Source organism: Triturus cristatus, chromosome 1_2 (assembly GCF_964204655.1).
Source record: "Triturus cristatus chromosome 1_2, aTriCri1.1, whole genome shotgun sequence".
NCBI lineage: Eukaryota > Metazoa > Chordata > Amphibia > Caudata > Salamandridae > Triturus > Triturus cristatus.
The window spans coordinates 142,472,974-142,545,062 of record NC_140580.1 but is presented as its reverse complement, the minus strand read 5'-3'; positions in this window follow the sequence as shown (position 1 = coordinate 142,545,062).

Sequence of the window (72,089 nt, the reverse complement as noted above, 5' to 3'; positions counted from 1 at the left end):
GCTGCTTCGCATATTTCATAGCGCACGGTACCGGCTCAAACCCAAATGTTAGAACAAAAATGCGCACATTCATAAACAAGCGCATCAAAATATGGCATCAAAGTCAAACCACATATCTGGCCCAACGAATACTTTATATTTACCAGTCAATAGCCCTATAGTCAAATCATCCAGACCATTCGGCGAATCAGGGCACAGTATGCCGCATATCCCGGCAGACGTCGTCGTCAACACCCCAAAATTCTAGAATGTTTTTATTGGCGCCTGTTAGACAGGACTGGGTACAGATAACTGCGTGTTTTTTCTCTTCAATGGATGGCCCCTCTAACTTGATTTTGCTCACATGTAACTATTATCACAGTATACTTGTTATGCGCTTTATCACGGTAGATCTGAAAGTACATTACATATGGAAAATTAAACAGCACTCCTTCTGCTTTGGTCAAACACTTTTTCAATCAACTACTTGGTGTTCGGCGCTGACAGGCAGGGCACGCAATGAACAGCAACTAGAAGCGACAACGCCTGCGTTGTGCTTTCATTTTCATGAATTCTCTGCGTAGTGTGAGATGATGACATTTGTCACAATGCTTGTTCGTTTTATTGTCAATGTGACATAGCACTGAGAACACGAGGCAGTAGTTTGTTCCTATAAATTAAAACTGATATTTAAGACGAAAATACTGTATTTGGAAATAAATCAAGCTAATGTTTGGAGTAAAATGAGTTAAGTTTCAAATAATTTATATATATATATATATATATATATATATATATATATAAATATATATTCACTTAAAAAACCATAGGTTTCACACATGTTATAGTTAGGTGGATATTATTTCAGTCGTAAAAAACCAATGAAATTCCCCCGTTATAGTTAGTTCAGATAACTATAACTTGCGCGCCCGCAATCCTGTGCTCATGACGTCACATATTTCATCACTCATGACATGGTCAGTGGCATCACCCTTTACATCACTGATGAGATCATCCTTGTGATAGAGTGGCGGTCGCGCGAGTCATAGTTATCTGAAGTAACTATAACGGGGGAATTTCATTGTTTTTTTACGACTGAAATATCCACCTAACTATAACATGTGTGAAACCTATGGTTTTTTAAGTGAATTTGCAAGGTTTTTTAAATGCTAATTCCTAACTATAACGTGTGTGAAACCTATGGTTTTTTTCAGTGAATTTGTACGGTTTTTTAAATGCTAAGTTTTGTATGTATTATAATTTTTTTATATATTTATTTTTCAATAAACTACTTATTTAAATGTTTTTTTTTTAATGGTTTTTCACCGTGCGCGCACCTCCGCGATTTAAAAAAAATTAAATTAAATGGTTTTTTCTGCCTTCGGGGTCCTTCAGGGACCCCCTGACCAAGGCTAGGGGGTCAGGAACTCTCTACCCTGCCCCCTTTTCACGTTCGCCACCTTCCTTTTCCACTCTCGCACTGAAAACAAACAAAATGGCGGCCGACACTTCCTGATTTCGACCGATTCGAACGTTGACTGACATGTAACAACCAATCAGAATTACGCTCGCGCACGTTAGGGTGCGCGCACGGTGCGCGGCTATAGATATGTATGTGCTTTTAAATGCAATTTCTCAGGAACTACTGAACAGATTGACTCCATATATGCAAAAGGCACTTCCCTGACCTGAGGACTACCTCTCTGCCAAATTTCAAGTAATTCTGTTCAGCCGTTCGGGCTGTACCTTCGACTAAAGGTCCTATGGAAAAATGCATGGGGAAAACGCATTTTGGGACCCCCCTTTTTTCTCGGGCCCCGCTTGACGAATCACCCCGAGACTTTCAGGGTAGAAGCTGAGCGGAGCGTTCCATTTGTTTTGAAAATTTCGCGAAGATTCGTCAACCGGCACCAAAGTTATTCAAAATAGAATTTTGAGATTTCCTATGGAAACACGGTCCTAACTATAACTATCTACTGGCGACCGCCAGTAGATAATATATATGTATATATATATATTTTTTTTTTTTCGGGGACCATAAAAGCATATTTTAAGAGACTGAGGTTAGGGTACAAAACGAGGTGTTATTTGATTATTTTTAATATTATTTCCCCAAAAATAAAAAAAGAAGAAAAAATAGAAAAGATGTAGCATATAAGTTTAACAGAACAGTCGCTTCCTAACAGGAAGGTGTACTAGGAACATGCATAGAAATCCTTTTTGGTTTTAATGCACATCACAGGAGAATATGATTCTTTTTGTTGCAAAGAAAATGTACTACTGGTTTTGAACTAGTTACCTGAAGACCTAGTTTAAACACACAAGAATAACCAAATAAGGTAAAGGATGGAAAGAAAAAAACATTGGCATTGACACTAAAGTACACTTCTTCTAAGGGAATGAGCATGTGATGAGGCAAAATGCAGTCACACGCAGTTGAAGAGACACAACGCTTTAAGTGCGCTGTCACATTGCCCCATGCTGTGTATGTTACGGTTGGCTGACACAAAATGTGGATAGCAGATGACAAGTCCATTGGATTAAAAGAGGTTTATCCAAAACTCCCTATTAATGTTTATATGTATATATTTATTATTGAGAATGTTTTTGATTACATGTGGCTTTCGAGCCAGCTAAAGCTGCCCAGAGCTAAATGGTCTGACAAATGGAAGCTCAGAGACATAATTTATTTGGTAAAAATAAAAATCTAAAGTTTATTGTTCTAGACCGAAACTGAGAAACGGAGTATACTGAAATAAAGCATTCCCATTTTGGGGGTTGATAAATGTGTATGGAAGTTTATATTTTCGTAATAATTCATGTTGAATAACAGACTGTGCTATAGAATCCTTTGCATAAAAATCTACTTACAATGTCCACGTGTCCTTAGATATAGTAAACAGACTAAACGAGAAAGTGGAGGTTGAGAGTGGTGACCACTGCAACGCGTTGAGTAAATGAAGTGCCCCAACAAACCACGAATCACCTGAAAATTAGGGGTGATTCAATTCTTCCAGGCCTATTAATTAGGCTAATAGAGCAAAACCTTCTCTTTAGGAAGTACCGCCCACCTGTTAGTATGAAGAGTAGGGGCGGTCTTTTAATGACGTCATCAGTTGGAGGAGCGCTGTTAGACGTGCAATAAAGAACATACTCTTATATGTTGCAGTCCAGTAGAAAAGTATCAAACCTTTTGGGAAGATTGTTGTAAAACTGACACATTTGTAACAGAACTGACACCTCATTTAGAGCTTAGCGACAGCCTCACACGAGGGTGCCTAGGTAAGGGAAATTAGTGAAGGCCACCCCAACACACTAGGAGGCATTAAGGGTCACTGTGACCTGATGGCCCTGTGAAAGATGGGCCATCTGGGCAAATGTTTATGCTGGTGGAGGCTGCAGAGGCTGTGTTAGTGTGAACCCAGAGCTTCCCCCAACTCTAGATAAAGTGCTCTAAATAGAGGGCTCTGCCAAACTCTAACTGATTCCCGGGGCATGAAAAACCTGGTCTTCTTAGATATTTAACTTCAGGATGAACTTCTTCAATCAGTGCCCTCAAATAAATGCAACTTCATTTTCTAGGCTTTAACTTTAGCAAAGAAATAATTTTCTGTATTTGATAAAGAGGCCTTACACCATCATTTCACAGAAGTTTAGGAGTATGTTAGAAGGATTTTATGACATTTTTCTAATGTTCAATAGTAGGTTTATTGGAAATTCTATGAAGCTCTGAGTGTTCTTTATGCTTATCTTTTTTGTCATCTAGTGTTTATGTGGGTTGGTTACTGGTTGGGTGGCGTCAAAACATGGGAAAATTGAATAACATTGCAAAAATGCATCCTAATTTGTTGTATATCCTTTTGTGTTGTCAACAGGCACTTAATTTTTTTATATACTATGGTTGTAGTCAATTTTGTAATTGTTATTTATGCATTTTCTTATAACACAATTATAAATAAAACAAACAGAAAAAAGTATAGAGTATAGAGTCGCTCACTGCGATTTCTGGTGGGTATTTACAATCTAAAAAAATGCCATATTTCTTATAAGGTGGCTGGGTTATCTGGGTCACATTGTAAAAGCAATCCTCTCAACTACCCACCTCCAAGTCCTCTCAATGTTTGTGAATGGCACCATCTCACACCCTCTGGAGTTAATTTGGCACTGTGCATGTTACTCCCTTATCATCCGTTTGTTTACCTTGTCTCACTTCCAAACAATTCTGAGTACTGGGGAAATTGGAGGTGTTTTTTATAGGGTATGTTACAGAACATATGTATTTCACAAAAGAACTGACACATTAATACATTTTATTATAACAGTCACCTGACATTATGCATCAGTATCACACCTTTAAGAAGTTAACAATTTAGAAAAAGTTATCAATTTAGAAAAAAATTGTGAAAAGTAAGAATAAACGAATTAACAAAGTAAGCTCCGCTCCATTGAGTCATACAATACATACATACAATCAATAAATCAGTTGATCGAATAGATTTTTTTCTGTACTTCTCTTACTGTACCCTACTTTCCCATGCCATACACAGGTGAGTGGCAGAGTATGCAGGTAAATTTGTACATTCTATATTAGGAAGGTCATTTTTTTATTCGCTTTTTAATCGACACCTTGCCAAACATGAGGCCACTGTAAGTTGTCCTGACAATGCCAAGCACCTTGCTGCCTCTCATTCAGGTTCACAACTGATAAAGATCTGTGTAGTGGAAGTACCAGCCTAGGATATTCTTTCAACTTCACCCTTTTCCTGTATTTGTAAAGAAGGAACTAGCCCCAGAAATCTCTCAGCCGTGACCCAGACGGAATGCACTGCCTGCCTCGGCCTCTCAGTGGCTGTCTATGATCTTTTGCACCACAGCCTCTAAGGTCAGGTAGAGTGCTCTGTGGGCGGGGCTCTGCAGATGTCTTGCAGATCTACTCATTTGAGCCTCGTTCGCCCCCACCCTCCTCCCCACATCGGATCACTCATAGTTCTGGAGGATGAGCTTCCTCAACGGTGCCACTGACGACCATCTCCTGACGGATGTATGATGTAACAACGCGTACCATTACAACGCTGTATGTTACATCGCGGTTTTAACAACGCAAGTCGTTACATCGACTTGCGTTGGAGGGCGCTGGACATAGGAATAGTGTGAATTACTATTCCAACTCCAGTCTACGTACAGTAGGGAAGGTGTTGGAATAGTAATTCACACTATTCCTTAGCCTACAGTGCCCTCCAGTGCAAGTCGGTGTAACAACTTGCGTTGTTAAAACCACGATGTAACCATACCGCGTTGTAATGGTTGCGTGGTAAAGGATGTTTCCCTCTCCTGACTCACTGGGGTCGTGGTTGACTCTCCTGCCAGCCTGTCTGGTCCCTTCCTCAGCCAGTCTCTCTCCCTGTCCTACTGTGACTTTACACTTGCCTGACAGTTTTCACTCTTTCCCATCTCCTGTTTTCAACCACTCTCTCCCCTCACCTGAAGAGAAAATGATGTAGGACTTACAGTTTCTCCTCCTTGGGATTAAGTTGAGGAGCTCAACTAGGCCCAACTAACAACTAATTAGCTGTTTCTGAAGAGGGAACCCCACCCGTAGTTCAAGCCAGTTCATGAGGGCGGAAGTTCTACTGCTCCCCGTGCAAAGAGCGCTGGGGTCGTTTAAGTCTACCAACACAGAGCTGGTCTCATCTCAGGGTGGGCCTGTGGCCTCAGAACTCATCGGCTTTGTGGTCGACTTCTCGGAGCTGACCTGTACTCCCCTCGTCCCCCACCAGACAATTCTGATGCCCTGTGACCCACCTGGGCGACTACTAGCACCCCCATACTACGATGCCCTGGTCCTGCAGGACTGAACCTGAGTGCACTGCTACAAAGTAGAGCAATCCACCCACTAATTTACATTAAATGGTCTGATAATAGCTGTTGATGTAAGCTAAATCATGCCTTTATTGATATCTTTGCCTATTTTACGTCTATACTGAGCATAGCCAACAGCTCTCAATGCACTCCCCACTCTCATACGGAATCGCATGTGCCTCGTCAGTTTCATAGCGGCTTCCCTCTTATTATAATTAGATTTGTCGTGATCACACAGCCTAATTTTAATATGGCCACCTCTCAGGACGCTGTCTTGTTAATTACTTTATTGGCCTTCTCCATACAATGTTATTAGCCAGGGTTGAACATGCTAAAGGCAGTGTTCTACCAACATTTAAGCGTTGCTGATCAACAAGACATACATATAAAGTTTGCACTAAGAACAACATTCATATAAAGTTTGCACTATGAACAACACTCTTAGTATCGTCATTGGCATCCACTGTATGCCCCTCCCACCATATATACATTTCCCAATAACAATCACACAACACAGTTTGTTAGATTGGGTACAAATGCCGCAGGTTTATTACATACACCGTTATGTAATGGTGGGTTATCTTACGGGCGATCCAAGGGCAGGCAACCAACTGGACCGCCTGCCCACCTGATGAGCCAGGCAGCACTGGAGCGAACCCCGCCTCTGCTGCCCTACCAGTGATTCTCTTACAGAATCACGTGACTGTTGGCAACTTCTTACTCATGCCACTTCCAGGGCGGAGCGTCGCATAGCAAACCCCCCGGTTGTGCAGGCCCATAACCGCCCAAAGGACTAGCGGGGCGCCGACACGGTTTTCCAGGAACCTCCCATGAGGCTCCTAGGATTTGGCTCTGGCACCCACCATGGTGCCGTGCAGAGGTACCCTTCTGTACCCATTTGCTTCCAGATCGCCCTGTAACTCCGCCTGCAACGAAAAAGGAAAACATTACAATACTCTCTACCCCCCCCCCCACCTGCCACCACCATGCCGGGTAAGCGGAAGGGAGGGATGCGGCGAGTGTGGCAAAGAGGTTGACCTCATGGTGGGGGAGGGCTATATAGCCTCCCCTCAGGCCACGATGCCCCCGGAAGTGACGCCGATCGTGTCGCGCCCAGGGAGGAAGAGGGGGGACTCACCGGAGTCCCTTCCCCCAAGGGGGGGCGGGGAGGGGACTCTGGTGCCCAGACGACACTAGAGCGCCGACCGCTCTATTGGCCCCCTGCGGGTGCCGCGGTCAGCGGCATAGTATCGTCATTGGCATCCACTGTACGCCCCTCCCACCATATATACATTTCCCAATAATAAAGACACCACACAGTTTGTTAGATTGGGTACAAATGCCGCAGGTTTATTACATACACCGTTATGTAATGGTGGGTTATCTTACGGGTGATCCAAGGGCAGGCAACCAACTGGGCCGCCTGCCCGCCTGATGAGTCGGGCAGCACTGGAGCGAACCCCGCCTCTGCTGCCCTACCAGTGATTCTCTTACAGAATCACGTGACTGTTGGCAACTTCTTACTCATGCCACTTCCAGGGCGGAGCGTCGCATGCGTCGCATAGCAAACCCCCCGGTTGTGCAGGCCCACAACCGCCCAAAGGACTAGCGGGGCACCGACACGGTTTTCCAGGAACCTCCCATGAGGCTCCTAGGATTTGGCTCTGGCACCCACCATGGTGCCGCGCAGAAGTACCCTTCTGTACCCATTTGCTTCCAGATCGCCCTGTAACTCCACCACAGCTCTGGAGGCGGCCGCTGTCGCCGCCAGAGCCCCCCACCAAAACCGCTATAGTCTTACCCGCAACCTCTCCTGTCTAGAACCTCCTGCAAATCTAGATGGAAGAGAACCATCCCTACTGGTTATAGATGACCTCATCTATATCCCAAGAGCCCTTGACGTTAGCCTGGGTCAGCTAGTGTCTGATGAAACATGATGCCCTCTGGGCCTGAGAAGTTGTACAAAGAACTATTCACCCCTATGCGGGAAAGTTCCACTGCATCACATGCCTCGCCCCGAGCCAACTCTGAGCGGGAAGAATGCAGACACCAAGGCTCATATTGCCCCATCTATTTGCTAATCTCACCTAGCTGCCGTCCTTCTAGCACCGTGTGTGCCTGAACACCAGCGTGCCCCATCCATGGGACAGCAGCCCCCTTGCTGGGTGACCACTCCCCCACCCGCCTGCCTACTTTGGCTATTTTGGGCGAGGAAGATTATACTTAAACCTTTGAACAGTCCCTATGCTTGCTAAATCGTGGCGCACCGGAGTGTTCATAGCTAGAAGTGTGTCACAATGGTCAAGGGGCCCTCCTGCCCTCACCATGTATCCCTTATTCCTTATGGGAATTTTGCCCGTTCAGTTCCTACTGTGGTGGAACCCCCTAGGCTACAAGCTAGAGAATCTGTCTGATTTAAGCAGTACTCCCGTGACATTAGCTTGGATCAGCTAGAGTCTGATGAAACAAAAGGCCCTTGTGGCCTGTGAAGTATTCACCCCACGACAGTTACAGACGCCCTGGCTCACAATGCCCCACCTATTTCTGATCACACTAGCTGCCGCCCTTCTAGCACCGTGTGCATCTGAACACATGTGTCTCCCATCTCTGGGACAGCAGCTCACTTGTCAGGAGACCGCTCATACCCCCGCTTGCATACTTAGGCTATTAGGGCGAGAAGGATATACTTAACCTTGGCCCAGTCCCTTTACTTGCTAAATCAAGGCACACAGGAATGTCCATAACTATGCGTATGAGACAATGAGCAAGGCTGCCCTCCAGCACTTGCCCTGCATCCCTTATTCTTTATGGGAATTTTGCCCGCTCAGCTCCTTCTGGTGAAGCCCCCTAGGCATACCTACTTGGAGAATCTGTCTGATTCGATACAGGGCGCACTGTCTGTAGTATGGTGCCTAACATTTAATGTGGGAGATGCCACACACCGCCTAGGTCATGGGACCAGAAGGAGCACACCACTTTCACCCGGGCGTACCTCTAAATGGGACTGAGCAATACCAAAGGGGATGTTGGACGGAGCGTTTGAGCACATCAAACACTCACCCCCCGTCAACTGATCTGGGTTTAAACCATCATCCATCTTTAGCTCACTCCACCACCCCGGTTCAGACATGTCCATGTGCAAATCAGTTTGACCCTGTGCCTCATGGGAGCAGTCCAGCTTGAACTGCCAAGCCCTGTCTTCCCTGGACCAGAAACAAGCCTCCTCGGCCGGTTTCGGGTTCCTAACCCTCATCAGCCGGCTATCTTGAATCCAGTGGAAAAGTGAGCAAGGGACCCACGTCTGGGCATAACCTGCCTACTTATGGGCGAACAAAGCGATGCCAAAGGGGATGTTGGACAGAGTGTTGACATGGCAAGCACTCACCCCCAGTCAACTGATCTGGGTTTAATCCATCATCATACTTTAGCTCTCTCCGCCCCCCCATTTCAGACATGGCCAAATGCAAATCAGTTGAACCCTGTGCATCTTATTGCATCTGAATGGGACTGGCTCAACCCAGCTGTATGTCAGAGACACACATATCTTAACCTCTTTACTTTCTTTAGACGCTTGGCACCCTTCTGGTTGCAGCTCTGTGTATTTGTGAAGCGTGCATTACCCCGGGGCACGGAGTCACTGAATGGCCAGTGTATGTTACCCCCTCGCTGATCCTTATCTATCCCTCACTGCCCTTACTTGGATTGAAGGGTTGCTGGATGCTACCTAAGGACTGAAGACTTAATAGTCCAACCCAGTTCGACCCCAGAACTTGGAGACAACCCAAGTAGTGACCATGCCTTTCATGTTATATCTACCCCAGCGCTTGACTATCAATGTGCTAGGGACCACATTCCCAAAGGATGCCCCTTCTATTGTCCGGTTCTGGCCCGCAGAAGGATAACCCAGGGGGGCAGCCAAGTCTGTGGAACCAGAGGGGAAAATTATGTGCAATTACCTGCCCTTTCCTGAATATGGGTAATGCCCACTGGTCTCTAAACCCTGTTGCCATTTGGCTCTAACACAGTGTTTACCAAACATTTATGCACAGCCGCAAACTTTTTATATATCAACTACCACAACCCGCCTGCTGCCCTGGCTAACACGCGGGTGAATATGTCTAAACTGAAGCGACCTGAAACCTACACTTGGTTGCAGAGGAATGCCCACCCAGTGCACATGGTACCTGTTTCTAAATGGTGCCAGCAGGTGTTCCTCATAAAAGGCCATAGTTGCCAATTGCCCAATGCAGACTCATCATTTCACAGCGCCTCTTTGCATTGTAACTTCCAGAGTCAGTATAAAATTATACTTTCCCATCATTGTGCTGGTAACCTGTGGCAACGGCAGACAGAACCTGGGTATAAGATCAGTTTCCTAGAGTAAAACAATAATTATCCCACACCATTATCACAGGCAGTGAGTGTGCCCCACGAGACACCCCCCAGTTCTGTGCGACACCAACACTAACGCACCGTGTGCTAGTTTGTGCATATCATTCTAGGGTGACTAAGCCCTAATGTTCCCGCTTCCCTGGATGCTCCCCAGTATGAGGGTACAGACTGATGACCAAGTGCTGCGCTAGCCAATATCACCAGGGTTAGTGAAACCACTGCAAGGTGGCACGCCAAGCTAAGCCCACCCTGAATTCGCCTACCAATACGAGAGGACCAAGCACCAAGCATTCCTCGCTTCTTAAGCCATTACTATGATGGTAGGCCCGCCCAGCCGGTGAGCCACTCTATATGGGCAACAGTTGTCTCACACAAGGCCTGTGTTACCTCAGTCTCGGTCCTCCTGCAGCACAGTGCCCCACAGGCAACCTCCTGGTTGCGCGGTCAATGCAATCTGTCATGGCTGACAGGTGCGCTGGCATTTAGTGCTAAGCTTAGTGTGCAGCCAGCTGGTATTCTGCGGCTTCTGTCATTGCCTCCGGACAAATACTACAAAACCACCCTAACGTATCAGATACTAGACAACCTGTCCCTTCACTCTGCAACTCGATAATCATTAACAGAATGCCAAGTGACTTACAAAGAGGCATATCAAAACCATGGAAACACCTGGATTTGAACAATAACCATCAGGTTCAGAGTCAGATACCTTACCATTAGGCCACTGTCTGCTGGAACAGTTCCACGCAGTGCGAAGGCTCTTAGCTATACGAGGGAACCTCTCAAAACGGTGCTATCTTTATCTGCATTCACATCATCTGCAGTCATGTGACCTTGGCTTGGCTCGCTGGAGCAAAGCAGAGGTATTGAAACGAATACAAGAGTGCCTGTTAAATCACCTATTCAGCACAACTATCCTTATGTCCACTGCAAATGAAAGCATGGCCGTCCATTGAACTGCGCAACGCTCGCTACTCCAGGTGCAGCCCACCATACGCAAAGTTTAGCGGCCTGTGCGGAATCTAGGACTGAGAAGTCACAGCACCCTCACTGGCTAATGGCCTACTAAGGACCCAGCTTCCCTCTGCGTCTGGTTGCTGCCACTCAGTTCATAACCTGAACCCCCGGCCGGGAGGTATCCGAAAGTAACAAATAAATGAGGAAAAGAGACAGATCTTGAACCTGTGCTCAACTAGCTCCAACATTTCAGTGACACTAGTAATTCTTCACATGCCTGCTTGTTTAACATCCCATGGCACATAGGGACCACCAACTAGCGTGTCCCACCCAAGGCAGTGTAAAGAAAACCATTGGAAGCCATGCCGGACAAGTAGGCAACAAAACAAGAAACATGCTAAACAGCTCAAGTCCCCCACTGAGAGGAATATGGTGATACCCATCCGAATGAGCCATGGCGCGCTGGAATCAACCTGGTTGCATGCCCGCCTCTGCTCCCATGCACACTACTCAAAGCGTAGAAGGGTTCAGATGTATGTTGGGTACATCGGCAGCTCGTCTGGTCGGCGGCACTTCAGAGGCCACAGCCACCACACCCAAATCGACGAAGGAAACCCAAATAGCCCTCACAAATCCCTTCATGAACAATCCCTAGGAAGGTAGCTGAAAAGGAAAACTTTGCATGCAGACGGGGGAGCCGCACCAGTACCGGCCGGCAGAGGACACACAGGAGCATGGGTGTTAGACCTGGCACCATTGGCGTGAGTCTCCCTTCCATTTTTTCGCTGTATCTCCTCTGTTTTTGTAAAGATGACATATGAATTGGTACATCCATGATTGGCTTATTTGGTTTACCTGTTAGTCCCTAGTAGCGTGGCCTGTGTGTGCCCAGGGCTGGTAAACCGAATGCTGGTGGTGGGCCTGCAGCACTGGTTTGTGCCACCCACAGGAGCAGCTTGTAAAGTGTGTCTCAGACCTGCCACTGCAGTGTCTGCGTGCAGTCCAGAACTGCCATCGTGGCTGTGAAGTTCACCCACTTCCCAGCCCCTGAACCTTCCCTTGGCAACCTGTAAGCCCCCCTTATGATAGGGCGCATTGTATGTGTAAGGTAGGACATGCCCTGATGTATGTAGCATGTCCTAGCAGTGAATTACACCCCATTTCGTTTTTCACTACTGTAAGGCTACCTGTTCTCCATAGGCCAGAATGGGAGGTCTGGGCTATTACATTCTATAGTCCTAACTGACCCACAGAACATGGTAGAAAAACGAATCTAGTATGCCTGAGCTCAGAATATTAAAATACATCTTTTAGTGAAGGTTATTTTTATATTCTGTGTTTGAAACTACCACTTTTAGAGTATAGGTACTTTCTTGCCTAAGCCTTCCAGTTTGCTCTGCTATGATGTGTATTGGCTGTCTGGTTTTGGAGGGACAGGGCAGGCTGAGTCAGACCTGGGTTGAATAGAGCGACCTGCCTTGGTGTGAGGGGAGGGGTAGCTCCTGCACTTGAATAGGACTGTGCCTGGCAAGGTGAATGCTGGCTCCACCTCCCACTGTGCGTCTGAGGCAGACCCCCTCTTTCTGAAAGGAAGGATGCAGCCTGATCAACAAAGTGCTCCAGGGCTGGGCAGAACTGCTTCTGGCTGGGTTCAGAGACTTGGGACCCCTAAGAACAAAGACTTTGGGGGTATAAATATTTGTGCACAAACCCCTACAAATGGTATTGCTCCTGGATAACAAGAAGAACCTCTGTCCGTGTGGCTACAAGAATCTGCAGGAGAAGGACTGTCCTTGTGCCTGTGTCCTGTTCCTGGGACTGGCCTGCAGCTGTTACTACTGGACTTCAAGAAGAGGAAAAGAACTTTGATTGGACTTTTATTTCTTTTGCTACAGCAACTACCCAAGGGCTAGGAGAGAGCTAGCCTCCTGCTGGAGTCTCAGGCACATCAGACTCCACCATCAGCCTCCTGTTTCCTCCCAGCGAGGATTACTATCCGCAGGTGAGGCTCCTGTGTGTTCCAGGGCCTCTAGTTCTACTGCTGAGAAGAGAGCGCTAAAAATCGTCGCTAACCTCCGTTAGCGAGCCGCTGCAGCTGGTGAGCGTGAGGAAAATCGCCGCTCCGCTGTCGCCGAGTGCTCGCTAACCCCGAAGATCGTCGCAGCACCTATCTGCGGGCCTGAAAATGCCCGCTATCCGAAGATCGTCGCAGCACCTGTCTGCGGGCCTGAAAACGCCCGCTATCTGGAAATCATCGCAACAGGATCATCACAGCGCGGACGCCGAGCGTTCGCCATTTCCCCCGCATCGAATCCGGATCGTCGCTTCCTCGCGGCAAGATCGCACACGCAACAGGCCCGGTGCATCATCCTCCCTTCGCGGCAAGGATTTTATCGCATCACCGGATCAGCGTGAAGAAGTTTGTCGCTTTGTCCTGCCCGCAACCCAGCGCATCATCCTCCCTTGCGGTAAGGATTCAACGCATCGCTGGCTAGCGTGAGGAAATCTATCGCCACAACTCCTTAGCGACATTTTTGTTGCTTTGCTCCAGGAACCAGATACTTTGTGAGTAAAAGGGTCGCGTAGACCCCTGCCTTGAACCAAACATCATTTTGTGCATCCTGAACTATTTTTCCTTGCAGCATTTCTAAAGTAATTATATTTTTATAGTATTGTGGATTTTTACTGTTATTGGTCTTGTGATTAAGTCTATATAAAAATACCTATTTTTCATAACTACTTGAGTGGTGTCCATTTGTAGTGTTCCTCATTATATTACCGTGTATGGTCATAAATGCTTCACACACTGCCTCTGAGATAAGCCTAGCTGCTCGTGCTACGTTACCACAGGGTTGAGCAGGGGTTGTCAAAGGGTGTAGGCTGCTTACTCTGACTTAGGAAGAAGGGTCCCTACTTGGACAGTGGCCAGCCATTGCCAACTAGAGACCCCCATTTCTAACAATGGGCAACAAGCTCAATGTAGGGGATCGAGCAGCGCTTCCCGCTGTGACAATGAATCATCGCCGCGACCTGTAGAAACACTGCATCCTGAAATGGGAATTGCAGCCGGGATGCAGTATTCACTTGCTGAACACCGCCCCCCAAGACCATGAGGGCACCGCCATTCAAACCGCTTGCCCACTGCGCGTCCCATGGACCGTGGGAACCTCCCTGGGAGGACGGCCTTAGTGACCACCTCGGACTGCCCCGATCTCAGGGTGGAATGCCTACGTGTGACACCTCCGTAACTTCGGTGCACCTCTGAGTGACATTCAACGGCCAAATCAAGCAATAAAGACAAGGGAATCGCAACATCAGAAATTACCCGCAAGAACAACAAGAAGCTCCCAAAAAACTAGGAGCCGCAACAATAAAAGAGATCTACAAAGTTGAATCATGTGCCAAAGAGCAGCGCTGTGCCTTTGCTCCGAGGCACACTCTTCGCCCCCTTGTAAAACAATTATTGAAAGAAGCAGTCATGTAAAATTAAACTTGCATGAAAAAAGATCTCCCCCGATTGCCTATCAGCGCATAACCTGGAATGAAGCCCTAGGCCTGTCACAGCCACAACAAAAGGGGCCCCACACCTCCTTGGCTCACATCTGCCCGGATGAAACACCCAAGGAGCCTGGAATACCAAAACAGGGAGGCATCAAAAGTACACGCAAAACGATTCACATCTCCAAATGTTGAGGTCTGTCTCTGCAGGCCACCCTCAACAGCTGCTGTGTGTATCCACGGGCGACATAGAATTGCTAATCATCAGTTACGGCCCAATCAATCTTTCATCGGCACCGGGCACGGACCCACACTGTGACAAGAACATCGGTGCAGCACAAGAACCAAGCGCCCCACGTCCAGGCAGGACATGCATAAACCATATTCAACTCTAACTGCCCTTCTCCCGGTACTAATAACAAATATAGCATGGGGCCAGCTCCTAGTGCCTCACCCTTATCAGCCGACCGCCTCACAGAGATGATCGAAACAGAAGCAGTCCCAGGTCGGTGACATACGGGAGCAGCGCACACCTATGGCAGCGCCGCATCCATTCCTACCGCACGCTCGGTCAGCCATCACCGCGCCTCCCTGCCTGCACAAGTGGCTTCGTCCCTGAATAAGGGCTTGTCTATACCCCCCTCGCATGTGGGGGTAGCCGCCTCGCAGCGCTGCTGCAATACCGAAAATACACTCACACCGCCGTGAGTGCAAACCTCCAATTGATCAAACCTCCAATGTACTAGCATGCACGCTATTAATGTATGCGTGCTAATAAAACATTATGTTACATCTAGCATGTCAATCACCCCCAATATGAAATGCGCTATCAAACGTTATGCTACATCCCATGGACACGCGCCACCCGCTCGACCGTGCAAGGGGGCCAAATAAGCAGCTCAGCCCTTACGCCCCAATCTCGGCGAAAAAGAATTCACAGGTGGCAGGAAGTGTGCGAGTAAGGAGGTCGGACCCTGGTGCCGCCAGTTCCCACCAGGGTGAGAGAAGCCCCAAGGATGCAGTGATCAGAGCACCGCTTAAGTTGTTGATTCGACAGGGGCACAGACCGGCCCCCGGGGGAAGGCGGGTAACTACCGGAGAACCGGCAGCGTCGATTACGACTCCAACTACGCCCATGTCTAGTAGTCTGAGGAATGAACCCGACTCACCGGAGAATCGCAACGAATCGTAGTACACCGAAATAAACGGCCGCCCGCTACCTCCCGTATTTCTCTCTCTCCGCGCTGCGTAACCAAGGGAGCCTGACCTAGTACTGAGGGAGCTCCTGAATCCCCCCCCCCCCCTTCGGCATCACAACTCAGCAATGGCCGGGCAGAGCCTACGCAATAAGGCTTATGGGGGGTGGGGGTGGTGGTTTGCCGAAGTCTCACCCTCACTTGCAGCTCCCTCGGACAACCAGACGGCGTGAATCTCAGCGCGTGGAAAAGACGGCGGGAGACAACCAGTAGACGGCATGGCAAAGAGGTCGACCTCATGGTGGGGGAGGGCTATATAGCCACCCCTCAGGCCAAAGTACGCTAGCTGGCACATTCACTGTGCAACTGAACAATCGCTTAATTAGTCCTTTCAATATGGCGCCCATGTTGTGCCTCTTGACTACGTTTCGGTAGTAGCTTCATGAGACGGCTTTCGCAGGATTTTTAAACTAGCCCCTTCTACCTGTCAAGCTTCGACTTTCCATTCAGGGCACTTCACACTAGCATTGGCGCTGAGGAAGGCTCGTCTCCTCGTTCCACATAGGATTTAATACCCCATGCGACCCTCCTTTTAAGAGTTTAATTGTTGTGTACACTCATTTACTCACTGAATATGAAGGTATGGTGGTAACGATGTTTTATGCTACTTTCCCTCTGAATTAACAAACTTGTGGCTTTTTTCCAAATTAGTCGGGAGAAAGCGTCCATGTTAACTCTTCTAAAGAAACCTTTGTTGTACCCTTTAGATCCAAATAGCTACCGCCCCATATCATGTCTCCTCATGCCCGCCAAGGTAATCGAGAAAATACTGAATACTCAACTTGTCATCTCAGACAATAATCTGTTGGATGCTACTCAGTTTGGCTTCTGCTCTAGCCATAGCATGGGAATAGCATTAACCAAAGCAACAGAAGAAAGTAGGACATCCCTTCATCTTCGGGGCAAAACAGCCCTGATCTCACTAGATCTGTCAGTGGCATTTGATACTGTTAACCATGGTAGACTGCTGACTCGTCTAGCCTTTATCGATATCACTGGCACTGCATGGAACCTTCTTAGCTTGTTCCTTCACAGACTTGAAAAATCAGTTTTGTCTAAATAATTTTGTTTCTCACTCCTTTTTCTTCTCTTGTGGGGTCCCACAGGGGTCCTCACTCAGCCCTACGATGCTTAACATTTATGAAACCCCTCTGGCTGAGCTTCTCAATTTGCTCAGCTTTACCCTTATTTCATTCGCCGACAATGCTCAGATTGTCATTTCCCTTGCCAGTGACGTATCTGGCACAGGAACCAACTTTTGCAATTGTATGGAGGCCATCAGCCAATGGATGGCTGAGAACTGCCTTCAGCTTAACTCAGGAAAGACTGAGGTCCTGCTCTTCAGACCTCAGGCCTTATTCTGGACTCACGCCTGGTGGCCCCAAGACATCGGTTCCTTTCTTTGCCTGTTAACAAAAACCGTAACCTGGGTGTCCTGATCAACAAAAAGCGGTCTTTTACTGACCAAGTCAATGCGGGCACTTCCAAGGCCTTTCACACTCTTATGTTGATGAAGAAGATACTCCCTTGTATTCCTCCACAGCTCCAGAATCCGGTAGTCACCTCTCTTGTGCTATCCAGGCTTGACTATTGTAATGGTCTGTACCTAACTACCCATCAACATGTACATAAACTATGGACCCTGCAGAATGCAGCTGCCTGTCTTCTTCTTAAAATACCCAAACATCAATCGGTGTCTAAACCTATGAGCAAGCTGCACTGGTTGCCCATCAGGCAGAGAATTACATTTAAGGCTCTATGCATTGTTTATAAAGCTCTACACGACCAAGGGGCCATGTTCCTCAAAAATAGATTTAACTGGTATATTTGTTTTAGAGTTTTATATAGTGCGAACTCGACCCAAAGATATCAGGTATCAGAGCGCTTTACTTAATAAAAACCAACGTAACATAACATACAGATGGGCAAGATATATACACTATGTATAGCACAAACAGGGTTAGGCGCATAGTCAATTAGAGTAACTTACACACAATAATTTGCTTTATTTTAGCACACAACAGAGGATAGCGTGGATTCCTCCTTTTTCACCTAGATGCCCTGTACACCAGCGACCATTAACGGGTCTGGCTGAACCATCATCCAGTGTTTACACCTCACCTGAGAGCATCGTGGTATGCATAATTGTTGTTTGCTCCCACGTATTGGGCTCGTTTGAGGCAGCGTTGTCTCATGCAGGTGTGCAATAACTTAGTACAAGCTGCGGACTACATCCTGACAGAAGTAAGGTGCATAGAATGTATAATGCATGCTTTCTTTTGGCCCTTGCATGACTAGGAATTTTCCACTGGTGAACAGTCATGTGGTTTATAGGTGAGGCTATAAGATTGAAATCGTCACTATCACAGATTGTTAAGGCACATTTGGCTTCCATGGTGGAGTTTGAGTACATACCCTGTGCATTTTTCTGGCACATTGTTTTCCTCTGGGAGAAAAGGACAGTGTCCCTACAAGTTTTTGCATTTATTATATAATGTATAACAAATATTCTTCTTGCACAAAACCGATCAAAAGAGGCATTTTCCTCGTTCTATGTGTGTTGTAGAATGCAGCACAGATGGAAAGGGAGAAAAACTAGGAGAAATGTAAACATTACTCCTCGTTATGCCGTCTTTGGGAAGGCATTAGCTTTGACACTACCCTAGATCTACGCTATGTTGTAAATTTGTGGCAATGTCAAAAGCCATGGGTGTTGCATGGGAACACCCACAGCAACACCCTTGGAACACCCCTTCCATGCAGAGTAAGGCACTGCATTATTTACAAGCCCATGAAAAGCCACTCTGGGTGGCCTTGCGTGGTCTTGAAAATATGGGTCGGCACACTGTGACTCCGGAGAATCACAAAAGTGACACTCCAGCGGCATAAAAGTGCCTCCGGGGCATTGTAAATATACACATTTGTCTCTTAAACGCAGACCTGTATGCCAGCTCCAGAAACTCAGGGGCCTATTTACAAGAACAGACAAATCAGCATTGATGTGTTGGATTTATTGCACCTGCTGCAAATGTCCTAACAACGCCATGGATGCACTTTATTTACAATACAGTACTCCATTGCGCAAGGATTCACGGATGCATCAGAAATTCTGACACATATTTTGGCGCTAAAATGACGCATTGCTGGAGTTGGTCGTAAGACTGACGCAACTCCAGCAATGCGTTAGAACACAGAGGCGAGTCCCATGTTAAAAACCCTGCATCAATCCTTACGTCTGGTTTGAAAAGGCGTGGGAATTGGGATTTTGACACAGTCAAGTAGTAGAGTGACGTAGTGGAAAGTTGTAAATTTCACTATGTCAGTTCTATGCGACTTTCAATGTGGGAACGCCTACCCTGCATACATGATACCTGGCGCAGGTATAATGTGATGCAGGCCTCTACAAACTGATGCAATGGGCCCAATGTGTCAGTTTGCAAATATAGAGCAGTGTGGTACACTAATCACGCCAGTGCTGTGTCAAAAAAATGACATTGTGGCAGCGCTACTTCCTTGTAAATATGCCCCCCAGTTCTCTTGAATCCAAGCCGCTCCAGTGTTTGGTAATCTTGGTTTATTCCTTTTAAGTGACATGTTATCCTGGAGAGAGATATTTGCTGTCATTTTCTGAACAATTGTAATAATTACCCCCATTTCCTTCACTAAATAGTAATAATAAGTTTGGGCTGGGAGAGGGAAGAATGAGTGTGGGAGCCTTCTATTCTCATTCAAAATAGCCTGTCAACCAAAGACATGAGCGTGAGAATCTCTTTCGTCCTACGCAGGCATGTACAATTAAAACTTTCAAAACCTAGGCTATCTTATTTCTTCAGTTTATTCTTGCAATATGCAGAATGTCGACACTGATTGAATCCTCTGACTCACAAAACGGGGGCACAGAGGCTACCTGATTATGAATTACCTGCGCTTCCAGCCTTTCTCTTTAAAAGGTAATATTAATATAGGAGCTACCCATGTGTGTGAAGGATTTGGTGTGGGCCCTGCAGCTGCAGCTAAACCCCACATCGCACAGCTAAAGAGCAGCCACAGGTTGAGTGCCACCAGACTGTTGGGCACGGGGCTTGACCATGAGGCCGGGCACTGCGGCCAACCCCACTGCGCAAAGCTTTGCACATCTGGGTTAGGTGCTGGAGGAGGGTTTTGCACTGGGCATGAGAATGTGATCGTAAAACCTAGAAATTATCAGAAATAAAACAAAGGTTAAAAAGAGGATATATTTAGGTGTTGAAAGGAGACAAGAACTAGCATTTAAATAACCCTCTGAAATACACCATTTATAGTTTAGTCAAATAAGGCACATCACCATCAGGCAATCTTTATGAACACATGTATTACATCACTTATGAAATGTTAAATAACATCATTGATGTCATCACTCATTTGACTGAAAGAACAATTATGTTCACATTACTACTGAGTACCGCAGTCCCCCAGAGATGTGAGGTCATAAGCCGACTTCAAGACAGCTAGAGAAAAGCATAGAGAGTGATCTACTCCAGGTTTGAAGTATTTAGGAAGTGATCAGAGAGCCTCTCCTCCTGATCGCTATGAAAAGTAGATGCTGTCTCGTGCACAAAAGCCTCATTACCACAGTGTTCCTAACAATCCTGAAAAATAGAGGTCTAGAAGAATGAGACCCTAATTCTCCTAAACACCTGGCTGTTAATAATTGACACCCAAAAAAACCTCTTAAGAATTAGTAATTTTGAATCACCCAAGGACAAAGGTTTAGAAGGAGATCCTTGTAAACCTGAAATTGCCATGGAATGTCCGAATTTGGAACTAAAGTATTATGAGCCAGGCTAGATAATGGCAAAGCCTTTACAACTCTAAGAGCATAAGGCTCATAAATTGGACACCCTCCCTCAGTGTCCCTAAAAGCATTAAATGAGGACCACTGGAGGAGCAAGGTAGCCGCTGCCAAACCCAACATGAAATTCTCCTGAAGGTATTTCAGTACAAGTACCTCCTCGCAGAGTGTGTTCAGCTGAGGATAGTTGCTCCAAACCGATCTACTCAGTTAGATTAAGAGATTTGATCTTCTCGTGCATATGCAGAACTAAGGTTGTATATTTGGCACATTGGCATATGTTGGATCTCAAATAGCCCTTGTCTTCCCTCACCAACAATTCTAGATTGTCTCTAAACCTCATCTCAGTGAATGGACTTCCCCTTCTAGTCTGTGTGCACTGCTTCTCATCAGCTATACCTGTGATCTACCTCTCTTCGGTAAGCATTTTAAGGGCTTCACAACTGCCTTCTCAATCTGGCTCTCCGAGCTGCTTGGGCTAGAACCATCCTGGAAGCAAGGTTGGGGTCTCTAGACCTGCACTCTTTGAATGTGACTCCTTAGAGAAATCACTTTACAGATACTTCTGCAAACTCTTTTTATCTGCAATGATTGTGCTTGTTCTACAAACAGCTACCTCCGAAAGGGAACACAGTGGTGGGGTATGCCATAGGACCGCATGACCTTCTACACGCCCACCCGCCAGCTACGATCGACCAGCCACGCCCTCGCCACCGTACCACGCATCCGCAGAGCCACCGCCGGAGGAAGATCCTTCTCCTACCTGGCAGCCAAGACTTGGAACTCCCTCCCCATCCACCTTCGGCTAACCCAAGACCATCTCTCCTTCAGGAAGCAGCTCAAGACCTGGCTGTTCGAGCAGTAACGTACCCCTCCCCCCTAGCGCCTTGAGACCCTTCTGGGTGAGTAGCGCGCTATACAAATGTCGTGTTTGATTGATAGGTTCGCACATCAACGTAAAAGCCGCGGGGTATACTCATGCTGGTGCTCATATGATATGATCACTCTGCCACCAAGAGTGAACTGTCCGGCCTGGAACGACTGATCCAGAGCAGAAAACGTATAAATACTAATACGGAAGCACATATGAAGGAAACATTAAAGTATGATGAAGGTCAAAGTATGATGTAGGTCCACAGATAAATTCCAGTCTGTTGAACTGATTGAAACTTCTTTTATATTCAAATTTCTTCCAATGTTTAATTCTTTAAAATACAGATGATAAGGTTGTGTTCAAAATACAAAAGGCAGCCAACACGTGTTTCGTCACCTAGACTTTTTTAAGGCTGATATTCTGTAATATTTCAATAAAGCTGTATAAACTTCAATAAGACCTGGGACAATGTCAATGGAGGTACAGTAACCGGTCCACGCGGTGAATCTAATGAAGTCTTGAATGGCGTCCCTTTATATAGCTAATTAATCCAGTTGCCTTGTTAATGGTAACGGCTGGACGCAAATGGAGTCCCACAACCGTCAGACATAAGTGGTATGAACTAATTGTTGATGGGGTGATAATAACTGGTGTATTTTGCCCTATCTTTGAATCATTTCTCGAGTTTCTCTGTACCGCCATTGACATCTTCCCATGTCTTATTTATAGTTAGGCTCAACAATTCCCATGGCCGAATCGTTTGTTGTTTTGCTAATAAATTTGATGAATCTTGGCGAAACTTTCAAAACTAGTTGCCAATTAGTTCACCTGCTGTCTGTAAAGTTTTGGGTGATTAGTCAAGCAGAGGCCGAGAAAAAGGGGAGGGGGGTCCCGAAACCCCTTTTTCCCAATGCAATGTCTGTGGTGATTTTGCATTTTTTAACACGCCTACAGGCCAAACTGAATTACAACAAATTTTGCAGAAAGGTAAATCTTTTTTTAGAAAGAGACAGTTTTGTAAATGTGTGGAAATCTGTTCAGTAGTTTGGGAGTTATTAAAGAAAGATATATATATATATATATATATATATATATATATATATATATATATATATATATATTACCTACTGGCGGTCGCCAGTAGGTAGTTATAGTTAGGACCACGTTTCCATAGGAAATCCGCAACATTCTATTTTGAATAACTTTGGCGCCGGTCGAAGAATCCTCGCGAATTTTTTATATATATATATATATATATATATATATATATATATATATATGCCACAAAGAGTTCTTGAAATTAAAAGAACTGGAGGGATACAGCAGGGAATGCAAGAAGGGATTTAATTTCAAACGAGCGTCTGCATGACGCATTTCGGACTATGCCTTTCTCAAATGCCTGCTCAAACAAAGAACTCCCACCAGTTTCCTTTAAATATCCCCAGTCGTTCTGCCATTGGTGGCCATCCAGGTGGGCCGGTTCAGAGTCGCAAACAGACCTGCAGTTGCATCGGCAAACTGCAGATCCCAGCATGCACCTCTCACCGCATGACAAGTATGCTTCTCAGCTTGGTTATTTTGTATTCCTTGTTGGATACTGGATGTAGTTAGGAACGCTGTTCAGAACTGTGGCAGTCTTTGCTGGTGAAACAAAAACCCCTCCTGGGTCCCCAAGACGCCTCAACCACACAAGTCCGCTCCTTATCAGGCCTGGAAAACATGGGTGCAGTGATCCTGATTCCTTTGTGGAGTCACGAACTGCAATCTACAGTGGCACAGATACAAAGGGCGGGTGTGGTGGGTCAGAGTTTTCCATTGCCATGGATCGATTTGAAAGTTGCCGAAGCTGCCCAGATGACTCTGTCCTCTTTGTGAGACGGGCCTCCTCATGCGCGCCCAGGACTTGCATGCAAAAAAATGCCATTATATATATCCAATAACCACTATTACCCGTCCTGGCATTAGTAAAATTACGAGCGCACTCTGGTGCAGTTATAACTTTCGATAGTTTATTCCAACGTAATCAGGATGACAGACGCGTTTCGGCATGGTCGCTTTCCTCAGTGTCAGAGTCACTAAGGAAGGCAACCGTGCCGAAATGCGTCTGTCATCCTGGTTACGTTGGAATAAACTATTGAAAGATATAACTGCTCCACAGTGCGCTTGTCATTTTACTATTGCCGGGATGGGCGATAGTGGTTATTGGATCTGTCCCGCAATCCACCTTGCGGAGAGCAGCATCCGTGGCAAGTGGTGCGATGGCTGGTGGACTGTTGTTAGTGTAGAGATACAGAGATATATATACAATATGGGCGCAGATCCTTAGCGGATAAACCCACGGGGGATCCCCGGATCCAGAGGCAAAGGCAAAGCCCTAAATTGGATGCCGCAACCTGAAAGGAAAGCTGCGTCTGTCACTTTATTTATCGGCTGGACCCCGGGAAGAAAACATAAATTAAAAAATTGCATAAGGGGTCAAGATAGAGGTATCCTGAACCCATAAGGCACATGGAGGGGTCTCTGAGGGACCCCTAATGGAACAAAAAATTTACCAAACATTTCGTTTTTGGGCCAATTCCCATATATGACCCCGGGAAGAAAACATTAATAAAAAATTGCATAAGGGGTCAGGATAGAGGTATCCTGACCACATAGAACACATGGAGGGATCTCTGAGGAACCCCTGATGGAACAAAAAATTGCCCAAACATTTCGTTTTTGGGCCAATTCCCATATCTGCAAATCCTCTACAGTGCGCATCATGGCCCCCAGTGCAACTCTGCAGAGGAACCACAAATTTGCAACCACAAATAAAAAAAGAAACATTCACACACCCACATACACACACCAAACCCCTGCTTCAAACGGGCAAAGGCCATGCATGCCGGTGGTAGGATTAACATATGGTAATTAGTTATTACTTAACGTTGAAAAAAATATAGAAATTCACTGAAAAAAACAAAGGTTACAGAGACGTTATAGTTAGGCTTACATTTTACACACAAAAAACAAACAATAGAAATTCAGCAGTTATAGTTATACTCAGGGCTCGAGTCGGGGTACCACGCGGGTGGACGGCGTCCCCCCACTTATTTTACCAGGTTTTTACCGGGTGGACGCCGTCCCCCCTGCCCAAAAGCTGGACTTCACTCTTTGGCCTCTCTGGAGTGAGATCAGAGCTCATCTACCTGCATTCACTGCGGGGGGATTAAACGCAGCCTCCGCGAGGTAGGGTGCAGACCACCTTTCATCTAAAGGCATACGAATACCCAGGAGATTCCTATCGTGACGTCACTTCCGGTGACAGCGTCCCCCCACTTCTTTTTTTAGGACTTGTGCCCTGGTTATACTTATCTGAGCACTGGTAGGTACCTGAAGAAACTATATCTCGTGCCATAAAGTAACTTTATGCCAAGAGTTATAGTCACTTCATGCACTAATTTTGCATTTAAAGTAAAGTATTTAAGGACCGCATCATTTAATGAATACATCAATAATTGGAACAAAAGTTGAGACTGGAAGACGAAGACTGATCGAACAAAACTCTATCCAGAGCAGTTGCAATGGCAAACAAATTCAACAGACATCAGTATGAGTAAAAAAAATTTCAAAGCAAAACATTTAGAATCATCTCAGATATTTAACAAAGGGATAACTTCGAGTGGAGGGTTGATTCTATGAGAAAAGGAGACAGTTGAAGAATAGGCATCAGATGCTAAGTGCCCGTGAGACTCTCGCATATACGTAAATTAAATGGCTCTTAGAGCTCCATAAATGTGTGGCCTTCCCTTCTCATAGGGCTTAGAAATCTCCCCCGAGGCATTGTAGCACCATGCAACTGCTATATTCGTTCATAATATGAAAATTGTTTTGATAGGTCATTAAGGTGGTAGATATCCTGCCGGAAGTGCCCCTTCAGCAAAACGAGGTCGCCACCTAAGGCAACATCAGGACACCTCAAAGAAGCAAGGACATGGCCCCACTGGCAGGGAAAGTGACTGCAAAAAAAATACTTCTTCCAGTTTGCCACAAATCTTTGCACCACCATTCCACTGGGTCCAGGTTCACATTTTAAAGACTGTAATTGTTCATTTTCCTAGGGGTACTTGCCCAATTTTCAATGCTAGAAAATTAATTCCACCCGTTCCGTCGTAGCTCGTAAATACACATAATTATTACAAATATTCAGACGTTGGAGCACCAGTTGGAAATGCTTTTCTTTGTGGTCTTCTGGAAGAAAGCAGACAATGTGTTCCTCTGAACACGCAATGTGGAATGTGCCAAAGGGGAGGGGGTGCCAGACGTCCTCCGATTGGACTGATGTGGTTTGACCCATACAAGAAAAACAGTTTAAACTGCAAGTAATGAGGTGCGAGAAACATCCTAGGAGGGTCCGTTGGGGAGAAAGAGACAGGGCCGAGGCGCCTGCAGCACGTGGCGGCACGCAGCACTCATGACCCTCAGAGTCAGTCTTTCAAGATGTTGTTACACAGACACACATGTTCCGGAAAATAACAAGAAAAAGAGCATGATCGGCGCGTGAGGAAAAATGAGGCGAGGAAGAGAGGAGACAGTGAGTCCAAATAAACACTGAACACAGCAGATGAGAACACGATGACAAGAAGAATTCGAAAGAGGAGGAGTCGAGCACGCTCCATGGAAGGAAAATAAACAGCGAAAGGAAGATAAACAGCAAAAGGTGGTGGGAGGGAGAGAATTCAAGGAAAGACAGATCAAACAAAGAATAAGACTGAGAGTGGAATGGAAAGGAAAGAAAAACCTATTTGACCGCACCTAAAAGTACTTGTCCAGTGAGGTCTTTCGCCATATTTACTATCATTCATGCGACTAAGCGAATAATTGCAGCACTGGGTTAATCGAATAATAAAAGAGTGTAATGCTGAATATTTACAGAGGTGTCTGCTGGTGTCGGCATCGGCCGAGATACTCTAAAACCTCCTGTTTTGCGTGATGAAGCTAGCTGGAAGAGATGCAGCAAGAGTGAGGAGTGGAAAAGTGAAAACAATAAAGGGATACCTTCGATTAGACTAAAGAGTGAGGGCGGCTCCTCCATTAGGGCGTAGGAGCGGCGCCCCACTACTACCATTTTATGTTTCTGCTTCTCGCACTGCGAGAAAGCAGAAGGGTATGCCTGGTTTCAGGTCGGGGAGGAGTTCCTTGCCCAATGTTGTGGACCCTGACTGTTTGGTCATGCGCACTCGCCCATTTTTCCATGTAGGCTGCATGGCCTCCCCATAGGTGCCTGTTTGGCCGCCGTCACCACCAATCACAAATGCTGCCATTGCAGCATAGTGATTGGCTGAGGGGAGGGAGGCTGCTTGCTTCCTGTTCAGCAGGAGAGAAGGAAAACAGGACCGGCCGAGCCCGGGAGTGGGAGCACGCCGCACAGACCGAGGCCACAGACCACAGGGAGTGAACTACCTCCATGCTCCGTACACTTCAGTAACAGCCTGCTCCGGTAGCTCCCAGGGCTGAGTTCAGTGTGCGCCAGGAGCAGCCCCCGGGACCAGGCAGAAGCTGAGCTCAGAAGTGTCGAGACAGCAGGGAGTGAGCACCTTCGCTGCAGGACTGAGCCTGCGAGGCTGCAACAGGAGCAGAGCCGCCCCGAGAGAGTCCTGCTGATATGTTCCTCCTGCGCAGAGTAGAACATAAGAGACCGCGGATCACACCAAAGCTGACCGTGCCACAGACCACGCACAAATCGGAGTACACAGACCGCCTGCAGGTCAGGATATAGTCCTCGGTGCCGGATCTGTGATTATGGGACTTGAGAAGGTAAGTTTCTTTTTTTATTTTATTTAACCCCCACAGCGCGAACCCCCCCCACGAACTCCCCCCTCAAACACTGCCACTGCGCAAACCCCCAGCGAATCATACCGGCAACAACTGAGAATGACAACTATCTTGTTCCGGAAGTAACATTACTTTCAGAGCCCGGACTTCCAAAGCCGGGGGTGCCTCTCCGGAGGAGATGTCAATTCGATGTCAGGTAACCATGGTGAGTCATGGGACGGTTCGGGTATTGTGACTGAGGGGGTTCTGACATCATAATAGGTAGGTGACCCAGGGTGGTTACATGACCCTGCTGTTATGTCTCCTGTTTACCCTGACCCTGGAAGATCACCTGACCGGGGGTTGTGATATCAATCGCAAACCCCATCCGCTGAAGTTCATGTGATTTGGATTAATTGTAGAGGAGTAAACCCTTTTTTAGGGCAGCAAATACATATAAGGAGCCCCATGCAGACTACTCCAAACCTCAGAGCTCCTCCAGGAAAGAGGTCCCAGCGTCATTATGAAGAGATACAACTACACATTCAAAATGCTGTCACTACAAATGGCTCGAATGCTATCAATAACTATTACTGCAGCGATAAATAGTTCCATGAATGGTGATGGAGCAGGCTTTGCAGCAGAGCAGTTCTAAAGATGATTGTCACGATTTCACCTGTTTTAATGAGGATCTCTGCCAGAGGTTAGCAAATCTTAGCCTCGTTGCTTTGCCATCGCTGATATCCTCCATTATGGGCTTCAAAAGCAGCCAAGCCTCTTGTACTGAAATATTATCTGAAAACAGTTTAGCTGAGATGGATCTGAATAACTCTCAATATGTCAGATCCCCTGCTGAACTCACCCAATGTGCTGCATTAAATCAATCAATCGACGATTTGTAGAGCGCTCCTTATCACCCATGATGGTATCCAGGTGCTGGGGGGGGAGCTGCTGGGAGGTGTCAGTCGAACAATCAGGTTTTTAGGCCATCTCTGAACTTCTATAGGGTGGGTGCTGTAGTATCCTGGTCTGGTATGGTTTAAGATGTGCCAGTGGAATGCTGACAGTATGATGCTAGATGGAATGTTGGGAGTAGGAAGGGACAGTTGGAGAAGGGCTGAGCACCTGGAAGTTTGCTCCTGGTGGGGCTAATGATTGCTGTATTTCTGATCTTGTAACCAACCTCAATAAATCTACATGTAACTACTTTCTGGATCCTGGCTTGATTACTACAATTTTATGGCAACGATTTGAACTTAAGAACCTGCGTCTGCTACCTCTCTAACCTTCAATTTCAAGTCTACTTCAAGTCTGCAGTATCTTCTCTCAACAGCTGCGATTATTCAACTAACTGGCATACCATAGCCCCACCAGTGACCTCTACAACGGTCGCCCTCTACGCTTCGGTGCCAGTTCCTGTTTTAACTGCAGCTCAAGTCTCTGTTTGCTGTCAAGAGAGGGTAAGCCTCTGCTGTGCCCTCAGGAGAGGGTAAGCCCAACGCCTTGGTCAAGTGCTGAGCCCTCTGCTGTGCCCTCAAGAGAGAGTAAGCCCAACGCCTCTGTTTAGTGCTGTGCCCTCAAGACAGGGTAAGCCTGTGCTGTGCCCTCAGGAGAGGGTAAGCTTGACACTTTACTACGTACTGGGCTGTGCTGTGCCCTCAAGAGAGAGTAAGCCTATGTTGTGCCCTCAGGAGAGGGTAAGCCTGACTTTCTATAACGTTTTTTTTAATGATCTGTGCTTTCAAGAGACCACGAGAAAAAAAAAAAAAAGATTTTGCGCAACAAGTATAGGGCACTGCATCTGTGTTATTTTTTTATGACCCAGCGTCATGTTTTGTGGTTTGGTAACAGTCTATGGCATTTTTGAAAAACTCAAGAACTGTTCCTGTGTTTTCTACAGCGTCTCAACATTTAAGGAACAAGATTGTTCTCTGCCAGAACAAGTAACTAGTGACAAGCTGTCGTCGTTCAAACAAGCTCCTGCATCAAACAATTGACAAGGGACATGCTGTGATCGTTCATGTAGTCTTCCCCTCGCTACTGCCTTCCCACACTGGATCGTTAACTTTGTACACTATAATTGGGGTTTGGATGTTAAGGAAAAATGAAGCTTTCCCCTAATTTATGTGAGAAGAATCAGAATATTCTCTTTCTGCGCAAGCAGCTTTTCACATGGCCCGTGTGGTGGGCATGTGGTTTTTATACCGACTTCGGGGGTAAGTTTATTATTATTCCTATTTGGGCCTTAGATGCGCTCTTAACTTGTGGCAGTTCAACCGTCGTTCTTGAATCCAAAGTTAGTCGCGCGAGCTATGTATTGCATGCGCCTACCTGTCCACCCGTCTTGTCACGCGCAGTTGCTTCTGAGTCCTCGGCTGGGTGCGTGCTGATGCCGGGAGCCACCCTGTGCAGCGTGAGAAAACGTGCCGCCATCTTGGGATTTGGAGTCATTTACATTAATTGCTTTTCACGGTGTCATGTTGCCAACCACGTTTTGCCAACCACGTCTTAATAAAGTTGATTCAAGTTTACTCGGTCAGCGCAGCCGTCGAGGGAGCAACAGTTACATGCTCTCTTTGTTTTTTGGCCTGCTCGAGGATTTTGGTGAACTTTGAGGATTGAGCGCTATCAGGTGTCGCAAGCTGCTTCAATTTTTTTCACCGAACTGCAACATGAAGGCTACGGGCAAAATCTTCGTGCAAGGTTTGATGGAGTACAAGTTCAAGAGACTGTGCTCACATTTCCATACAATTACGTTTCCAGGGTCAATATTTCAACATTCGTTGTGTATTTCATCACTATAGTTTAAAAGTATTTCGGTTAAAATGTTTAGATTTTCAGATCGCAATGTTTAACCCTATTTTCTTTCCTGGACAAAGTCGTTTGGCTTATCTGGAGGTGGTCATTTTTGTGAATATACATTGACCTCCAGTGAGGTGCATTTTCTTTAGTTATTATTTTTTTCATAGGGTGTCATGACTATGTTGGTCATAGTGTGGGAACACTTAACTATTAGTCTTACAAGGTGATGGTACTATTTGTTTTACGTACCTCTCTTGTGAAAAACGTATTTGTTCTCCGCACGAGGTCTGTTCCTCAAGTTGTTTTCACAACGACTACAGTGTACTGTGTCTCATGTACACAATGTTATGTGTGGACTACTGTCCCACTCGCACATGCTAATCTAAGGACCTCTCCGCGAGGTGTGTTAGGGTTATGTCCCTAGTTCATGTGCATATTAGCACATGCTAATCTAAAGGACCTCTCCGCGAGGTGTGTTAGGGTTATGTCCTTAGTTCATGTGCATATTAGTTGACCTCTAGTAGAGGTGTGTCGCGTGGACGTGTGTCCCGTGTTTTCTATGCACAATCTGTTGACCTCTCCGGAGGTGTGTTGTGGGGCTTTTCCCCGTCATCTGGTGCATATCAATTGTTACCTCCAGTCGAGGTGCGTCCGTAGGTGGACATCACATTATTTGTCAATTGCCTCCACGGCAGTGCACGCTGTACCTTTCTTAGTGGTCTAAGGTTGGTCATGTTTTTTTTTCAAAAGTGCACATATTTATACCTCCACTCGAGGTTTACCATGCAGAAGCAAATATTGTTACCCTTGGTGGGTGTGTGGCTTAAGTCGCTACAGTGCATGGGTCGCGTTACTCTGGGCGTTTCAATTGTTCTAGTTTTGTTTTGCAGGCTGTAGCCCAGTTGTATTCTATATTTATAATTTCTTTTTCATGCTGTCGATGGGGAAGTGTGAGTACTTTGATTCCTCTTCTTCTCTGCCGTCTTGTTTTCTCCTGATGTGAGCTGCCTTCTTGTATTTCTACCTGGCCAGTGGGTTTGCAGAGGACAGCCATTAATGGATTTTTTTTTCTTCTTCTATTTCTTTCTATCTTTGGAAGGGAAGATGGGTTTGGTTTATGTAATTCTCTCTCATCTCCTTTCATTATGTTTTAGCGCACTCTCCTTGGTGTTTTTGTTAGGTTTCTATCCTTGGAAGGGAAGATGGGGTTGGTTTTTGTTATTCTCTCTCATCTCCTTTCGTTATGTTTTCCCTCTACTCTTTTATGTGTTCCGGTTTTCTCCTTCCTGTAGCCTGTGTCTAGCTTCTGTTCCTTTTCTCTCCTGTCATTCTAGTTTTTGGCGTTTCTTTTTGTTTTTGTTGGAACAAAGGAGGATATGTAGTATCCTGGTCTGGTATAGTTTAAGATGTGCCAGTGGAATGCTGACAGTATGATGCTAGATGGAATGTTGGGAGTAGGAAGGGACAGTTGGAGAAGGGCTGAGCACCTGGAAGGTTGCTCCTGGTGGGGCTAATGATTGCTGTATTTCTGATCTTGTAACCAACCTCAATAAATCTACATGTAACTACTTTCTGGATCCTGGCTTGATTACTACAGGTGCATTCCGTAGGTGGAGTGGGAGGCCATTCCAGGTCTTGGCGGCTAGGTAGGAGATGTGGCCACCGCTTCTGCTTCTATGGAAGTGGGGCGTGTGGGCGAGGGAGAGGAAGGCGGAGCATAGTTGTCTGCCGGGTTGGTGACAGTTCAGTCTGTGGTTGAGGTAGGCTGGTCATTTGTTGTGCAGGTCCTTGGAGGTGTAGGTCAGCAGTTTGAACTGGCAACTTTTTTGGATGGGGAGCCAGTGGAGCGCTCTGAGGTGGGGGGGTGTGATGTGGGCTCTTCTCGGGAGGTCGAGAATGAGCTTGGTTGAAGAGTTTTGGATGGTTTGCAGTCTTGTCAGTAGCTGTGAGGTGAAGTGGCTGGTGATGAAGGCTTGAGTGACGGTGCAAACACAAGGAGATGATCGACTGTGAACTGAAACTTTTCAGGCAGTCACCCCCAGTCACAGATCTGGGTTGAATCCATCATCGTTCTTTAGCTCACTTCGCCACCCAGTTCAGACCCAGCCATATGCAAATCAGTCTTGACCCTGTTCCTCATGGGAACAGTCCAGCCCAAACTGCCAAGCCAGGTCTTCCCCGGACCAGAAGCAATTATCCTGGGACCGGTTTTGGGGTAACACCCCTCATCAGCCAGGCTAGCTTGAATCCAGTTGCAAAGTGAGCAAGGAATGTCTGGGCATACCCTGCAAATTTAGGGAGAACAAAGCAAACATAAGGAGATGATATATGGAGCACTGAAACTTTTCAGGCACTCACCCCCAGTCACAGATCTGGGTTAAATCCATCATATCATTCTTTAGTGACGCTGCATCTGGTGTTGACGGGGAGCCATTTGAATATTTTCTGGAGCATGCAGAGGATGAGGAAGCAGGCTGAGGAGACAGCGTTTATCTGCTTTTTCATGGTGAGGTTGTTGTCGACTATGATGCCAAGGTTTCTGGCATGGTTTGTGGGAGTGGGCGAGAGGCCGAAGTCCGCTGGCCACCAGGAGTCATCCCATGGGGAGGTGTTGCTCCCGAAGATGTGTACCTCTGTTTTGTCAATGTTGAGTTTGAGGCATTTGTTTTGCATCCAGCTGGCTACGCTTTTCATGCACCTGTGAAAATTGGGTTTGGTGTGGATTGAGGATAGGGAGAAGTTTAGCTGAGTGTTATCTGAGTATGATAGCATGTTCATATCATAGGATTTGACCAGGGTAGCCAGGGGAAACATATATGTGTTGAACAGGATTGAACTCAGTGAAGACCCTTTCAAGAACGCTGCAGATGATATTCTTTGAGCCAAAGGTGTAAGGCAGGAGGTGGGCGCTCTGGGTTCTTCCAGTGAGGAAGGAAGCAATCCATTTAAGGGCTTTTCCATGGATCCCCACCTTATGGAGTGCATATAGGAGGGTGTAGTGTGACACAGTGTTGAAGGCTGCGGAGAAGTCGAGGAGGATCAGGGCGGTGGTTTCTCCCTGGTCTAGGGGAGATCAGATGTCATCTGTGGCTGCAATTTGGGTGGATTCTGTGCTGTGATTAGCGCAGAATACCGATTGGGATCGATCCAGGAGGTTGTTGATCTCTAGGTGGTTACAGAGTTGGCTGTTTATTGCTTTTTTCCAGGACTTTAGCCGGGAGGAGGGAGATGAGCCGGTAGTTCTTGAGTTCTTCTCGAGCAGCAGTAGGTTTCTTTTTAGCAGCGGTTTTACTTTTGTGTGTTTCCATCCTTCTCGGAAAGAGGCAGAAGTGATGGATGAGTTGAGGATGGTGATAAGTTCCTTACTTATGGAGATTCTCTCCAGATTGAACATGTCATGGGAGAGGGGTATCTGGGTGTTTCTGAGTGGATGGAGCTGATGATGGTAGTGGTGGTATGTGTGGTTAGTTGATCCCACGCAGTGATTATGGTGTTTAAGGTGGAGTCTCTGCTGTTGATGAGTTTGTCGAAGTCGTCGCTGGTTGGTTGCAGGTCAAACTGTTTGTAGATGATGGCGATTTCCGGGGAGGAAGTGATGGGGTGTTGGTCCATAGATTTTCCGTTACCTTGCTCCAGTTCCTATGGACGGTGCTGGTCGATCAGTGGCGGTGTTGGGGGTTGTGGAGATGGAAAAGTGCACGATTGAGTGGTCGGACCAGGTGATCTTCGAGGTGTGTCTGTATTTGAGTCTGTTGTTGCCTGCGAAGATCGAGTCCAGAGTGTGTCCAGCTATGTGCTTGGGATCAGTGACGATTTTAGTGAGGCCAGGGTTGTTCATGCTCTCTATTAAGTTTGCTGTGTTGGCATCGCTTGGAACAACGATGTGGAAATCGAGGTCTCTGAGGAAGTGGATGGCCAGTGGGGCTAGGAAGTCAGAGATGTCCTTGAAGAAGGCGGGGCATGATCCTGTTTGTCTGCATGCCAGGGTGCCCCTGAAGGTGGACTTGCTGTCTGTGTTGAGTTTGAAATTGAGGGGTTCCACAATGGCAGTGGTGTCATCGGCAACTTCTTTGCAGTGGAGGGACTCATTGTGGATGTTGACTCAGTCTTGGTGTATTATCTTGTAGCCACAGGGAGTGGCAGTGGCGATGTCTGGTGCAGAAGCGGGGTTGAGCCATGTCTCCTTGAGGACGATGACATTGGGGATGAGGGAGGTGATGTTGTCCCAGATTTCTGTGGCGTGATTGTGGAGTGATCAGGAGGCATTGGATTTCTTTTTTGTCGGTGGGTATGGGCTGGGTTTCAAGGAGGGGTGGGTCAACAGAGAAGGCTCCTTCCATAGATTGAGGGGAAGTGAGGCTGCAGAGGTGGCTATGAGGTTGTGGGATCAGAGTAATTAACTCAGCTCTGGAGTAGCTGTGGGTGGTTAGAGATTTAGGGGTACTGCCAGGGGGGGCTGGTATTAATGGGCAAAATAGGCATCGCCCTGCCCCTACCACCCAGATGCAAAAAGAGAATTTAGAAACATGCAGCTGAAAACAAACTAACAAACTACTACTTGCTTCTTTCTTATTTGTTATGGGCAGAGGGCGTGCCGATTTTCAATGCCCTGAATAGGTTTGGATTTCGGGCGCTTACACAATAGCCCTAGGAGGAGTTCACAGAACTCCATTCATTTCAATGGCAGGGAGAGGGGCAGGCTGAGAAGGAGAACGAGGTAATGGGTGGTAACCATTCAGAGTCATCACAAGAGGGGGCGGGCTGTAGGAGGGGTGCAGTGCAGCTGGATTGTCTGATTGTGCTTCCCACGCTGCAGTTATGCAGGACGCCATTTCTGCACCAGGCAGACTCGCGGTTTTAGGAGAAGCTGTGCACTGCAGATGGCGTGTGAAGATTGAAAGAGTCACCTAACTTGAAGGCTTGTAGCTTTGCCCCATTTCCGACGATGCCCCGCACGCAGCCTCACAACGAGCAGATATGTTAAAAAAAACAAGCATAATAGGTCTCGCCTTTGGGACCTTATAAGTGTTTAGCCATGCAACAGTTGCATAACTAAGTACTTATAATGTCCCAAAAGCGAGACCTATTGGCTATGCCAAGCGGCCGTGCGGCCCCGAAAGTGATCGCGATCAAACATCAAAGCGGCCGTGCGGCCTCGAAAGTGAAAGTAATCGCAGTAAAAGCGGCGCACGCGCCCACGCACATGCACTGTAGCTCTAGACTGGCCTGGTAGCATTTTTTGGAGCCCTCTCAATAAGTCTCGCCAGACCAGCGCATCCGCTGGGTCAGGCGAGACCTAAAAACGCAGCAGCCCGCCTCCATGGGGAAACAAGTAGGCAACTCGCTCGGGCCTGGCCTGTTTGAAGTTTTTTGCATAAACTTTTGTTTACTGTTGCTTCAACTCTACAGAGGCACTTTAAAATAAATGACACCTGTTCTTTTTTCCATGGCGACAGCAATTAATATGTTTATGTGCAGGCTATTCTATTTCGCTTGCGTTTCTGGTCAATGTCATTGGAAATGCTTATAAATTGAATGAACTGGCGCCGGCAGAATCGGAAACGTGCCTCCTTTTATCACTGGGGAAATAATTACATTAGGACTGGAGCATCGTTCGACATTTCCATGGTGGACGGCTGTAGATAGATATTTCTCTTACATATATGGTACATGCCAGCCTACTTTGTATTTTTAGGTCTCGCCTGCCCAGCGCATGCGCTGGTCTGGCGAGACATTTTGTGAGGGCTCCAAAAAGTGCAACCAGGCCAGCCTAGACCTACAGTGCATGTGCGCGGGCGCGCGCGTCGCGCTTTACCGCTATTACTTTCACTTTCGCGGCCGCTTTGATGTTTGATCGCGATCGCAATCACTTTCGCGGCCGCAGGGCCGCTTTGATGTTCTCCGTGAGGCTTCAATAGATTGCAGCAGTTAAAACAAGCATTGGCATAGCCAATAGGTCTCGCTTTTGGGACCTTATAAGTGTTTAGTTATGCAACTGTTGCATGGCTAAACACTTATAAGGTCCCAAAGGCGAGACCTATTGGCTATGCCAATGCTTGTTTAATCTTCGGCTCGCTTTTAGCGCATGCGTGTGGTGTGCACTTCTCTAATCTAAATTGAAGGACGAAAAGCATAGGATCAGGGTGGACAAAATGACGCCGTTTGCAGATTTATTTTTTATCAAATCACAGAACCCACACACACACACACACACCCCCCACACACACGTAGACACCTTCTTTCCCTGTTGACAACCACACTGCTTTGGCACGCACATGGAACAGGAGGATGGTGTTTGAATCTTACAGTGCAGCTCCCATACTCCTTGTTTTCCTCACAGCTGCTCATGAAGATGGAGGTAGATTAGGATTTTAAAAAAGAAAATCGAGACAACATATTTTCCCCTTTGCTTGCACTGACTTGGGAGCAATTTCAGGCCGCGGGAGAAAGATAAATGAAAGCCATGTTTGGCTTCGAAATTCAAGCGTCTCCCACCTGGATACGGTCTGTTGCTGCCATGTATGCAACCTACAGCCGTGCTCTGCTCTCACCCTGAGAGCACCATGTTTCACTTGTAGGCGCTAGTGCTCTTCTTTATAAAAGCTCTATTCTTATTTGCAGAGTTGCAGTTTTAAATTATAGCCCAAACTTGACCAGAATTTATTGGAGTGCTTTACCAGTTACATTACACAAGAATACATTTATGTTTTTTAAGCACAAGGAGATTGTGATCTTCCCAGAATGAATCCTAGGATGCTGTTGAACTGATGCTGAGACTTAAACCTGGTTCTCTAGTTTCCACAGCTGCAACTCTGTCTATTATCCCACATTTGCCCTGCTCTCATTGGCCTGAGCTACAGCCTTCTGGAGGAAGGTGAGGGGTCAGAGGCCTGAACAATACGCCTTCTCTCCACGTTTAACTTCGGAGCAGGATTTCTCACTTTTATTTCCTTCCCTAGTTTAGTTTTTATACCTCCGCCTAAACATTCACAAGCGAAACTGTCTAAAACAACGTGGAAGTCGGCTGAAACGATTTTTAACAAATTTTAGTAATGCAGACTGGCACATGTGCATGGTACTGAGAAGGCGCCACCAGTTTGGTCCTTGAGACAAGAATGCTAAAGTTTTAAAAAGTCTATGGTAGTGGCCCCAGCCCTGGGGTGCAAAAAACAAGCAAGGAAAATAGGCCCCCATCTGTCTTCTTAGTTCAAAAACACCTTTGGGGTGCAGAGGGCCCTTGTGCCACAGTACCTGCTGCACTAATGATATTTATGTTGCTGCAACCATGTGGAGTAGTCACAATTCCAATTTCACAATTGCTTTTTTTGACCTTCTTGCTTTTGTCAAATTTACTTGGAAATGCACCATTTGCCCACTCTTTGTTCAAACTTTTCTGGGGGTGTCCCCTGCGGAACACCCTTAGGGCAGCCGGGCTCACTCGCTATTCTCCCTCACATGGGACACACAACCCAAACTTTTACGCTCACTGATTTCAAATGTCACCAGCCGCCACTGGGTCCGGCCGTTGGGCACGGTCCAGGCGTGGACGGGCACAGATGGGCTTGCCTTTGGCATGCTTGTAGCGTGCCGACAGTGAGCCAGTGGCGTGGCCGCACTGCAGCCCCCATTAAGTAGGTTCCTGGGTAGGTAGTGAGTATATATTTTACCAACACTTTTTGTACTGTATACATATGTGATTTAATTTTGAGTAATAGATTGTCTATCTTACTTTTTTTTAACTGCAGAAAGCATCAGCGAAAAACGCTGTGGTGGAGTTACATTGCCAACAGTTATTGCTGTTAATTTTAACTGTTGTATGCTGTTCAAAACAGCCACTAAAGAAATGTGTTTGTATCAATACATTTCTGACTTTGAGCAGGAGGCTCTGGGCGTACCCTTTGCGAATAAATTGCCTTTTATACTCTCTGTTACAGTCATAAAAGCAATGATCCAAAGCAGGAGGCTCATAATTGTGTACATGCCTCAGACACGTCAAGAACTATACATCATATATGCCTTTTGACGGACTTGTCAAAAGTATATAAACTGTTCAGGCTGCTGTATCATTTGACATTGAAAAAAATGTCCATCCAGATATGATTCAGGTCTTGCCAAGTACATTCAGAGGGATCCAATGCACATGCCTACCCACGCTCAAAACTTGAGCGCATGCAAGGGCAGTTTTGGGCGTTCATTAGACAGATGGTCAAACAAGCTATAGAAAAGCATGGGTGCAATGTGTGTTTTTAAAGTAGAAAACGCAGAGGCTTCTTCATTTTAGGAAAGCTGTGTTAAAAAATGCAGAAACTGCTTTATCACGTTACTTAATGTTAAATACTTATTTACTTCTAGGACAAGCAGCAGAATGTCGGTTTGCAAGCTGATTCTCAGGTTCTCCTCAGCTGATCGGTGCTCGTCACTTCCTCGCACCGGGAAGAGGCGGAGGCAATCGAAAGCCAGGGGGCAGCGCTCTCACAAGTGGTGCGCTCCCTTAAAGGGGCAGGAGCACCAAAACTCTGCAAGTTTTCCTACTCTGGCTGGAACACACTGGGAGTTTGACACGGCAGAAGCAGGCATCAGCAGCTGGCGTAGTGCAGTGTAGGGGGCTGCATCTGTAGGCACAGTCAGAGAGCAAAGATGGCCAGCCAGAAAGGGGCAACTGGGAGGAAGAAGCAAATCCCAGCCCGCTTCAGGGATATGCAGGAGAGGCCAGCTATAGCAAAGAAGGCCAGAAGAGGCACAATGAGCCCCACCTGGATGAGGATTTACAGGACATGCTGGAACAAGCCAGGGCCCTGGTGGCGCTAAAGGGCCGGAGCTGGGTGGACCAGCAAATCAAGGAAGGGGCCCAGAGAAAAGGAAAGAGGCAACGCCAAGCATCACCAGCACCACCACCACCGAAGAAGGCAACAAACGGGGGGCCTGCAGCCAAAACAGCGCCCCCCCGAAGGGGCAGAGCTGGTACAAGCAGCAAAGGAAAGGGCACCCAGAAGGCCAGAAACAGAGTCAGAGCGGCACCAGAACAGGTGGCCAGCTCCGAATCGGACTACAGCAGCGATGGTGAGGGGTCTGTGGCCAGCACGGTGGCCCCTCAGGAAAGGCGCCCAGGGTAAGCATGGAATGCCGAGCAGCAAGCAGCGGCGCAAGTTGGGTCGTGAGGTCCAAAGCAGACTGGGGCAAAACGTTAACATGGGAACCCAAATGGGGGGGAACAACGTGGCAATACAGGGGACATGGCCCATGCAACTCCCATGGCAGGCAGGTATAGGTCAAGGGAGACCAGATTTCCAGGTGGAGGCCTGGTTAGAGGGGTCTATGCAGACACCACCATGGATGCCCTGGTGGCAATGACCAGGGAGGGGGCTCCATTCCCTGGGAATGCACCATGGGGCACAGGGGTGCAAGAGAAAAGCCCGGCGGCACCCAACACTGCTAACACAGGGGTACAGGCAGAAAGGGCGACAAACAAGGAGCCAACTGGGTTAAGCCAGGCAGGACAGGGTGAGAAAGCAGGGGCTGAGCCAGCCACACGGGAACGCACAGGGGCCCTTGTAGGAGAGAGCCCAGATACTGTAGGGCGGGCGAAAGGCAGGACAAGAATGGAAAAAGCGCGAGCAAGTACCTGCGCCCATCCCCAAGCGACTATCCCACAACAACAAAGATGCTAGGGCTGGCTAATCTTATCCCATTCACAATAAAGGAGAGAATTTGGAGGAAGGAATTTGTAGACATTTTTTCCTTTCTCGAAGTGCAACAGGCAGGCTTAGACCTCACGACACAGGATTAGAAAGACGAGGACAGGAGGGGCCCACGGAAACCCAGGGTGGTCAGATCAATAGAAAACTGGCTAAAAGCTTTCAGGACACTGGCATGCGTTTTCATTGAAAAATTCCCACAGAGTCCTTTATGAGCAGAAGGTGCACGAGGCGCAGCAGCAGTTTCAGGGGGATGCATGGCTACAATATGACGAAGGCTTCAGGGAAAAAATGCAAGTATGGCCAACGAAAGGCTGGGACTGCCAGGAGATGGAGGGCTACTCTAAACACATGGTGGCAGTCAGGGGGGTTTGGCGCAAAGGAGAGTAATTTTCATCCGTACGGGAGTAAGGGTAGGTTCAAGGGACAAGGAATAGATTTCAAAGGGAAGAGCCAGACAGCTACCAAATAAAGCTAGGCATGCTGGAAATTTGACAAAGATGAGTGTAAATGGGGGGCGTCATGCAGGTTCAAGCATGCATGCAGGCCATGCGGGGGAAACCACCCTACCATACGATGCCGGCGAGCCACAGGGCCAGGGGCAGACAAACCAAAAACAGGCCCAAAGAAATGGGGCGGAGGACAGACGCTTCCAACACCCATAAAAACAGGCAGGCTACTGCATCTGCTGCAAGACTACCACAAAACAACAAACTGGCAACTGCTAGCAGAGGGGTTCACACAAGGTTTTCCAATCCCATATAAAGATCCCAAAGGTGCATGAGAGAGCAGGAACCTAAAGTCAGTCAAAGACAACCCCGAGGTAGCAAAACAAAAGGTGGAAAAGGAAGTCATGTTGGGTTGGGTGGCGGGCCCCTTTTCCCTGCCTCCATTGAAAGACATGGTGGTATCCCCACTCAACATAGTGCCCAAAAAAGAACCGGGAAAATCCTGGCTAATTCACCACCTTTCTCACCCAGAAGGGGGATCAATCAACGATTGGCTGGAACAAGGGGCCTGCACGGTGGCCTATGCCTCGGTGGACGACGCAGTAGACCTCATTAGGCAGGAAGGGACGGAGGCCTTGACGGCTAAGTCAAACGTGGAATCAGCATGCAGGCTGGTGCCAGTACACCCAGACAGCTACCATCTGTTAGGTTTTAACCCCTTCCATGCTGCGCAAATTCCGCCGCTGTGCTGACGGAATCTTGCGCGGGCGTGGTCATGACGGAACGGTTCCGTCATGAGCACAGCTCAACCGTGGCTCATGATGGAACCGTTCCGTCATGAGCACCGAAGGGGTTAAACTAGATGGGAGTTACTACTATGACAAGTGCCTCCCGATGGGTTGCTCAATATCATGCGCACATTTAGAGGCTTTCAGTAGTTTTTTAGAGTGGGAGCTGGGAACACGCACACCGCGGGGGGGGCGTGTCCACTACTTAGATGACTTCTTGTTCGTTGGAAGGGCGGACACAGAAGACTGTGCCACTCTCCTTAGCAATTTCATGAAGATGGCCCAGGAGCTGGGTATTCCACTAGCACAGGATAAAACAGAGGGCCCCACAACTAAACTGACTTTTCTGGGGATAGAGCTTGACTCAGTAGCCGGTACATGCAAACTGCCACCAGAGAAGGTAGCCGACTTACTGAGTTAAATAAAGAGGTTGAGACAGCAGAAGAAAGCAACACTGGGGGAGGTGCAGCAGCTGCTAGGGAAGCTGAACTTTGCCACACGAGTAATCCCCGCAGGGCGCACCTTCGCCAGGCGGTTAGCATGATTCACTAGGGGCATGACACAGAGGCACCACAGGGTTCGCATCACATAGAGGGTGAAGGAAGACCTGGGACAATGGGAGAGTTTCCTGACAGAGTTTAACGGCACCCTGATATGGCGGGTCCCCTGGGTACAGGCAAGCGAGCTGGAACTCTACACCGACTCAGCAGGTGGGTATGGCTTCGGGGCAATCCTAGGGACCTCTTGGTTAGCAGGGGAGTGGCCGGCGGCTTGGCACGCATTCGGACTAACCACGAACATATCATTGCTAGAGTTGTTCACCATAGTAGTAGCCTTTCACATCTGGGACCCCAACTAGCGAACAGACAAATCACGTTATGGTCTGACAACCACGCAGTAGTACAAGCAATTAACACGGGAGCTGCGTGATGTCCAGCAGTATCAACCCTGCTGCGGAAACTAGTAGGCTGCCAGTTAAAAGGCAACATTGCGCTGAGGGCAAGACACATTCCGGGAGTAGAAAACTTAGTTGCATATGCCATTTCTCGTTTCCAGTGGGAAAAATTCAGGAAACTGGCCCCAGGCGCAGGCAGAAGGATGACCCCAGTGCCGGAGGAGGCGTGGGCATGGGTGGAACCGGGTTGACGTGTTTACTGGACAATGCACTGGCCCCAAAGACGAACATCCGTTATAGTAAGTGCTGGGAGACATTCAAGGGCAAGACAGGTCTGAAGAGGGGACAATGGGCTACTCAGAAGGAGGTCCTAGAGTTCATTAATTGGGCCTTCTTGGAAGGAAAGTTGAAGACATGGGCCCAAGCACATTTAAGTGCGGTAGCGCATTACACAAAGCTGGCAGGGCGGGAAGACCCAACCAAGGCGTTTGAATGTAGAATGGCTATGAAAGGCTGGGGTAGGATACAGCGGGCACCAGAGGACGCTAGGCGACCCATCCACTGCAAATTACTTCAGGAGATGCTGGGGGCCCTGGCTGGTATCTGCTCTTCAAGACAGGAAGTAACATTATTCCGGGCAGCATTCACAGTGGCATTCTTCGGAGCTTACAGGGTCAGCGAGTTGGTAGCCACTTCAGTGGTAGACCCAGGATCGGCATGCATACACAGAGGGTACGTTGACATGCAGAAGGGCTACATGGACATACTGCTACGGCGTTCCAAGACAGACCAGGCAGGCAAGGGGAGATGGACCAGGATACACTGTACGAAGGATGCAGATTGTTGCCCGGTGTGTCTACTGAAAGAGCATCTGGATAATGGGCAAGGAGGTAAAGGGCCGCTTTTCCAGCATAGGGATAGGTCTTTTCTCAGCCGCTTTCAGTTCATAGCAGTAATGAGGAAAACCCTGGATGCAGTGGGGCTCCCCACACGCGAATATGGGTTAAATTCATTTAGAATAGGGGCGGTCACCAAGGCGGCGGTACTAGGCATGGACAGCGGGGTGATCAAGGGGATAGGGCGCTGGGCATCCGACGCATTCAAGCGCTACATACACCCAACGATGTACTAAGCCCAACTTCCCCTCCCCCCCTTTTCCAGGTCCGAACACTTCACAGAAGAAGGTGTGGATCGTGGGGCACTCCTACGTAATGCGTGCTCAACAGTGGGCGTTGGCCAGACGTAACTTTGTCGGAATATGGCTGCGGGAAACTGAAATAGAATGGCAGGGACGCCCGGGGATGAAAATGGACCAACTGCTACCCGCCGTGCGGGAAGCTTTAGAACGAGGTGACAAACCAAATGCAGTAGGGGTCTACCTGGGCGGCAATGATTTGGCAACAATAGGGCAGAGGGCACTCCTGGAAGAAATGCAGAAAGGCCTCACGGCATTGGCATGCCTGGTACGCCCCGTGGAAATAATATTTTCGGAGATCGTAGTACGGAAAGCCTGGCGGGGGGCAGTAGACCTGGGGGCGGTGGAGAAATCCAGAAGGAAACTCAATATCACCATGGCCAAGGTATGCAGGGCCAATGGGTGGGGGTTCGTAAGGCATGGGTTCATAAACCTAAGATCCCCGGGGTACCACATGGATGACGGAGTACACCTCACAGGGGTGGGAATGGACATGTTCCTGCTAAATGTTGTGGGGGTACTAGAGCAGAGGGGTTTCCTGTAACCATAGGGCAAGGCAGAGGTCATCTTAGGGGGGATCTCCCTCCGATCGAGAAACCGAAGGGAGCATGGCGGAGCAAACTCAACTAAATTAGAAAAAAGAGAAGAACTCACTAGAAGGTAGAGGGAAGGCCCTCACAGTGTCCTTGGGATGTCGCACGACAGGGGCACTGAGGGAGCCAAAGGGCGGCATACCGCCATAAAAGATTAGAGGTAATTCTCCCATAGAACCCTTGGGATGCCTCACGGCAGGGGTTCAGAAGGAGAAGAGAGCAAAGGACTCAGTCGCGAGAAAGTTGTGTAGAGGCTCAAGAAAGGTCCTTGGAATGCCACACGGCAGGGACCTCTGGGAGAAGAGAGGGCCCACGAAAGGGTACAGGGCGAGTGGGACGGCACTTGCAGCCCGGACAGGTCCAGATGGACACCCTCCAAATTGGTAGCAAGCTGAAGCCTAGACCCGTAAATCAGAAGCCCAAAGAAGGTGTCCCTCCCCTCCCAGGTTATTGAGAAGGCTGGTCCATAATGCGAGACAATGCTAAAGAGCAAAATAAGTAAAGAAGTGACATGGTTTAATAATGTATTGTGTACATAACCATGAACAATTTAATGTAAATGCATAAATTGTTGTTATATGAATAAACTGCGACCTTTTCAGCCACCCAAGAAAATTGTCAGTGGTGATTTAAGGTTAAAGCGCGCAGTTGGCTTTGAAGGATGGGGGGAGCGGGGAAGGGAGGCTCGCCACCTGGAGGGGGTTAGAATAGTTGGAATACATCCTGTGACACCCTGATATTTGAAGGTTTGTATCCCACAAGAGGTACCGCAGTGTGATAGTCATACCTGCATAGCCAATTAGTGTGTCAGCCTGTGGATACCTACAACAGATGATAATTGGAACATGTATGCATACCAACTGAGGGGTTTAATACTACCTGCAACGATTAACTTGCAAATCACCTTTGAGCTTGTGACTGAAGTTTGTTTCAGTAATAAAGGTTATATACTGTATGACAAACAATTGTATGATCTTTTGAATGACACTAGTATGCTCTGTATACAAAATGATAGCAGGAGTCACAGAGAAATCCTACTTTGCGCCATTCATTTTGTAGCTGAAAAAATATCAGAATTTGTGAATCTGCTACAATTTATATGCCACCACCAAAGTGATGACTGTAGCCTATGTCACGTTATGTATACAAAGTGGACTCCCGTATCCTCTCTAACAACAACTACAAGCCTTGTAACAAGACGCTGTAAAGTATGTGGAGTTTTTTGTATTGATTATCTTCTTTCCTTCAATGGAATGACCTTACACAAAACAATTGCCTTTCATTTCATTGGCTACATGGGAGGATCTCATACACAAAAGAGGGGTGAGAGGTAATATGCCTGGGCCTCCCCCCTTAAAAATGCTTCTACATACACATCAAAAAGATCCTAAGTCTATTTATAGTCTCCTTCCCATTTTACTCAACCAGAGTTATCCCTGGGAATTGCAAGGCCATCACCCACATAAAAATGTGGTATGCTTCAGCTTCGGGAAATTGATGTAGACCATGCACACCTGATTAATAATACTGGAACCAGTGTTCAATACAGTTTTCTGATCTGTGTGCTGCGCCTTTCTTTGTGTTTACCTATTCCACAGTGATACAAGAAAAATAGGGGCCAGAAGCCAACTGGCTTCCTGGACAAAGGTACGCACTACTTTGTTGATATACGAACATTTAACACAACTTAAAAATAAAAGCGCGTCCTTTTGGGTGAGACGAGCATTATGCTTTATCACGGAAAGGGCTCCATGAGACCAACGTCTTTTATGCGGCAGTGTAAATAAGGCTTTTCATCATGGAGTAATCGTCGCATTACTGATTTGTCTGGATTAAGGAAAGCATGTTCTAGACTTCTGTCTGACGTGGCAGATCAACTTAGAAGTGAAATATATGATCAACAAATCACTTCATGAGGCGCATGTTCCTCTCTCATGGAAGCAGGCGCTGATTCTTCCCCTCCTAAAGAAGCCATCTCTTGACCATCTGCTACCTGAGAACTACTGCCCTATCTCGCTTTTGTCTAAGGTCTGTGAGAGGGTGGTTACGTTGCAACTTACTGACTTTGTCGAGGTATCAGGCTTGCTTCACCCGGCTCAGTCAGGCTTCCGTGCTTTACATAGCACGGAGGCAGCTTTGCTTGAGGTGACAGAGGCGATCCGCGAGTGCTTGGATGCCGGTGGGAAGGCAGCCTTGGTGATGTTAGACCTCTCGGCTGCCTTCGATACCGTGCCCCATTCCCTGCTCCTCGACCGTCTATCAGAGATAGATATCCCTGGCTCGGCTTTTCAGTGGGTCAAGTCGTTCTTGGAGGGTCGGTCGCAGCAGGTCTGGCTTCCTCCATGTGCCTCTGCGCCTTTGCTGGTGACTACGGGTGTGCCTTAAGGGTCATCACTTAGCCCCTTGCTTTTTAACATCTATTTGACACCGCTGGTTTATTTTGCGGAGTTATTGGGGGCTAAGGTGATGGCTTATGCTGATGACACTCAGCTTCTATTTTCTTGGACCAGGGATGATGATTCGGCTGCAGTTGCGCAGCTATCCTCATTATTTCATCGGCAGGCGAATGCTCAGCAGAAATGCAATGAAGGTAAATCCGAAATAGTTTTTCATGGCTCTTCTTCAGCGGAGTTTAGATAGAGGCTTTGGCCATCAGATTTTCCTCGACCAACTACTAGTAAAAGCGCTGTAAAAAACTCTTGGCGTCTGGTTCAAGAGAAACCTGAATTTTTCGACTCAGGTGAAGAAGCTGGCCGGTACCTGCTTTGGCACTCTTAGATCCCTGAGGAAGTTTCTTCCTCTGTTGCCAGGTAGTGCCAGGGAAACTGTGGTCCACGCTCTCATTTTATCACGTTTGGACTACGCAAATGCCCTTCTGGTGGGCAGCCCTGGTTTTCTAGTTAAGAAACTGCAGGTGGTGCAAAACTCGGCGGTTAGGCTTCTTCTGGGCCTGCGATCAAGGCTTAGTGTTCGCTCTCACCTGTGTTCCTTGCACTGGCTCCCAGTCAAAGCCCGCTTAAAATACAAAATGTTATCCATTGCTCATCGGGCCCTATATGACCGGGGACCCATCTATCTGCGGAAGAGATTTGCATTTTACACACCAGGAAGACAGCTGCGCTCGTCTGCTCAGCTGCTGGTTCAGCCCCCCAGGTTTAAACGTCGAAGGCTTGGGGGAAACTCCTTCGTACGCAAAGCTGGCCTTGCCTGGAATCTATTGCCTTTGGCACTTCGGGCTACTCAGGACCCTCTTCTGTTTAAGAAAAAACTAAAAACTCTGCTTTTTTAGTCTGGTTTTGATGAGCACTTCCCTTGTTTTCCTTTTTTGAAGCTAGCGCCGGGACACTTTCGAGTAGCCGTGCGCTGTATAAATTAAATATAACATAACATAACATGTTTATTTAACCAGTTTCGTGTCTGATGAAGGGACGCTAGTCCCGAAATGCATTGGGATGATGTTATTTTTGTATGACATGAAAACTCAGTTTTTGTTATATATAGTTCGGCTGATACATGTATAGTGTTATGTAATAATGTAAAGCAAAGTGAAGCAACAATTCTGTGATTGAAATCAAAAAGGATTGTATTAAAATAATCTGAGACATGCAAATTCATTTTATTGTTAAGTTGTGTTAAATGTTCGTATATCGACAAAGTAGTGCGCACCTATGTCCAGGAAGCAAGTTAGCTTCTGGCCCCTATTTTTCATGCATCAACATTGGGCATCCCACACCTTGGACCCAATAGAGTCCAAGGTGGGTAGCTGTAGGTAGGAGCAAGGGTATTTAAATTTACTTGTGGAATGTGCACTCCACACAAACAAACCAGAGATAACTATATGAACTGTTAAACTATCTAGAAGTACCCTACATTAATTTAATTGTGGCTATCCTGATAGGATTAAAATCATGATTGGATGATATAGAAGGGATACTAATTATGCTATCATCCTATGCTACCATCAACAAGTTTCTTACGACTTCAAAGTGCCCTACAAGTCAGCAGCCTTTCTTCAGGATGTGGTGTCTCTGGTTCAAAATATGGTACCTTATAATTAGAGGCTATCCGTATTCACCATACTGTTCTATCCGGGATAATCATTGACCTATTTGTGTCAGATGCCCCTAGCTACATATCCTATGTCAATTCCATTTCTAAATGTGTAAAACCATTTTCCTCACATTAGTGTGCTCCGGAGATCATTGCTCTGCAAAGAAACAAACAGAAAGAAAATAATAAGGAGACAAATACATTACTTAAAATACCATATAAATATACAAATATGTGACATACTCAGAACACAACAATGAATGGTTATGCGTTGTACTCCTATATACACCCTTACAACACAAGAGAAGAGCACCTCGAACTAAATTTCGAGATTATCTGCATCTCAAGGGAATGACTGTAGTTCCACTATTTGTGACACTTCATGCAGATCATGTATCCATGTTCATGCTCATTCTACAAGCAGTTCAATCTTACTCAGGAGTTATAGAAGCGTCTCCTAACCCAGGGAACCCAAGGGATCTGGACCGCAATGGTACTCGTATAGAGCAAAAAGCTCAGCAACAACAAGGAAATGCAGGGGTGGCTGGTAATTTCTGAAAGTGGTGGGGCGAGCGAAGTACTCCACAGCTTCCCAAATTCCCAAAAATAAAACAACCCCTCCCTCCAAAAGCCAAAAATAAAGTGTGCAAATACGCAAATGTTTGCCAAAGTAAATACTCAAGTGTTTAAATGAGTGTCAGAACAGCATGTGCAAACTTGTTGGAGTGCACAAGCTTATAGGAGTGGCGGCTCCAAGTCCTGCAATTTTATTGTGTTCAGACGTGCAGGCGTGTGGAGGCTCTATTAGATGTTTGTGGGCTTGTCAGTTCCCCCTTGCGAGAGGCCCTCGTTGTTGGTCCAGACTCTCGTAGTAATCTACCCGCTTCTGCAACGAATTTGCCAAACTGTGCAAGGACCTTTGGAGTGACAGCTGTATATATGATCAATAGTGCTTCCTTACATGATCTTATCCCATGTTGTGTGAAGATAGGCCTTAAATACCTGCATCCGTGTCGTAGTAAGCTTGCGCAGCAGCATACAATTTGAGCAACAGATACAGAATGGTATGTGCACAGCCTACATTGCTACTGCCGCAGAGCCCAGTTTTTCCAGTGTGCCCTGTACTCCCTAATGAGCATTGTTAGCAGCCTAATTCATAGAATGTTCTTGAATGCGTGCTTTCCAATTGCTGCTCTCAGGTATGGTTGGCAGAGAGAGGCTTCATGGGATGCTGCAAGCTCCTCCGCGTCTCTGATGCTTTTTGCTTCCTTTAAGTCCAGACCCCTAGAGGCCTTTCTGGCTTGGGCCTTTAATTTGTTTTTTTGCTGTACTTTGCTGATTGGGAGAGCTAACAAAAGTGCTGGATCCAGGTTTAACGTTGATCCAGCTAATTCCATTTACTGCGCCCAGGCTCTTTTCTTGTCCAGGAACATTGCCACGAGGGAGCCCTGCAGGGACTCAGTATCTGCACAGCTCACCTGAAGTTAATAGTTGATTATATCTTTTTTGCATGCTACATCCATGCTTACTAGATTAAATTCCAGTGGGATTAAAGTGCAGCGAGTATTCTTTGGCATGCCAAATATCTTCTTGTATGACAGTGTGTGGTTCCGCTCTAGTGTCTTGGTTAATCTTTCTGGATAGGCAAGGTGGCCATAGCTTATTGTTGGTACAAGTTTAGCCCCGATGACTCTTCGAATTGCCTCAGCCGAGTGGGTGTTTAGTTTATGAAGGAGTGTAGATAGAGCATACATGGTTTTTGCTGCTCTAGCTTCTAATGCTTTTGTCTGCAGTGTGCAGTGTTTGTTTTCCTGTGTCCATCAACCAAACTCCAAGGTATTTTCACCTGGAGCCTGTGTCAACCTTTAGTGAACTGAGTTGCCATTTGAGTTGGCGATTTTTGTGGCATTGGCCAAAAATCAGGATTTGTGTTTTCCCGGCATTCGCATGTGTAAAATATCCAGGGCCCTCCTCATCCTAATGCGAGTCTGGTCCATCAAGACCCAGTTGTTCATGTACTGTATTATTGGTACTTTTTTCACCCTAGTGTTAATGGGAAGGTTCTGACTTTCAGTAATTCTTCCCTAAGATACGCTGTGTGTATGTTGAATAATGTCGGGGCGAGTACGCATCCCTGCTATAAACCTCTGTTGGTCAATCAATCAATCAACCAGTGTATTTGTAAAGCACACTACTCAACCGTGACGGTCTCAAGGAGCTGCGGGGGTAGTGGCGGGGGTCAGCAGTTCTGTTTAGCCGAAGAGCCAGGTCTTGAGTGCCTTCCTGAAGGTGTTCAGGGAGGGGACGCGTTTGATGTTGATCAGGAGCTCGTTCCAGGTCTTGGCTGCGATGTGGGAGAAGGCTCTTCCTCCTGATTTGACTCTGTGGATGCTGCCGGTTTCGGCGAGGTTGCCGGATCGGAGGTTCCATTTGGGTACGTGGCAGTTGATTCTGCCATTGAGGTAATGGGGTCCGGTATGTGTAGGCATTTGTAGGCGTGGGTGAATATTTTGAAAGAGATTCTCTTCTCAACAGGAATCAGTGGAGGTTTCGAGGGGCTGGCTGATGTGCTCGTGGCAAGGGATACCGAGGACGAGTCTGGCGGCAATGTTTTATATTGTCTGGAGCTTGTGGAGTAGAGAATTGTTCATGCCGGCGTAGAGGGCGTTTCCGTAGTCCAGTCTGCTTGTAATGAGTGTGTGGGTAACTGTCTTCCTTGACTCAGTGGGGATCCATTTGAAGGTCTTGCGGAGGATGCAGAGGGTGTTGAAGCAGATTGAGGTGACAGCGTTGACCTGTCAGTTCATGGAGAGGGAGGAGTCGAGAATGAGGCCGAGATTCCTGCCGTGGTCCGTGGGGACTGGGGGGCTGCCAAGGGCGGTCGGCCAACAGGTGTTGTTCCATGCCGACGGGGTGGTCCCAAGGACTAGGACTTCTGTCTTCTCTGAGTTGAGCTTCAGGCAGCTGTTGCTCATCCAGGCCATGACATTCTGCATTCCTTCCTGGAAGTTGAGCCTGGTGGTGGTGGAGTCCTTGGTGAGGGAAAGGATGAGCTGAGTGTCGTCGGCGTAAGATACTATGCTGAGGCCGCGCTGATGGACGATGGCGGCGAGGAGGGCCATGTAGATGTTGAAGAGGGTAGGGCTGAGTGATGATCCCTGGGGCACTCCGCAGTTGATTTGTTGGTGAGGATCCGTCCGGTGGCATGTGATTGTGTTAGCTTAAACCCATATATCCGTGTATAATGCTGCTATTGCTGCGAGCAGTTGTTTCGGGATGCCCCATCCTGCCAGTTTTTTCTATAGGATGTGGTGGTAAATGCCGTCAAAGGCCGCGCTATAATCAACAAAGCAGGCAAATAGGGGTAGTGTATTTGTTTCACGCGCCATTGATCCCAGATAGGTGAGGGTGATGATGTTGGCTAGAGTCGATGCATTTGGTCTAAACCCTGTCTGGTAGGGCAGAATTATTTTGTTATCTGTTATCCATTGTTATAGTTCTTTTAAGGAGGGCTTTGGCAAAGATTTTGCCATCCACATCTAGTAGGGCGATTAACCTGTAGTTTTCCGGTCGAGTCAGGTCTCCCTTTTTATGGATTGGGTAGAGGATCAAAACCTTCCATGCTTCGGAGATGACTGATGTATCAAGGCATTCATTGAACAGATTGAGCATCACTGGAGCCCGGAAAGTTTGAACATCTTTAAAGATAATCCCAGGTATCCCAGTCGGTCCTAGAGCCCCATCACTTTGGCTGTTTTTAGTATCTTTAGTATCTCTACCCTGGTTACTGTTATATTACTGTCCTACAGATATTTTAAGGAATTCTTCAGCTGGTCGATGTGGAAGGTCTTGGGTTTGTCTGAGTCTAAATATAGGTTCTCCATGTGCTGCTCCCACTTGATTGCTGGTACGACATTCTCCTTGCTATATGACATGGGGCCATATGTATCAAGCTAAATTGCGATTGCAAACATTGAAATTCGCTGAATTGCAGCATTTGCAATCGCAATTTAGCAGTGTGCAATGTATCACACAAAACCCATTCGCAAAATAAGGAATAGCAAAATTTGCGATTCCCTATTTTGCGAATGCATTTAAGGAATCGCAAATTGCGATTCCTTAAATGCAATATAAGAAGCACAAAAAAAGTGCGATTTGGCCTTAAGGAATCGCAAATTCCCACCAAATTCAAGTTGGTGGTAATTTGCGGTTTTCTTTAAAAAAGCACTTTTTTGATTTTTTTAAAGTGCCATATGTCGCACATACATGCCCTTAGGGCATGTATGTGCGCAAAATGTGCACACATGCATATTTTAGGGGTGCAACAGGGTGTCCTCTTGGTACCCTTGCAACCTTGAAATTGCATTCTCATTTTGCGATTCTCTAATTGGTAATCGCAAATTGAGAATGTCTTCCCATTCAGTCCTATGGGCCTCCAAGCCCATAGGAATGAATGGGGAGGTATTCCTCATTTGAGAATCTCAATTTGCAATTCGCAAATAAGCAAAGTTTTTAGCAAATCCTACATACATTGCATTTTGCGATTCTCTAATTGTGATTCGCAAAAAATCGCAATTAGAGATTCGCAAAATTCGTTTTTGATACATATGGCCCATAGTTGCTAAGCTGTTTACGTATTTCTGGAGTACTGTAGATTTGGTGGGCGGTAACAAGGAGTATATATGTTTCCACTGTTCCTGCATTTCTTGTTGTTTTTGGCTCCATGCTATTTTTTTGCATTGGTTTCTGGCCTTTCTCAGTTTGCTTTCTGTGGCAGTAGTTCTTTCCTTTCTATGTTGTCATCTTTGGAGATGGCAATTTTGTTTAGGAATATTTAGGACTGGTATTAATAACTAGAAAGCACCTGCAGGACTCCAAAGTCATCGTGCCAAGAGGTGGCTATGGGGAGGGGTACCCCTTGTTTGCATTCGATTTAAATCCTGATATGGAAGACGATGACCACTAAACTTGATCAAAAACGGAAATCTAAAAGCTGGAAAACAGTTTAAGCACCCTCTGGCAGCTTATGTGAGTATGGGTGTCTTCACTGTATTTGACAGAGTCATCCTAATAAGTCACGTTAAACAGATTTTGTTTAATTATCTTTAAAATATTGTAAAAGAAACTCATTGGGATGCTCTGTTTTCAGATAAAGACATGTTCACGTTGTTTGACAACGTTGCAGCATTCCCTGCACACAGAGAAAATACAAGTTCTAAATTCAATTCTAATTACAAAAAGCTGCTAAAAGGATAGAGAATAACAAAATACAGGTCCAGGGTACTCACTATGTCATACAATTTGAGCATTGGATATATTTTATTAGTATCGACCTATTTCTAGACTTCCGTTGCCAACCAAAGTGCTGGAAAAAGCAATGAATAGTCAACTCAGTGACTTCCTCCATCACAATAACTCTTTATATCCTTCACAATATGGGTTTAGAGCCCTACATAGCACTGAGTTGGCGCTACTAAAATCGACTGAGGAAATCAGAGAGGCCATGGACAGGGGAGGGAATGCAATGCTGATCCTCCTAGACCTGTCCGCGGCTTTTGACACGGTTCACCACAAGGTTCTACCAAACCGGGTGGCTGAAGTAGGGACACGTGGCTTGGCCTGGCAGCTGCTGAAATCCTTTTTGACAGACAGATCACAAACAGTGGACCTAGATGGTAATGTCTCTGAACCCTTCTGTCTGCCATGTGGGGTGCCACAGGGCTCAGTTCTTAGCCCCACACTTTTTAACATCTATGTGGCACCCCTGGCAGGCATTATTAGATCTTATGGGTTCCAGCTTACCTCCTACGCCGTCGACACACAAATTGTGCTGTCGGTGATGGAGGGAACAGAGAAGGAGGCAGGTGCACGCTTCCATGACTGTATGGGATCCATCTCAACGTGGATGTCTGCCAATTGTCTAAAACTCAATTCAGCCAAAACTGAGGTTCTGAGTTTTGGTAACAATCCTCAAATGTGGACACCAGATTGGTGGCCGGATAATTTGGGTCTTTGTCCTATACCAGCCAGAAAAGCTAAGAACCTAGGTATAGTGGTAGATAATAAACTTACCATGGGGGACCATGTAAGCACGGTGACCTCCGCATGCTTCATGGTGCTCAGAATAATTAGGAAAATTAGGTTCTTTCTGTCTGAAGCGAGCTTGAGGACGGTAGTGACGACACTTATTATGTCGCATCTTGACTATTGTAACAGTCTATTTCTTAATATCCAAAAACAACATCTGAATAGGCTGCAGGTTGCCCAGAACGCAGCAGCTAGACTGCTGACGGGGACACCCAGATTTATCTCAGTTAAGAAAGAATTAAAAAAATTACATTGGCTTCCAATACATCTGAGATCTCGCTTCAAGGCGCTGTGTATTGTGTTCAAGGCTGTGAATGGAACGGGTCCTGAGTTTCTTAAAACTAAGTTCTTATGGTATATTCCAAGCAGAAACCTAAGGTCCACAGGTTCCAAACAAGTGAAAACCCCCTCCTTTAAGAAAACAAACTGGGGGGGTAGAAGCTTTGTTTATTGTGCCTCTAAAGCTTGGAATGAATTGCCCTTCATTCTGAGAAACGCCTCTGACCTCACCTCTTTTAGGAGACACTGAAGACATGGTTCTTTCCCAGTTTTAGATCTTTGCCTCGCAGGTATTCAGTGCTTAGCGCCAGGACACCCTAGGGTAATTGTGTGCTTTACAAGCTTTAATAACATAACAGTAAAATGTCAGAGGGTATGACATTACAAAGTTTCATAAAACTATATTTCAACGATGTTGCAATCAACTACCATCTTAATATGAAATATGTGAGCACAATCTACAAGAGTGGCTGACACTGCACTCTCAGCATCCAGTAAGGACATCCCTAGGGCAGGCTCAAAACTTATTCCTGCATTACTCAACGCAGATGATGCGGTGTTGTTTGCCAGGAGTGCCGTAGGTCTCCAAAATCTTTTCAATACTTTTTTCGAATTTATGGACTCTCTAGATTTCTCCAAATTTCACACCATGATGAGCGGTACCCAGAAGGATACTTATCATAAGTTCTTCTGCAGGGGGGTAGAACTTACCAAAGTTTCAACTTTCCCCTACCCGGGAGTGCTGTTTGATGACAGAGGGTCATGGGTTGCACAAAGAGCACATAAAAAGAACGCCCTGGCTAGGGCAGAGGGGTCAACTATGGACTTCGCAAAGTGACTAGGGGCTAAGCCTGTATCCGCCCTAATAAAGGTTTATAGAGATAAATGTATCCCGATGGCCACTTATGGTTGCGATGTGTGGGGATACAAAGATGTAAGAGACTTGGAGGTGGTGAAAAACTAATTTTTGCGTAGACTCCTTGCTGTCCCCTCCTGCAACCCTGCCTTCATGATGCATGAGGAGCTTGGCTTGGTTTATATTTCAGATCTTGGCCCTATACCATTGCAAAGTCGTTTTGGATGGTATGTCCCCTCGCGCACTTTGCGCTCTTCTTCAGCTAGGCAGGCCTTGATTCCCAAGACAAAGAGAGCTACTTTGGGAGGCAGAGCTTTTAGCTCCGCGGCTGCTCGACTCTGGAATGGTCTTCCCTCGGAGCTACGACAGGTTCAGGATCTGACTCTTTTCCGTGGACGGCTCAAGACCTGGCTTTTTCCCAGAGTCTAATTTCCTCCTTGCTCCCCCTACTCTGTTTCTGCCCTGCATTATGTCTATAGCGCCAGGATGCCCGTAGGGTTACAGTGCGCTCTACAAATAATTATACATACATCTTATTGCAGCCGCACCAATAATGCGCAGGCTAAGAATCTGGTCAAGTCCAGCTTCCACTCTAAATCAACATGTCTTAGCGGACTGTACTGCACTTGAGGGGGCCTTGCATATCATCTGGTTAAGGTAAGTCTTGAAGCAGCTGAGGAGACTAGGCTGTGCTGATTTGTTTATGAACCTCAGGCCATTACGCCCTAGTGCCATGAGGAACATCAAACACTTGTTTCTGGCCAGGCAGTTGGTGGAAAGGGAGGGCACGGAACTTGCTAAGCCCTCGGTGAGAAAATATATAAAACTGAGCCTAAGCTCGCAGGCGCAGTCTTATCTGTCACTTGTTAACAATGTTCACCATCGCTTCCTGTTAACCAGATTCAGATTCAATTTCATACACTGGTTATGAGTCTTCCCCAAAGGATTTCCAAAGCTAGGTGCCCTAAAGCCATGTCCTTGTGACAATTTTTCAGAGCAGGACACTTTGAATGTACATTTTTCTGCGAATTCTATGGCACCCTGCAGAAATAATCATCCTTCCGCTGCTAAGAAATGGTCAATTTGTCCAAGTAAGGCCTGCACTATTGTACTTACAAATACTTTACTCCCCCATGGTTTGCTTTGGGGTCACATTTTTTTTCCAGAAGCCCTAAGTCTCAGGAAGAAGCTGTTCAAGGACCAGAAAGCTTGAATTTGATTTGAGCCTCATGGGCAATATCAGTGTTTATTCTATGGTGGTATACTTTACTGACTGAATTTGATGTCTCTTGGTCCTGTAAATGCACTGATGCACTTGCACTTTCTATGCCCAAATATTTACCCCCGATTTAGTGCTTTGTATTCCCTCCTTTTTAACATTGAGTCTATATCTGCCTTTTTGCACAAATGGTCTTAGATGATCTTATTCATGTTAACTGGATTTGCTTGTGCACCCATAGTTTCTTTTAAGCTCTAGGGGCCAGAGGTACGACCCTTTCATTTAGCGCCTCACATTTTTGCGACTCATTGCGAGTCGCAAATTGCGAGGCGCTAAATGAAATGTTTAACAGTTTTAATACACTGTTTTGCGATTCCCAATATTAATGAGTGTGAGAAGTTGGCCTGATGTATGATGTCACTAGTTATAGTGTACACCTTATATCAGTCCAAATACCCTTATGGTGATTGGTTGTAAAGTCAACCTTATAGACCAGCTATCCTAGTGGTAGCATGGACAAGAGCAGTCTTAGGCTAAACTCTGAATGGCATGTGAAGCCAGCTGTGATACCATATATAATCCCTTGAATACCAAATGAAAGGACACCACAACAGATATATATATATAAAATAAAGTGTATTTATTCTAAGCAAACCCTCAGCACTCTTTATGAGTTTAGAGGTAAGTACAACACAGTCTTATTAATGCATACAGTAAGTCACACAGGTAAGTAATACAGTTAGGCCCTAGGGGCCACGCAAACCATATACTAAATAAGTGGTATAAGAACCACTGTCACGGAAATAGACTAGGCCTAGGCCTAGGGAATCGCTGGGGCTACACTACACTAGCGTTAGTTAGGGAGTGGGAGGCCCACGGGATTCGTGTGCAGAGTGGAAACACTCACGCGTAATGCGTAACAGTCAATAGCAATGTTACAGTTTAGAAATAGATAGATTTAGGACACTTCCGGAGTAGCTAGGAAGTTGAGACTTGAAAACTAGACACTAGGATAGTCACTATCCTGATGAGCACCGGAGTACCCAAGTTACCTAGCCCACAGGCTGCGGGTGCATAGGGGTGAAGATGCGTCGTTTTCGTCGTCGACTCCTATGGATGCCTGAAGAAAGATGCTGACAGGCAGTCAGGGGAGAGTGTCCGGTGGATCCCCAGCCTGGGATCAAGAAGAGAAGAAACCTGCAAGCAGAGGGGACAGAGTCAAGGTCACTAGCCAGTGACCACGTGGAACCAGGAAGGAACCAGGCGATGTCGTGAAGAGTTGCAGGGGAAGGTGAAGCTTGTCGCTGGAGCCAGGAGGGCCAGGAAGCGTCGAGGACGACCAGGACCAGGAGGCGAGCTGTCCCACGAAGGCTCTTGCTGTCGGCGGCGTCGAAGTTGGACTAGGACTCACCAAGCCTTGGCAAGCGGAACCCACGAAGAACAAGGGACTTGCTTCTGGTGCAGACCAGGAAGGTCTGGGGTGCTTCTTCTTTGCAGAGAAGCGGGAGCCAGTCTGGAGGAGCCAAACCAGCGCAGAAGATTTTAGGGAGCGTCGTCACAAAGGCCACTAGCCAGCGGGCAAGCAACCGGACAGACGCGGCAAGCAGGAAAATGCTGAAGGGCCCCACGCAGGACTCGTGGAGTGTGGGGGGCTGGTCTTCGGTGCAGATGGTGCTTGGGGTTGGGGCTTCTCAATCCCCGGTGCACAACTTCGAGGGTACCTCAGAAGCTGCGCTGTAAGTTACTAGCCACTTTTCCCAGGTAGCCGGTCCCACGTCGCTCGTCGCCTCCACGGATCTCAGCTCTGCTGCAGATGTGGATGAGGGTCGGAGAAGTCTGGAAATCAAGGCTCTGGTCGGGCTCTGCAGTCGGTTCCTCGTCGAACGTTTCACAAAGCAAAGGGTAGTCACTTGATGGTGCCTGTTTGCACAGGGTAGCCACTCCTTGGCTACAAGGGAGATTCTTCAGTCTTCTTCTTTCGTCGAATGTCGAAGGTCCAGAGTTTCTGTTCAGTTTTGCAGGTTCAGGATAATCTAAAGTCTTGAGGCCCAACTCCCACTCTTATACTAATCTGGGGGGCTGGGATACCTGCTAGGTCACGCCTTATGGGTGGGACCTGGGAGGGGGTGGTTACACCCACTTCCCTTTGTCCAGTTTCGCGCCAGAGCTGGGGCTGGAGTGCCCCAGCGCCGGTTTGAACTGGACTATGCAAGGAACACCTTGTGTGCCCCAGGCATGTCTCATTCCTTTCAGCCCACCCTGCCCCAATACACTAAAGGCTGTCTGGGGAGGTGCTAGCACCTCCCCAAGCAGGAAACCTATTGTCCAGGCCTCCCTGGCTGGGATCACTCCCAGCAGCAGGAGGTCAGACTTGTGTCTGTGGCAGCAGCATCCATTTTGTGATGCTGAGGCTTTGGTTAGAGATAAACAGCAAAGTAGGATTTTAACATGTCTCTCCCTCTAGAAGGGAGGAATAATATCCTCATCACCAGAAATGGTATGGGGGTATTATTCCAAAGTGTTAGACACCTTACACGACATGTTTTGATAAAGCCAAACCATAGTTACCATAACCGTTTAAGATTATAAGGCACTTTAAGAGTATATGGTAGGCTATATCATAGAACAGCTATAAGGACATGGTTCCGAAAGCTGCAGACAGGCTCAGCTCATGCTAGAGCACCATCTCACATGTTACCAAGCACTCTGCCTCCAGGATTGTTAAGGCCTGCCATAGGAGTGACTGATAGGTACACATGTGTCTATATATAAGGGCAGATATAGGCATACTATATCTAAGGAAGGGGTGATTACACGACCTTGCCCCAGCTGAGTGATCAGCCAGTTGTGTCTGATTGGAAGGCCAGACCAGGGGTGGCATAATACATGCTGCAGCCCCTGGGAGGCCTAGGGTACACCTATGCCCTGGGTACCTAGGGTACACTGTACAGGGTCCAATAAGGTGATCCTTACCAATTGGTTATGTACCTAGGGTACATGGAGTCCATTTTAAAGAGAGAGCAGACAGCCTGAGACCCTGAATGGCAGGATCTCAGGCCAACTAAGTCGAAAAACCAGCTAGACACTAGGCAAAAAGTTGGGGGTAACCATAGTCAGATATCCACCTTCCTACACAACCCCCCCCCAAACGAAAGGAGATAAGGCTGGCCTTGACAAGGTAAGCCTCTATTGCCTGAGTGGCCATATAAGGAAGAACCAGCACTGGCATGGTTACCCCCTGTCTCATGGTCCACTAAGCAATCCCTCATCCTAAAGATATCATAGGGTCTCCACCATAGGGAATCTCTACCTTTGGTGTGTCTTTGCAAAGTAAAAGGCTGGTGTTGAGATGGAGTACTGAAGTGAGTGTCCCCAAAGTGAGGCCCCAGCTTCCTCCAATCACCCTCCACCATGGATGCCTTTCTCTCTCTAACTGAGTTGCACTGTGCTCTCAGGGTCAGCCTCTGGCTACCTAAAGCTGGAGGCTGGGTCCCTTTTGTGGGCTTGCTGGAGGGACAGGTCAGGTTTGGGGCCCTAAGGTCCCATGTTTGCCTGTGCCCAACAGAATCCCTCTGGGGGAGGTCCCTAACTACCTGTGAAGGGGGTCCCTCAGGAATGTTTTTACCCATCACCTGGCTAGGGCAACTAACCAGGCAATCCTCATTCTTTTGAAGGGGGGGTTCTTGTGGACAGGGGCCCTCTTGGGGTCCACTGGCCTCCCTGACCTCTGCAGCCCTGGGCTGACTGAGGCAGGGTAGAGAGAGGCAGGCTACCTGCACCAGACTGGGTCCCACCTTGGAAGGGGCCACTGACATCAGAGGCTCTGCCAGGCCAGGCCTGGCTACCTCTGGGGCAGTTCCTTCACAAGGGGTGAGGTCAGATCCCTGAGGAGGCTGACCTCTTCCTAATGTCTGGGGAGAGGGAGACTTTTCTTCCTCCCCACTACTCTCTGTTTGTGTGGAGTGATCCATAGTTTCAGGCTTCACTACACCTATATCAGTCTGAGTATGGGCTGAGACCATTACAGCCTTGCCAACCTTTTCAGGGGGGCACTCAGTTTGTGTTTGAGCTGTGACTGTCACAGCTCTGCCAATTTCTACAGGGAAGTCTGTCTGTGCCTGGGCTGTGGCTACCACTGCCCTTCCAACCTTTTCAGGGAGGAAAGCTACTTGGACAGGGGTTGTGACTGGCACAACCCCACTACCCTTTTTGGAAAGGCCTACCATTTTAGAATGGGTGTCTTGTTCAACTCCAGCCCAAGCTGAGAGTTCTAAGTCATTCCCCAGCAAGCAGTCCACAGGCAAGGTTGGAGACACTGCCACCCTTTTAGGGCCAGTGACACCTCCCCAGCTGAGACATACCTCTGCCATGGGATGACTGTTCTGTTTGCCATCAATGTTAGTTACCTGGTATGAGAAACCAGGCAAAAGCTGCTCAGAGGGAACTAGCCTATGGGCCACCATAGTGATGCTAGCTCCAGTGTCTCTGTAGGCCTCAGCTTTTCTACCATTGATGTAGGGTTCCTGTCTGTACCTACCCAAAGTGTTGGGACAGGCAGTGAAGTTGGCAAACCCCATGCCACCATCACAGACAAGAGTAGCTGCTGTAGGGGAATTGGCTAAGCCAGGATCCCCCTGTGTTCCCCAAGAAAACCCAACCAAATTTTTGGGGGCACTCCCACCACCTGGGGGATTACTGCTGACAGTAATAGGTGGTGTGACAGGAGTAGTTGGAGGAACAGTTTTGTTTTTAGCCTGTGGACAACTGCTGTCAGTTTTCCAATGCCCAGGTGTTTTACACACATGGCAGTAAGGCTTTTTAACTGTGGTAGAGGAGGGAGCTTGGGACCCACCACCCTGTGTGGAGTTTTGGGGCCCTGAGGAAGATTTCTCTTTTGCTTTATCCCCACCCTTCTCTTGAGGCTTGGTGGTATCTTTCTTTTGGTCACCACCCTGATTTTTAGGCCTAATCCTGGTCCTGACCCATTTATCTGCCCTCTTTCCCAATTCTTGGGGAGAGGTCAAATCTGAGTCTACCAGGTGTTGATGGAGAAGCTGGTTCTGACAATTACTAAGGATCTGCTCCCTCATAATCAAGTTGTACAATCCTGTATAGTCCTGCACCTTGCTGCCAGTTAACCAACCTTCCAAAGCCTTAGTGGCACAATCCACAAAATCAGACCAGTCCTGTGTCTGTGTCTTCTGGGTGTCTCTGAACAACAACCTATATTGCTCAGTGGTTAAGCCAAACCCATCTATCAGAGCACTCTTCAGGACTTTGTAATTGTTTGCATCCTCATCACTGACTGTGAGGAGCTTGTCTCTACCTTTGTCAGAAAAGGAGAGCCACAAGATAGCTGCCCACTGACTTTGGGGTACCTGCTGTACTTTGCAGGCCCTCTCCAAAGCAGTCATCCATTTGTGGATGTCATCCCCATTCTGATATGGGGGGACTATCTTGCTTAGGTTTCTATGGTCATAAGACCTATCCCTATCTCTAGGAATGTTGCTGCCACCAGTGGGTTCTGACCCACACAATTTTTGCTCTCTAGCCAGAGCAAGCTTCTCTTTGGCAAGGGCAATTTCTTCCCTCTGAATCCTCAGATTAGCTTCCCTCATCCTGGCTTTATGCTCCTTTCTCTCAGGTGAAGTCATTCCCCTGTGAGAGGAAGCATTAGAGATGCTAGAGACATGGGAGTGGTTGGATTCCCTTGAAGGGGATCTGTCCCTCCTGCTTCTCTGTGAAAGCCTACTTGGGGGTCTGTATGGGGGGACCCCATGCAAACTCCCATGTAAACTTAGGTTAGCCTGGCTAAGTCTTCCTACTTGGCCCTGGCTGTCTACCTCTTCCTCTGAAGTCCCATCTGACTCATCTGTGGTGGGTAGACCCTTATCTACAGCTATGGCACCATCCCTGGCAGCTCTTTCAGCATCATAGGCCTCCAGAAGCTCCACTAGCTGTCTAAGGGTAGGGTTTGCACCCTGTTTTATTCCTCTGGAGGTACACAATTGTCTCATCTCCTGGAATGTTAAGGTATCATACCTAGAGGGGGTCTTCTGCAGACCTGCCCCTCCTGAGAGAGCATCTACTTGATCTTCTCCCAGAGGCATGATCTAGTGAGGGTGTGGTGTGTGCACCTACCTACACTAGTTGTTTCTACTAAAACCTCTCTAGTAGTTGTAGTCAGGGTGTGTTACTCCCTTCAACCTACCACTACTAAGTCCAGTAGGACTTAAGTATTATAATCTATGTTATATGTACCTAGACAATATCTGTGTGATCTTTCAATTTAGTATCTCAAGATTACAATGGTATTACAACAGCAAGCTCAGATCCCAACCGCTGCTCACCAATGTGAGAAGTTGGCCTGATGTATGATGTCACTAGTTATAGTGTACACCTTATATCAGTCCAAATACCCTTATGGTGATTGGTTGTAAAGTCAACCTTATAGACCAGCTATCCTAGTGGTAGCATGGACAAGAGCAGTCTTAGGCTAAACTCTGAATGGCATGTGAAGCCAGCTGTGATACCATATATAATCCCTTGAATACCAAATGAAAGGACACCACAACAGATATATATATATAAAATAAAGTGTATTTATTCTAAGCAAACCCTCAGCACTCTTTATGAGTTTAGAGGTAAGTACAACACAGTCTTATTAATGCATACAGTAAGTCACACAGGTAAGTAATACAGTTAGGCCCTAGGGGCCACGCAAACCATATACTAAATAAGTGGTATAAGAACCACTGTCACGGAAATAGACTAGGCCTAGGCCTAGGGAATCGCTGGGGCTACACTACACTAGCGTTAGTTAGGGAGTGGGAGGCCCACGGGATTCGTGTGCAGAGTGGAAACACTCACGCGTAATGCGTAACAGTCAATAGCAATGTTACAGTTTAGAAATAGATAGATTTAGGACACTTCCGGAGTAGCTAGGAAGTTGAGACTTGAAAACTAGACACTAGGATAGTCACTATCCTGATGAGCACCGGAGTACCCAAGTTACCTAGCCCACAGGCTGCGGGTGCATAGGGGTGAAGATGCGTCGTTTTCGTCGTCGACTCCTATGGATGCCTGAAGAAAGATGCTGACAGGCAGTCAGGGGAGAGTGTCCGGTGGATCCCCAGCCTGGGATCAAGAAGAGAAGAAACCTGCAAGCAGAGGGGACAGAGTCAAGGTCACTAGCCAGTGACCACGTGGAACCAGGAAGGAACCAGGCGATGTCGTGAAGAGTTGCAGGGGAAGGTGAAGCTTGTCGCTGGAGCCAGGAGGGCCAGGAAGCGTCGAGGACGACCAGGACCAGGAGGCGAGCTGTCCCACGAAGGCTCTTGCTGTCGGCGGCGTCGAAGTTGGACTAGGACTCACCAAGCCTTGGCAAGCGGAACCCACGAAGAACAAGGGACTTGCTTCTGGTGCAGACCAGGAAGGTCTGGGGTGCTTCTTCTTTGCAGAGAAGCGGGAGCCAGTCTGGAGGAGCCAAACCAGCGCAGAAGATTTTAGGGAGCGTCGTCACAAAGGCCACTAGCCAGCGGGCAAGCAACCGGACAGACGCGGCAAGCAGGAAAATGCTGAAGGGCCCCACGCAGGACTCGTGGAGTGTGGGGGGCTGGTCTTCGGTGCAGATGGTGCTTGGGGTTGGGGCTTCTCAATCCCCGGTGCACAACTTCGAGGGTACCTCAGAAGCTGCGCTGTAAGTTACTAGCCACTTTTCCCAGGTAGCCGGTCCCACGTCGCTCGTCGCCTCCACGGATCTCAGCTCTGCTGCAGATGTGGATGAGGGTCGGAGAAGTCTGGAAATCAAGGCTCTGGTCGGGCTCTGCAGTCGGTTCCTCGTCGAACGTTTCACAAAGCAAAGGGTAGTCACTTGATGGTGCCTGTTTGCACAGGGTAGCCACTCCTTGGCTACAAGGGAGATTCTTCAGTCTTCTTCTTTCGTCGAATGTCGAAGGTCCAGAGTTTCTGTTCAGTTTTGCAGGTTCAGGATAATCTAAAGTCTTGAGGCCCAACTCCCACTCTTATACTAATCTGGGGGGCTGGGATACCTGCTAGGTCACGCCTTATGGGTGGGACCTGGGAGGGGGTGGTTACACCCACTTCCCTTTGTCCAGTTTCGCGCCAGAGCTGGGGCTGGAGTGCCCCAGCGCCGGTTTGAACTGGACTATGCAAGGAACACCTTGTGTGCCCCAGGCATGTCTCATTCCTTTCAGCCCACCCTGCCCCAATACACTAAAGGCTGTCTGGGGAGGTGCTAGCACCTCCCCAAGCAGGAAACCTATTGTCCAGGCCTCCCTGGCTGGGATCACTCCCAGCAGCAGGAGGTCAGACTTGTGTCTGTGGCAGCAGCATCCATTTTGTGATGCTGAGGCTTTGGTTAGAGATAAACAGCAAAGTAGGATTTTAACATGTCTCTCCCTCTAGAAGGGAGGAATAATATCCTCATCACCAGAAATGGTATGGGGGTATTATTCCAAAGTGTTAGACACCTTACACGACATGTTTTGATAAAGCCAAACCATAGTTACCATAACCGTTTAAGATTATAAGGCACTTTAAGAGTATATGGTAGGCTATATCATAGAACAGCTATAAGGACATGGTTCCGAAAGCTGCAGACAGGCTCAGCTCATGCTAGAGCACCATCTCACATGTTACCAAGCACTCTGCCTCCAGGATTGTTAAGGCCTGCCATAGGAGTGACTGATAGGTACACATGTGTCTATATATAAGGGCAGATATAGGCATACTATATCTAAGGAAGGGGTGATTACACGACCTTGCCCCAGCTGAGTGATCAGCCAGTTGTGTCTGATTGGAAGGCCAGACCAGGGGTGGCATAATACATGCTGCAGCCCCTGGGAGGCCTAGGGTACACCTATGCCCTGGGTACCTAGGGTACACTGTACAGGGTCCAATAAGGTGATCCTTACCAATTGGTTATGTACCTAGGGTACATGGAGTCCATTTTAAAGAGAGAGCAGACAGCCTGAGACCCTGAATGGCAGGATCTCAGGCCAACTAAGTCGAAAAACCAGCTAGACACTAGGCAAAAAGTTGGGGGTAACCATAGTCAGATATCCACCTTCCTACAATGAGCCTCTCGCAATTTGCGAGCCCTTTGGGAATGCCAACCCTCCCAGGGATGGTGGCCTGCTAGGCTCCGTAGACCACCATGTCTGGGACTGCTTTTTAAAAAAGCAGCTTTTTTTTTTAAATGCAGCAGGGTCTTTGGAGGATTATAAGTTGGATCTTTCATGTTTTAAAGTTGTTGCTCCTGTTCAGCATTGCAAAAAATCATTCAGAAACTGTTTTTATCCTCTTGGTGCTTCCTGGAGCAATAGCGTTTTGGGTTGAGTAAGGCCTTGCTGAAGTCATACATGGAAACTTACAAAAGGCCTGCCTCCATTGAAGAATTTGCCTTTCTCATTCCAGGAGGTAATGTCTTTAGTGGCAGTAATTTTTCTTCATTGCGCTGGTCCTCCGTAACTTTGTCGTCATTTTTAAAGGGTTTTCAACAAAGGTATCTGCGGTTTATGGAGGTTCTGCCATCGCTAGTGGCGGGGACATTTCAGAGTCAGGGCCAATAAGAGTCCACCCTTCATTTTCAACCGGATCTTGACCAGATTCTTTTCAAAAGTTTTAAAGAACGTTTGAGTGCAGGTTGGCTTTATCAGCAGCTCTTTAGTGTCGGCATCCTGGTGCTGCATTTCATTTTTCCTAATGTCCAATTTATCGAGCCTGAATGTCCCCAACTGTTCCAGCTGGTGCCAGGTACCAAGTACATCTTTTGGGAATGCTCCCTCAGTGCCTAATATAAGGACATTACCTTTTAGGATGTATAGGGCACCCTCTAAAATTGCAGCCATCAAATCATCTGAATGCTATACAGAAGATAGCATTTATATGTTGCCGCAACTGGCATCTTTGGGAGAGTTCAATTTTGGCATAAATGTGCCAACATGGCTGGAACCTTTTACTATAAGGTCTAGAATGTAAATTTTACAGGGTGTAATGATTCTTTTCATATGGTTTGGACTTGGTTTTGAGTGTATATGCAATGGGGAGATCAGATGGAAAAATACCTATATGCAATCGATGATCTTCTAGGGTGTCCGCTTTTAAATCTACCAGTAAGTAACCGTGGGATTTCTTGGTAGCAACATTAAAGGCCCCCCCCAAAAAGTTTGTGTTTCTGGATTACATTTGTTTGGCCTTAATGGCTATCTGCTGTTTGTCATGGGGGATTTTAAAGAACACTAGGTAGATGGCATTGAGAGTTATGAAGCAGGTGCTCTTACCGTTGTAAAACTAGTTCTAAACTCTGTAACATATTCATAGATTGCAGTGGTGAGAATATTTTATGAAGAGTTTCTCTACCTCAGTGTGATCTTTGCCTTCCACATAAGATCATCTACAATTCACCATGTTTATGTGGCTTGGGTGTAGCACAAATGGTCATTGCGACTAATCTGTATTCCTTCTATAAATTTGATGCGTGGGAACTTTAGGGATAGCTCTGAATAAAGAACTTGTTCAGCATGAAGAAGGCCTAAAAATGTTGGACAGGGTTTGGGTTAAAACACTTGGAGCATTTTCAAAAAGTTTCTTTATAAAATAGCTTTTACTGCAATTCGAAGGAATTACGAAGATGTGTGCTGCAGCCTGGTATCCAAAGCCGGTTCAAGGTTCTTATACTCATCAATAACCATACGTCAGTGTTTTGGAGTCATCCTTTAGCACCCCTTTATCAAACACCACTTGCATGGTTTTATGCACAGTTGGCATTTTCCACAGGTTTTTGGACCTGACAGTGCTAGGTTGTTTTACCATAATAATTTTATAAGTTTAGTGGTCACTTGTAGCAGGATATTCATTCACCAGATCCTTTAGAATATTAAAATGGATGAAGCTATTGTTAACATTCCAGGGGCTACGTTTTACTTTATCATAGACTACATTTTTGGATATACAAAACAAGTAAGTCTTTGAACCAGTTGATACACATCCACAAATGTATTCATTAGGCCTGGGCTAAAATTCCATTCCGCTCGCGGAAATTGCGATAATTTGACATTTTCGCGTTTCACGGAGAGCGCGAAAATGTCAAAGTTTCCGCAATTCGCATTTTACCTGAAATGTTTTGCTTGCTCGTGCTGTAAAATAATACAATCTCGCGTGCGCGCGATCGCCTTACCTGAATCCCCGCGTTCGCCGACAAGTTTTCCCGATCCGGTCGCGTTCTCCATGAGATGTTGGATTGTTGGTAGCCATTTGCGCTGTCTCGCGACAGTTCGCGCCCGCAGTAACATCATTCGTCGCGTGATCACGTATTTCTTCTCGCGATCATGCACCGCGAGACAAGTGAAATCAAGATGGCCGCGCCTGCGAGCAACCGCATGGGTAAGTTGGCGAGCCGCGACCACGCAGAAAATACCGCGAACGGGCGGGAAAAAAACTTCTGCATCTTCGCAATATTTCCGCGTGTTTGCGGAGATTTTTAACATTTTCGCGATAATTTGCGAAAGTGAATTTCGCAAATTCCGCCCACCCCTAGTATTCATCATGATCTAGCTCACTGGTCAAATCACCCAAACAATCCTCAAGCTCAGGATCTTCATCCCTGGATTGCTCACAAAAATAACAAATTTGTACCTGTCCTTAAGTTTGTCCTGCATGTTGTGAAGCTCCAAATGAGCATGCACAGTTGTGAAACACGCTATGAAGAAGTTTATATTGTTACACATTATAGGATACTCTTTTGTGTATTTCCAATACAAAGAAGCGGATTCATCATCTATAAACTCACAGCTGGACATCTCATAACATGGCCCAAAAAGATATTTATGCAGTTCGTGAGGATCTGTGATGGTTGTAGCTCTTGACAAGTTTATCTGTTGGGCACATTTTCCCCACAGAAAATTGAGGCAAAGTTTAGCTAGCTGGCATCTGGCTGTGTTAACTTCAATGTACTCGGGTTTCAACTGTATGCAATCATGATTGCATTAATTATCAAAATATTTTTGCTTTGTGGTCTGATTGATAGATCATTCTGGAAACCCTGACGCTTCCTGCTTATCTCTGAGAAATATGTTACTATACTCAGAAAATAGTTTGATCATAGTCTGCTCAAAGTGCTATATTTTATGTATTTTTCCAAGCCCTTAACTTTTCTCCAGGGGAGCTTGCACCTCTATGCTATGTATGTACTAAGAGGGTAACTGTTCCTAGGAAAATAAGAAAAAAAATCTAATGATTAGGTATGTGTGTCTAGTAAATAAGGTCGGGTGAAAGTGGATGTGGGGAATTTCTCCTTTAGAATATAGTGCCCTCACACACCGTTTCGAGTGTCATGCTTCATCATCGGGCGTTGCTCCTCGTGGGGGTGGCGCTGCAGTCCCTCACGGGCCCCGCAAGAGGGCTCTTTATCGGAGATCTTTTATGGAGACGCCGCAGTTGTGCATGAGGGTGTGTGGGCCTATAAAAAGGGAGGTGAGTTGGTGCGTTAAAAAATGCTATGTGGAGCCCAGAACCTAAGTTTTTATTCACGGCCCCGTGTAGCAAAGATTAAAAATGATCCTGGAGCTCCTCTTTGGAAAAAATGATTGAGGGCAGGTGTGTTAATAACTGCTGCTCTCAGGATGAGTGAGTGGGAATCCTACGAATATAGGGTCAACATGTTTTGCGCATAAAAGCTGGTCCTTAAGGGATCCGTTTGCGCTTCGTCAGGACCGGATATAAGATGAGAGAAAAAATATATATAAGAAAAGATATTCTGAAGACAAGGTTCCAGGGAAGTACAGTACTGTGAACCTGTGGTACCTTAGTATTAAAGGGATAGAGCGTCCTCGCGCTGATAGGGACTCCTTCTTTTAGGAACCTATACCCAACCTGGTGAGATAAAAAAGAGAAAAGACACACATATGGACAGAACAGAGACAAACACAACATTTGCTGTAATTCATTGGTTCAACAGTAGTTACAAGTCCGCATGTTGTGTTTATATTGCAAGCAAACACAGTGAGTGTACAATCACACAGGCATGCTCACAATAATGACATGCAGGAAAAATGACCAGGTGCTGAAGCGTCATAATCCCTGTGCAGTTCGCCACTGTGTTGGGGTACAAGTTCTACAGGCAAGTAACAGTGATCATGTGCCTATAAAACCAACCCCGTAAATGGCCAGCTGCATGTGTACATAATACTACAACAGAGCCGTGTGGGTGGAACAATTTCTATGGTGGATAGAGATCGGAAGACAAATGTCTATAAGCACGCATCGTGTAAAAGAGTATGAGGCAAAGCTGGCGGTGTGTCAGTTCCGTATTGAGCTTAAACGTGCTTCTCCCCATGATGAGGGAAGTGGTAGTCATGCTAGATCTGGAAGGGGTGTGCCTACCCTTCAAGTACAGGGAATGGGCTCCGTCGGCGCCTCGGAGTTGGCAACCAGAGAGCCTGTGGAGAGGGGACGTAGTTACTATACACCCATGCCGAGGCTGTTCGTAAACAGGAAACTGGATGCCAATTCCTAATGGAAAAAGTATACTCACGAGTGCTCGATTGCCCAAGGTGTGGAAACCTACCCCTCCTCCGTGGTGCACCGGGATTGATAAGGGAGGGTAGGAAAGGTGTTCGTTTAAATACACTACTTAATTGGTAATCAGCCCGGTGGTGGGGGCGGGTCTCAGCGTCTCAAGGTGACGTGGTGACGTCGGTGGTCACCTGTGCGTGTGGTCACTGCTGGGCGTCTACTGCATCGGTCGTAATCCCGTTTTGAAAGTGACGTGATGATGTCAGTGTACACGTGTGGTATGCCCTATGAAACTGCTGGAAGAGTGGCGGCCATATTGGGAGGGTTGTTTCGCTAGGCGTATGCATTTCGATGACAGTCCCGTGTGTATGTGACGCGGTGACCTCAATCTGCACGTATGCGTGTAGTTTCGTATCGATGGTACACCTTATATCAAGGTGATGGGAAAGCAGAGGCCATTTTGAGAGGTATTATCTCGCAAAACGGGTCAGGATGCACAAGTGTTGTGGATAAGAAAGTACGGTGTGTAAACGTGCCGTGCAGTTAGTCATTTGAAAAAATATAACACACAAAATTACTGTGTTAGGGTGATTATTGATATATCCCTGAAACAGTAAAACAGGTTTTGCAGCGAGTGTGGATCTTAAAGTTCCTTGGTTCTTAACATTATAGCTGATGAACATTATACTCATCATGGGAGAGGGATCAGGAATGGACCGAACCATCACCGAAGACCGCGACTATTAATTAAACCAGTAGACAAAGGCGGTGCCATTGTCCTCCAAGATCAAGATACGTATGACAGAGAATGCACCCGCCAATTGGCCAATACTGCATATCATAAGAGGATCCTACCAAACGCCTTACTACTCGTATTAAGAGCATGATCAGCGAAGCATCAGCTGAAGGTTGGATTTCACAACAGGAAGCCAATTTCCTCACCACTGAAGACCCACGTACCCCTTACTTTTACACACTACCCAAAATCCATAAAGGGGTCACCCCTCCACCGGGCCGCCCGATTGTTTCAGGCATTGACTCTGTCTTGGAACCATTGAGCAGGTTCTGCGACTTCTATCTACGCCCCATGGTGAGCAAAACTCCTACCTATCTCAGGGATACCACCGAGGTTCTCAATCTCATAGAACTCTTCCCTGATCCTGACAAAAATGATTTCCTAGTGACCATGGACGTAGAAGCCCTTTATACAAACATTCCACAGGACGCCACACTAGAGGTACTAGAGAACACTCTCCGCAACATCGAACCTTGGCCTTTCCTAACACCTATCTCATTCATCTGCGACTGTGCCTCCCTAGCTCTAAAAGAAAATGTATTTGCCTTCAAATCACAGCTCTTCCATCAAATACAAGATACGAGCATGGGAAGCACATTCGCTCCCAGTCTAGCCTGCCTATACATGGCCCATTTTGAAGAACAATACATCCTTGGAGAAACCAACCCATACAGTGAACACATTCTACTATGGCGTCGTTACATTGACGACATTGTCCTTTTTTGGAAAGGAGATGAAGAACAATGCATCTCATTCTGCAATTGGGTACATACTCTGAACCCGTACCTCAAATTCACAAGTACAAGATCTCGACATGAGATCCCTTTCCTAGACCCTCTCATCTCTTTGGACAATGGCTACTTACACACCACAAATTATAAAAAACCCACAGACAGAAATAGTCTCTTGACCTACGATAGCCACCATCCTAGGGCACTCAGAAACAACCTTCCAGTGGGCCAATTCCTACGTCTTCGTAGGAACTGTGACACTGTCAAGGAATTCGTAATACAATCTAATCTCCTCAGACACAACCTTGAGAAACAACATTACCCGAGCAACATCATACGCAAAGCACATAAGAGAGCTAGAAACAACCCTAGAACGGCTCTCCTAGAGACAAAGGCAAGATCTGATCTAGACACCATTACATGTGTCACCACATTCACGCCCAGTTCCAACAGTATACAGAAGATCATCAGGAAACACTGGGCTATATTGAATTCGGGCACTTTCGAACCAGGCCCACCGCCACTCTTCGCATTCAAACGAACGCAAAATCTACGAGATCATCTCGTACATACGAGACCCAAACCACAACTAACGCGTCAACCCACACTATGGTCCTTACCACCAGTAGTAGGCCATTACCCTTGCGGTTCCCGCTCAACTTGTGCAGAAACCACGATT